Here is a 53,065-nt window from a genome sequence, read left to right as displayed (position 1 = left end):
ATTTTTTGTTTTGTTTTACTTTGTCATATAACATTTGTCTGAATATTGTGAGTTAGATCTTACTCAAAGACCTTGTGAAAGTCAGAGAAGGGAAGTTTTTCAAGAACCAGCTACACCAGCTTGCACTCTCAGAAGAGATCAGATTAACCTCAGGCTGTGAGACACAATCCTCTCTGATTGGTTCCTTGAGAACAAAAAAGGCGGAGCTTTCTGTGTGGTGTGATTACCAGTAAGTGAGGACCCATCCATATGGAAAGTACCTGGAGATTTCAGACAGGACAGGAGTAAACACGGGGTCAAGTGTAGTCAACTCTGTGTTTCTACATGCATTACTGATGTTGTGAGGACATAAATTTGTCAGGCTTATGTTTTGTCACTGACTTCCTTTGTGGGACAAAATGCAAGTCATTTTTTGTTTGTTTTGTTTGTTTATTTTTAACCATATAAATCATTGTATTTCAGGCTAATTTCTTGGGTTAAGATTAGCTTAAGGGTTAAGGGTTTTTTATATTAATGTCCTCTGAAGTGAGGGGACCATCACTATTAAAATAAATCTCACTGATTTGAACAGAAGATAGCAGGATTCAAATTGACTAATATTCATACTCAAGCCATTCTGAATATTTGTTTTTTATTGTGAATAGAGTCTAACAAAAATCAACAGATGTGCATTTTGCATGACACACTATGTAAATCCCCAGCACACACACAGAAATGCCACCCCAAATACAGTTACACACAATTATTATTTTTAGTACACAAGGAAGTTGAGAGCTTTTTTCATCATAAGTTCATAGACCTATTCGGGGAAATAGGGCAATGGACAGACACAAACAAATAAGCTGCCCTCATGTTAGTGCAGCTATACATTGTTTGTTTTACCTCACTGACATCCTCTCTTCTGTCACCATCCAGTAGGCACTTAAAGTGAAATGTTTTCATTTCACTTTACAAAGTAAAACAATGCAGCTAAAGTTTATATATAATATTGGCTGCTGCACATAAAAGTCATAGCGTTAAAAAAAATAAGACAGGAGCACAAGATCAACTCCACCTCAACAACTAAAAGTTAAAAATGGGGATATAATTAATCCAGTTCAAAAATAATGCAGAAAATATTAATCTGATAAATAATAGTGACATTAGAACATGCAGTGAAAACTAAATGTACCTGCTGTATAAATATTTAAACAGTATAAGTGTGCTTTAACTATATTTACATGTACATTTATGACATATTTTAGTTTTAACTTGTTGAAATAGTAGCCACCTCATAAACAAGGAGCCTTAACATTAAGTTTTGTTCTCGGGAGCTGTCATCCTAAATATAAACACTTTCATAGGAGTGTCTAGACAATGACGCTACGTTCAAGCACTGAATTTACTAAAGGAAATCGGAGACTGGCGAAATATCAATAAGAAAATATTTCTAGGAAAAGATATGCTGTAGTTAGATTAAAAATTATCTGTTCATTTTTACAGCTACCGAAGCTGCGACGGTTCAGCTGTCAGTGAATATGAGGCAATTATAGGGACGTGCACATTCCTGGACTGTAACAACATACTTCACTTTTCTGCATCGCAACCACCATGGTATAGAAATATAGAACAGGAAAAACTCTGGTTGCCAGCACTATTATGTTACAGATGTTTCTCTCTATTGTTTGTATGTCACCTTTTTTTTTCTCCGACAAGTATCCACACGTTTACAGTAGCCTAATTACATTTTACCAGTTTGTAGCTGACTGTAAGTCATGAGCAAAATTCTGATGTATGAGTTTACTGCACTTTACAGTGTGATAAACGTCACTTCCTCTTTTGGAATATCTTAGTTTCCATTTCTGGGAAACCAAGGTATCTTTTTGGGCACAGTCAGGCATCAGAAAATACACAATATGCTTTTTCACTATAGAGTTTAAATTTCAGATGTCAGTTCAGTGTGCATTTTATACAATTTATAAATATTATCACCCACGACAGACATTTAGTAAAGTAGAAAACATATTTATTTGAGGTGGTTAGAATCAGACACTCAAATGACTTGATGAAGAATGTTCTGGCCTGTGCTTAAATCTTTATTCTATGGCGCCTTCATTTGTAGCAACTTTGAATTAAAAAAAAAATCACTGACTGTATTAGATTTTTTTTTTTTAAGAAAAAATAGGAAGCAAATAGTGGTCTCATTGTACAATGTTCTACAACCAACCACCAAGACCTTGTCCCTCTGTGGATTGCAGTGCTGTACAACATCATTTCCTCTTTTGCTTTCAAAGTTGTACCTACACTTGCAAATTACTTCAAAATGTTTCTCATACGCAGGAAACTAATCTCTGAGCATCTGATTTCCAATAACTTTGAGAGGGAACTTTCCAGAGGTTCATATTAGTGCTGACTCATATCAAACAGTATATGCAGGATTATCCTGCATATACTGTTTGATATGAGTCAGCATATTTATAAAAGTATTTCCAATCTAAGTGAACTATCTGAGCCACTTATTCTGTTCTAACGAGAATTTATTATTTCACTTCCACAAAGTAGGATATTTCATCACATTTAGTAATAGCTGGGTTTTACCAGCACTCCATTTTATCACTAACGGTATTTGATGACTCTAACTCTTCCGACACACAGCAGAGTTGTGACAAGTGCACCAAACCCTGTTTAGAGAACCATTGGCATCTCTTTAATTTGCAGAGATTTTCAGGTAAATTTTCAGCTCACTTTTGTGCATTTTTAAAAACAGCAGAAAACAATATAACGCAACAGAGAGCAACCTGACACGATGCAAAAACACAAAACCAAAACAACACAACAACAATGACATGCAACACAATGCAACACAGAACCTCAAAGAAGCACCGCATATCTAAAATAAAAATAAAAAGGCCCTAAATGAACACCTTAACAAGAACGTTGCACAAGCCTTTCAACTTTTCACTTTAGTCAGGTGAAGCTCCTCACGTTATTTTCCCCGGAGTTCAGCCATTCCAGGATTGTGAGGCTGTTTAGTTGCCTGGGGTAATGTACTAGCTTTGATACCTTTGTTTTTGAAGATGTGAAACCTTTTGATTCTGAAACCTGTGGTAGAGTTTCTGCAACAGGCAGCACCTGAGTTTTTATCCCTAAGTGGGGTTTAAAGGGTTTTTTGCCAGCTTCACAGAGATTAGATGTGTTTGTGTTTGCTTTAGAGGTATACACTGAGTCAAATGGCTGATGAAATATTACAGTGTGGTGTAATGAGGCACATGACAGGAGGGGAGGAAATCCTGTGATGGAAAACCAGAACATGTGTTGCAGTTAAACTAGAGCTTCACACATGCATGTAGACTGTTAATCTTTCCCACTGTTTACATTTCAAAGTGCTCAGTAAAGCATCCCTATATGCTCATTTACCCAGAACACTCCATATCACAATGACTTTTACAGAACCCTGACGGGTTTTATTTCATTTTACATAGTTAAATTTTAATAATTACATTTTAAAAGCAGTTTCATATAAACTGCTAAGTGCACGTTAGCTGGATATGATTGTGCAGCTCTCCTTCATTAAATGGTAAATAACTAACTCTGCATACTTTAGCTTTTTTGGATTAATGGAGTTGGTCCCTAGGCATTGCACAGTGGCCGTCCATTGTATGATACCAATCCTTGGAATAGATTAACTGCAGAGAATGAGTTCCTCCTCCCAAAATAAGCCAAAAATGTGGAAGTTTTGCAGGATCATTGTCAAAATCACCAAACTCTAATGGAAAAATCCTGGAATTTACCTCTCTATTAGGGTTAACTTAAAAAAGCATCACTACCTTGGCTACATTCAGTATCATGTTTTTATGAAATATGCAGCTCTTACTCTATCAGTTACTGCGCAGCCTGACATTATTTCCATGTAAGTAATTGAATCCATCTTTTAGCCAAGTTTAATTCTCTGTCTAGATCTTAAAACATAATAAAATTTGAAACAAAATCTGATACAGTAACGATGTAAAGTTGTGTAGTTTTTCTTAAACTAAAGGCTTGTTACAGCTCTTTTGTTAGTGTGATATCAGGAGACAGAGAAACACTGAATTCTGCTGTGAGTCACTGAATGACGTGTTTGCTCTGCTAACTGCCAGCGATTATATGTTGTGTGAGACAAACCTGTCATTAACCTCAGGGCACAGCAGCATGGGCTGAGCAACAAACTCCTCCTGAGCAAAGTTAAAATGGTTAAAAACAGGCACGTTGTTTTCTCAGGATTTGGTGAGAAAACTGAATGACTTCTTGACATTTTGCAAATTCACACATTCACATTTGTCACACTTACATGTCACATCAGAGACAAAAGCTTACTACCCAAAATACTACACACAAAAAGTAAAAAAAAAAAGAACATTGGAGTCCAAGGTGTAGCTGGAAATCCAACCTTATAGCTATGATTCTTTTGTGCATATAAATGTGTGAAAACTGTACATGTCAGTCATTAGTCCAAGTCCCCTGCACAGGAAGCATTTGTAATGCTTCCCATTGGCAAGTAAAAGCAGTTTTGCACAGACTGATATGGCGTGAGAGCAAATAGTGATGCAAAACAATTGTAGTGGTAAGTAAAACTATAATCTTACCAAAGTGCAAATTTCCTGTTTGTTTCTGTCAAAAAAGAAGGATTCCACATTCACAAAAGTATTCCTCTTTCATAAAAAGTAAGGGAAGTGGGGACCTTTTTGGCAGTAATAAGATCCAAATCAAGGACCCCATACAAGTACAAAGGAGACTAAAAGTGCAACAAATGGAAGATAAATAGTGTTGTTTCTTCTTCCGAAAAGTGTTATATGAGAATGGTGCTGCACCGACAGTAGTTTTTAGCAAAATATTGCAAATACTGAACTACAGACATGCAAGTATACCTATTGTTGGCCTTTTAAACCCACTCGCGTGCGTCACAAAGTTCACAGTAAAGCAGAAATGAAATTACAATAATCTCTAAATGGCTTAGTCACACTCAGGTAGCTGCAGACTTTGGGCCTGTGTGAGGGCCTCTGTCTAGCATTTCCTATATTAGAGGAGCAGGGGTTTGTGGGATGTTGGAGCTGTAAACAGGAAGTTAAAAATGAGCAAGAGAGCCAGTACAGGAAGTGCATCTGTCAGAAAGAATTTATCATTTCCAATAACTCACTTCAGTTTGTTACCTGTTACAGTAAGTAACAAATATAGCGATATAAACAATACCTACTATTAGACTGTGAAGAAAATGTCCTTTCTCTTGTGCCTTGTCACACAGGTCTCTGTGTTTGTCACGCATAGAGGGCAAATCTGATAAATGCAGATTTAGTCTCCCAGCCACAACTAATGATAGAATTTTTGTAATTCTTTATTTATCCATATAAAGTGTCAGTGACACTCCCTAAACCTATCTTATCATTTATAGATAGATAGATAGATAGATAGATAGATAGATAGATAGATAGATAGATAGATAGATAGATAGATAGATAGATGTGTGTGTGTGTGTGTGTGTGTGTGTGTGTGTGTGTGTGCGCCTCTGTGTTATGCAAACAAATATAGTAGTCAACTTGTGTATATTTCAGTGGATATATAAATGGTATGATGAGTGCTTTGAGTCATTTCTAGTTAGTGTTTGTTTTTCCTGTAAACGTTACCCTTGAAAACATCAAATTCACAACATGAGTTCATCATTCCCATCATTCAATATTTTCATATAAGTCCAAAGTCCACAGAATTTTCTTTAATATGCACAGACATTTATATCAGCCTTGCAGGTTTTAGTAGACATAGATAGATTACCATAATAGCTATTACACAATATACTGTACTTGGCACTGAATACAAACAAGCTGCAGTAATCATGGTTGTTATATATAGAACAGCATGAAATTGTCTCTGCCATGGTCTTTTTTTATTCACTTTTTAATTTTCTTCTTTTTCTGTACAAAGTGGTATATTACTTATTCGCTTCACCTTTAAGTTCAACTGAAATGTACAGCTGCAGGACAATTCAAATGTCTTCTGGAGAAAAATTTATGGTTAGTAAAGGCAAAGATTGAGCTCCGTGGCCACAATGACAAGTGGTATGTTTGGAGGGGTAAAGGTTACCAAAGCACAGCAGAAAAGGATCCATACAGGTGAAAACACTGCATGCAAATGTAGCAAAACAAAGCACAAAGGACTAAGTGTCTCTACCACAGTAATTAACACAACCATATGAAAGTTGAGAATATGAGAATGGCGAGCAGGAATGGATATTCTGCTGGTAATGAGGCGATAAGCCACAGGTGTTTGTGCTGACAGGCACTCAGACGGAGAAGGGCGTGGCTCTCCCGTGACTCACACATGAAACAAAAAGAAAACAAGTGACAAAAGGAAAGGGAAAATGGGGGAAACAGGGGGAGAGGTTATGACTAGAGGCATGCTATTTATTAGTCCAAAATAGATTAATAAAATGTTGGTCATATTTGTACATCTGTACATCTCTTTTCATTTGGAAGCCTTATATTTGCTTTATTCTATTGAATTTACCATGCATCTATGAATTATGCTTGACTCTTTATTTATTTTGATTTGTATTTATATATTTATGTATTTTCATGTATTTGGGGTTTTTTTTTTTAAGTTTGAGTGCTGCAGAAGTCCTGAAGAGATTTCCTGCTGCACATCATTAACCTAAGCAGGAAGAACCGTGAACTCTACACTGAAAGACCGTGCATGTAATCAAACCCAGAACCTGCTTGATAGGAAGCAACAGTGGAAACCATTAATCTTTCTGTTGTTGAGCTCCCAGCAGGCCATGATCTAAATACTGAAAATCAATTCACTTTGTAGGCCAGATATTTGTTTTATTAAGTATTTGTTGTCATGTCTGTGAAGATTCTCAGTGATCCAGGTCATCGTAGTCTAAGGTGCTTGGAATGAAAAGCGTCTGGACTTCTTTAAGTTGCTTGAACAACTGCTTGTACAAGCTGCCAGTTGCTGCCAGTTGCACAGGTAGTAATGTACCCCATACCATCATATATGAAGGTTCTTAAACTGAGGCCTGATAATAAGCTGGATTGACCCTCTCCTCTTAAGTTTGATGATGATGTCTATGCTTTCCAAAAAGAATTTCAAATTTGATTAATCTGACCAGTTATCCATTTTGCTGTATTATGCTGCTGAGAAGACTGCACAGTTTCTGGATCATGTCAACATATAGCCCTTTCTTTGCATGACGGAGCTTTAACCTATATTTGTGGACACAAACTGTGTTCACAGACACTCATTTCTGGAAGTGTTCCTAAACCCATGTACTGAATCCATGACAGAATCACGCCTAGTCTTAATGCAGTGGCGCCCGAGGGCCCGAAGATAATGGATATGTATTACTGAATTTTGGTCTCATCCCTTGTGCACAGAGATTTTTCCGAGCTCAAGGGCTCTTTTGATGATATTATGTGCTGCAGATGATGAGATATTCAAATTCAGCTTTTCACTGAGAAACATTAGTCTGTAATTGTTACACTGCAACTGCAATTTGTAGTTTACTTCTGAGAACCTTTGCCAGTCTAAGTTGCTCTGTCATGCTGCTGACCTGCTGTGAGTTAAACAAATTGGTAGAGCAAAGATTTGTCTAGCTGTTACTTTTCCAACCTTTTGTTGCCTCCTTCCCAACTTTTTTGAGGTGTATTGCTGCCAGGACAATTGAAGATGAGCTAATCTTTGCCATTAAATAGTAGGAATTCTTTCTATGCTTTATTGTGGAAAAAATGTGGGTTAATCTGATTTGTGATTTTTTTTTTAAAAAAAATGTGATTTTAGTTACATTTTTGACTTTTTTTGGAACAGAATACAATCATGGGCTCTGCACAACTTTGATACAAGGTCAACATTTTCTGAACAGTAAAATTGTTGTTAAATTGTTTGTTGCCAACAGGAAAAAAGTCAAGTAATAAAATTGTCATACTTATCAGGGAAACACAAAGACTTTAGATACTATTGAAAAACCTTGTAGGAACCAGCTATTCATGCACAGAAGTCTGAGGAATCTTCCAGGAGTGGCAATGCTCTTTTCCATAGAACTGGATAGTAGGAATGGATTTAAATCTGGAATCTAATCGCCTGAGCAGGTTGGGTTTGCAACAGAAGTTACTCTGGCGACTTACCCCAATATAAAGTGAACCAACAAAAAGCACTCAGTTAACTCTGAAGCAACCTGGATACGGTGAAAGCCTGCTTTATAATGCAGGCCTGAGAACAAAAAATGATTGTTTGTCTGGTCTGAAGCAGGCTAACTCTCAATTTCCATGTCTGCCAGAATAGTACGAATATCCTCACTTAATCTACTTTAAGCTTTGTACTGTTTTTACTAGTCCCAAGAATGCACAACGGGCACAGCAGAAGGGTAAACAATAAGAAACTCAAGGGAGTTGTTACAAAATAAAAACAGGAAACAAAGCACAGCAGAAAATCTAAACCATTACAGTGTTTTGGCTGATTGGCTAGCTAGCTGCAGGCTAGTTGATTTGGTAACTGATATGATCTATTTGGTCTGCCTGTATTTCCATGGGGTTTTTTGTGTCCAGGTTGTGTAGCCTTTGTTTGATTTGGGTGTTTTGATCTGGATCCTGTTTGTGGACTCGCCGGGGCTGCTTTTGGTTTGATTTACTCTGACATGTTTTGTCCTGGGCTGGAGTATGTCAGACTCTTGTAATTAGTCTCATTACCCAGCATTATCACTCATGCGTACCAACTGCATGTTTCTGTTTGCCCTCTTACATGTCACTGTTCTTCTTTGCTGTGGGTTGTTTAAGTTGGTTTTATTTCCTTCACTTGGGTTCACTTGTGGTTTGTCCCCTCTTTAGCTTGGATTTGTGAGTTTGACTCTGGAGTGGCTAGCTTGATTTGCCTCAGTGAATCTGGTGGTACATGCTGGCTTGGACTATTCTAGAGTGGCATATCTGCCGGAGTGAAGCTGATGTAACACTGAGCCAAATAGCTGCAACAGTGTGCCTGACACTGCGCTGCTCACATGTAAAGATGCTTTGATACATGACTAAAACAGCTCATATGCTGTATGTGCGTAGACATACACTGAGACAGCAAGAGATTCTCTTAGAAAGCCACATCCTTCTGAAGAGCAAAGTCTTTTTTTTCTGCAGTCATCAAAGGGAGAGCTTGTATAATAGGAAGCACTCTACATTTTAATGAGGAAACATGAATATGATGTTAAAAAGTAAAACTCTGCACAAGGAAACATGCCATGAATAGAATATAACAGGAAACAACAGCTTCCCTACAACTCACTGTTTTTAGCCACATTCTTCTCTTGAATGTTGTACACACTGTGGGGTATTTCCACTGATACCGTGTGTATATTGGGGCCCAAGAGAACAACTTCCTTAAAGTGGACTTGCCCTCACTCACCCTTACAGAGATGAAAAAAAATCTTCCTTTTGTTCTCTCTGAATTTCTGTCCTGATGCTAGATATGACTAACCAGTGTAGCAGTGTATTCTTCTTATATTTCTTTTTCCCATATGGCAAATACAACCACAAATCAAAAGTCATATGCCCATTTCTTTCTAAATTTTGTATCCGACATGTCAAAGTCACAAGCAAATACGCGATTGATTGTGTGCATATTGGATGGGATGCATATACAAACAGGGTTAAAGACAAATTCAAGTCTTCTTGTCCTGTTCTTTTGACTAATGCATAATTCTAATTGCACTCATCATATATTTTGCTGCGATTCTTCAAAACCATTCAGGCAAAGATAAACTTAAGTTTAAAATAAATTATTTCAAGCACACAAAACAAAACATGCTATGCTAGTAGGCACCATAGGAATATTCATTGGAATTTGCTAAACAAAACAGCAGTCACATAGGCCTAGTGACTTCCCAGGAACCCTAATCCCTTACCACTTCCAGCAATTATTGAAAAACTAAAATGAAAATATTGATTTGATAGGTGGTTGTTGTCGGGGAATACACATTTTTCTCTTGTGACCAATAGTTGCCAGGAGGTCACCGACTGCTCTCTAGGCCTGTGTGAATAGGGCTTAACCAAACTCACATCTGCAGTTCTCTTCCCTAGCTCTGTTGGAGAACAGCAGCTTTACTGTTCTCCTTCAGACAGAAAAGGCTTTGATGAAACCTTTATGCTAATGCTGCCAAGCAACAAGGAATACTTAACCACTGAACAGCAGAAGCTTTAGCAGATAGATAACTAGATATTTCCTTCCAGAGATGATGGAAAGCAAAACCAGACCGAACATAAAAATTAATGTTTAATGTTACTGCATTCATCAGCTGGCTAGAGTTCAGGTTGTTGGAAATCTTGCTCACTGACATCGTGTATTGCAAGCAGGACTGAGTCATTTACTTTATTTTTTTCAACTGCAGTTACTAAAGTGTGTAGATGCATCACAAAAAAATGAAGATTATTGCATTAAGCAGCAGCATCGCAGCCTAATGCTAACTAAAATTAACGTTGTTATGAGAATAAATATCCAGGTATATCTATTAAATAGTCTAGTAAACGTGCATACATTCTCGGCATTGTCTGTGGAAATATTTTTACACAGCATATTTACATTGTTTTATCATAAAATGTATCAAAAGCATTCCAGAGTCAAAGCTGAGCACATATTGTGTCATTGTTGCTTATCTCTTTTAAGTACTGAACATTAAGATAAGACATTAGATGTATAATGCTCTAAGCATTACGTACGTAGTTTCTCTGCAGCTGTCTGAAGCTGGGACTAGCAAGGCCATTGTGTTTCCTTTTCCCAAGAGCACTGTTGTACCCACTTCTGCTTTGAGGACTCAGCAGTTTATGACAAACTGAGACTACCACACATAAACCTCTTCATCATGTTTTCTGCTCTGTTTTGACCTCAAGTAACAGACGATTACAGGACACATCGTTAAAATTGAAGACCTAACTTACAATCACCCATGCTCATCTTCAGTTTTACCATGCTTGTCATGCTCTTTTCATGCCTATATTGTTTATTAGACTAATATATAAAGTATGTGTAAGTATAATTATATGTACGCAGTATTTTTTGTGCTGCTGGCACTGAATTCAAATTTAACACATAAGAAGTATTTTTCACTCATCAATATTTGGTTCATGACTATTTGTAGCTGGGTCTGAAATTTTAAAAATGCTGCATTTTGTTTTTATCTCAACTCGACGTGTTGCATCGCATGTCTCTCTAGTTTGAGGTGTGCTGCAAGTACAAATGAGTGGTTTGCTGTAAATACCTATAAAGCTAGCATTTTCTCAAAATTCAAAGGTGTAAAAAAAGAATCAAAGCCTGATAACATTTTGATGATGGAAGTGAAAAAAAAAATAGAAGTTATTGTCGTGCTAGAAAACCCAACAGTAAAGACTAAGAAGAATCTCTTTATAGCCAAAGGTTTGTTGTATTTAGAGGAAAGCTGGCCATATCCTTTAAAGGTTTTGCATGCAAAGTATTTGCCCCTGAAGCTATATGTGTGTGTGTGTGTGTGTGTGTGTGTGTGTGTGTGTGTGTGTGTGTGTGTGTGTGTGTGTGTGTGTGTGTGTGTGTGTGTGTGTGTAATATATTAGTGACATTACATTACAACAACAAGTACTTTAATACTTATTCCACTTTCATCAGCAGTATCATCAGTCAGAATCAGGCAGATTTTCATGAAGTTAAATTCTGCCACAAGCATGAATCGGTTTTTGCATTTTACTCTTCCTACATGCACATGGTTGTGTGCGTCAGCAGTCAAAACTAGGAAACAGATGTGTTCTGATATCTCTGTGATCCTCACTCATTTAGAGGGTTAGCTGCCACTGACTAATCCTGACTGAACCCACAAGCTTTGTGTACAGCTATCTTATGTAAAAAGAGAATATCCACTAGGAGATACTGATTATGAGTTCTGTTATGAAAAGATGGCTAATCTGTTTGTCCCTATAGCTGTACTGTGCATTGTGAGGCACACGGAAGTCAGAGTCTTTGTGGGGAAATTTGTTATTGTGACATATCGCCTTTTACAGAAAGCTTTCTTGTATGTAATGTTTTAACCATCCATGTATGGTGTCTGTGTGTGTCTGTGTGTGTGACAACACACAATAAATGAATAGAGAAACACCAGAAAATGCTTTTCTTATTTTGTTTTTGTTGTTTTTTTCTTATTAAGTACTTATGCTTAAAAAGGTTTTCCAGATGTACTTTGCAATTTGTGAGTACAATGTGGTGAAACAAAAAGAAAAAGTTATCATATATTTGAACATAATACAGTTTCTGAAAGATCTGTATAGTATGTGGAGGGGTGGGATGATGCATAAAATAGTAGCCGAGGGTCAGCAGGATACTCTACTAGTGGGTGTAATTTAAATCTATATTATAATAAAGCAGCAACTTTTATGGCTAAACAAACAAAAAATAAAAGCCTGTGTGAAAGTGCCAAAAATCACAGCTCCTGAAATAGAGACTATAGGCAAAGCAAGTCCCTCTCCATGCCCACATTTCCATAAGAACATTAACTTATGTACAGAATCACAGACATACTATAGCTTATTTCTGTCTACCAGTTCAAATGAAGACTTAAAATTTCCATTATTAGTGGTGTGGCTGTTTTAACTGACATGTTGCACCATGAGACCCTTGATACTTATATAGGGACATTGCATTGTGGCTTTTCTGCACCCTCTACTTCATTTTGCTCAGTAAAGGCCACATAATGAGATACTTTATTTTATGTTTTTAAAAGATTACTTTCTATTCAAATATTAAGGTTATTTTTTTGAACTTATCAGATTCAACTTTTGCCAAATAGAAGACAAATTTAAAAAAAAAAACATCCCAACCAAGAGTTTAGGTTTGTTTTGGTGAATGAAGAAATTCCAGCATTTTATTAGTTTGCTAAAAAAAGCACTAAACAACATGTTTACATGTCCTTGTTCAAATACATTTCAAGATCTAGATTTTGCTCAGAGACATGAAGTTCACTAAAAGTGCTGCTGGAGTCATATGTGTACATTATTTACACATGCAGGTGCTGTTGTGAAAACCTGAGTGTCTAATTCAGCAGAAATTCACCAGACTTAACAAGTTCACTTTTTCTTTTTAAGTTATGATTTACAGGAACATCTGTTTTTATATACTGACAACTGCAAGTAGTTTCCATTTTTGTTCTACTTGAGTGTATACATTGTTTTGCACTTGTGGAAATGTAGTTATTTTGTACTCTATACTTAATATAAAAACTTATTATAGGCTAGCCAAAGTTTTACATCAATTAGATGTGAATACTTTTATGTATGCTCTTTGTCGATAACACTTATATACTTGCCCCTTAAATGCAGGACTTTTTTTTTTTTCCTGTGGTTCACTTTTCACACAAACAGCACTCAATACAGGAAGAGAATAGACTGGAGGTCTCTGACCACAGCATCCTGAATATGTCTCCTCTTGGCCCTAATACAGAAAGAACTCTGTTACACTAGTTGTATGTGTGAAAAGCAGCAGTGAGGAAACTATGCGCACACCTGGTTCCTGCTGTGTTTTACACAGTAGGTAGTGTAGTCTGAAGGAGTCAAACCACAAACCATTTTTATAAGTACTTCCTATATAATCATAGTGTGCCCAGCATGAGTGCCACTGTTGCCAAAAATCATAATCAAAATACTTTTTCAAATTTAGTGTTAAATTTTTATTGTTAAAACTGCTTCTTATTAGCAGGAATTTCTGACAATTGGCCCTAAATACTTAAGAAATGTCAACAAACTGTTGGTTGAATGACTGCAAATGCACCAAAATTGCAGTATGGTTCTTTGATTACACAAACATTTTTAAGAATACGTCATGTAACGATGAAGACCTTGACCTGCCTTATAAAACTGAGATGAGGCATAAAGAGATAATGAATCATGGCTGTTGATACTTGGACTTTAGTGGTGCATAATCCAAATTTTAAAAACAAGAGCACACTTGTTTTCCCACAAACCAGTTGCTACTTGAACCATTAAAGTGACTGTCCTGAATCACTGTTGGCGCAGTCTAAATAATTATCTTCAGACACTGTACCTTCATACTGAAGGTAAGTGATAGCACTTTTATCAGGTCAGGTGCAATACACAAAATGCTACTTCCTTGTTAAAACTACTGAAACCAGCGTTACAAAAAGTGAAGCATTCCTTTACCACATTACACTCCGAAGAGCTAATTCATTCTCTTCTTTTAGAAACAAAAAATACAATCAAGACTTTGTTGATAAGTTAAGTCTGACTCTGTAACTTCTGTCGGTGCTGTGTGTCTATGCCAGGGTTCCCCAATCCCAGTCCACGAGGGCCAGTGTCCCTGCAGGTTTTAAGTGTGTCCTTGATCCATCACAGCTGATTTAAATGGATAAATAACCATCTTTAAGTTCTCCAGAGGCCTGGTAATGAACTAATCACATGATTCAGGTGTGTTGACCCATCTAAAACGTGCAGGGACACCGGCCCTCGTGGGGCTGGGATTGGGGACTCCTGGTCTATGTAAAACATTGAGGGAAAATAATTTCTCAAAAGAACAAAAGTCTGTAGTACTGATTACGAAACAGACTAAACACTAAATATACGACAATTCATTGACCTGTACATAGGACATTAGTGCAACTGAAGTGCATGTTGAACTTCTAAAGAGTGCACACCATATAATACTGAATTATGTTTACAAAGCAGATCTGTATGCTGTGTCAGAAAACAGTCATACATTTTCATTTTAGTTGAACTTTGAGCAACACAAACCTGCTATATGAAAGTCATTTTAGACACCTTTTGTTCTCTTACCTTCAAACCACTAAGAGTTAAAACTGTTACTTCTCTCTTTCTCTACAGATGGAGGAATCCACCCCGGCTGGACTACAGTTCTGACTCACACATGTGTATGAATGTGTTTGTGTTGGTGTCTGTGTGTCTGTGTGTGTGTGTGCCTGCAGGCGTGTAGAAACCATTTGTGTGTGTGACCAAGTGTGCGTGTGTTAATGAGTTGTGTATGTGAGTCTGAATGTGGAAGACATATAATTATCTGAGCATGTGCTTTTGCCAAGTTCTGGAAGGCACCGTACTTTCCGTGTACTGCAGATGAGCACACGAACACACGCACGCACACAAACACAAAAGGAAAGGGAAACAACTTTATTTCTTTTTTTTTTTTTTTGAGATTTTATGCCAATAAACAAACTGATGTTTGATCAAATACAGATCTCATAAAAATAAAATATATTTGCTAGTAAAATATATTTTACTTCTATAATTTCTTTTCTGAAAGATGTACATAAAGAGATTTTATATGCTTCACTTAGATGTTTCACTAATACTTCCAAATAAAGTGAGCATATTGGATGTGTGTGGATGTGATATAAAAGCCTTCAGCTGAGTATGGCAAACAAGTATCTCAGTCATAGTCTTTATGCATAAAATTCAGCTGCAAATGGGCTACTGGGGAAAAATAGGGGGATTCTGTTTTCTTTTAAAAAAGAAAATGTACACATGACTGCCTCAAACAAAGTCTGACCTTTACATTGGTTACACATTCACAGTTGTTCATATTAACAACTAAATTTTATTCAAATAAACAACTTTCTATAACCAAACATATGCAAATTAGAATAAAAAGATGGTTTGTATTGACAAATAATCACACTGCTCTGATTTTTTGATTAAATTGAATGTAAAAAGCTTTATTTTAAATTGAAGCAATAATTACATGTTCAGTGTACAGTTACAATATTAACAAAAGACAAATTTGCTACAATTTTACTGGGTCATTTGGAATTGTTTGTCTCAGTTCTTGCACAAACAACCTCCATCCAAGAGATGCATTTCTGTACAGCACTTTCAGCAAAAGCAAAATAAACCACTATGTCTCTGGGTCCACTATACTGTGTGTTTTATCTTTTTAACAATTCCACTGATTTTTTTATTTTTATCTTATTTTCCTGTCATGAGAATAGTCTTAATAGTCTGGCTTCTTTTGGCATATCTGTTAAACATTTCATAAAATGCCTATGGATAAATGTACTATGTAATTTTTCCATGTAAATAATTTGAGTGGAAAAGGTGTTCGTCACACCTTCAAAAACCAGAACATTTCAACCAGGGTTTAGAACCACCTTAAATTCCAAACAAAGGCAGACTGATGCAAACTGAAGTTTTCATAAATCTAAAAGTTGTAATCACAAACTCTGAAGGTATCGCCTATAATTGTTGGCATCAACATGTATGCATCACTGGACCTCAACTGTATTTATTCATTCATAAAAAAGCCTTTGCTATTCCCAAACAAAACAAAACTCAAGACAACAAACAGAAACAGGGGAGATTTTAACTTCTCAGCCTATGCAATTTCAATTCTGGAGTATAGTGGATAATAATTTTGCTGTTGATTTCCCACCTAGGTTATTGTCTAGCCTGCCCGTCTAGTCTTTGATTCAGCTGCAAATATGTTTACCTTTCAGCAGCCCAAACGTGCCATAAATTATGCCAGTCTACTAAGGAATGCCTCAAAAAGAACATGTTGAGGGTTATGGATTTGATTAACCATGAAAGGTCATATAAAACAACCCAAATATGATCCCATTTAAAAGTTATGGGGGGGATTAGAAAAGTGCAGCAATATCAGTAAAACCCTTAAAAACTTTTGCAACTTTAGACATTTAGCAAGGACAGTTATAACAATTATACAAAACACCTGCTAAAAATGATTTCTGCCGAAGGGGACCAAGACCAACGGTGACTCTCTTTCTCCACACATCATTACATCTGTTCATGCTTTTGTCAAATTCATGATTGAAAAATTCTTGTCATGTCGACCACCTTTATCAGTCAGCACTGAAGATATGCCAAAAAAGCTAACAACTTGCAACTTGCTTTTTCACATAACTGTATGTAGATAATAGCTGTTATCTTAAAGCCCCAAAGAGCACAGCACAATATGCGAACGCAGCCTGAGCAGGGTTAAAGCGAGTCAGTAAAACCCTGAATGTAATACAAGTGTTTCTGTGCTCTAACACCTACAAATGATAGGCGGAGAATCTGCACATTGCCAGGTTTCCATATCAGTTTCATAAGCCGTTAATTCATCTTTCAGTTTCCTCCCTGCCATGCTCTTCTCTCACACTCCAGCTGTAATACAGTACTTCAAAATGAGGTTGTAGGTTTCACATGGCACGATATCAAAAATCAACACGCAGTTACAGCGATCTCAGTGTCACAGCAGAGACAAAAGCAAAAGCACTTAGGTTTGGTGCACATGAACACACACCTGGAACGTGTTCAATTCCAAACAGAGACAAATCAGAAAGGTTACATGGTATGCAATACATTACTCCAACAGGAAAAGATAGAACAAAGAGGAAATACAACCAGAAACAGAAAGTAGTGTAAAACAGCTTTTGCGTTTTCTGTTTAGGTTGCGCTGTGGCAGTTTTGCTAACATAAGTGGACAAATGTGGTTCTCGGAAATAAACAATACATTGGTAAGAGCTCTTTGTGGTTTTCTGTGGTTATGTTACATCTCTTTGTATCTTTTAATGTATTTTTTATGGCCATTAATGTCTCTTTGTTGCGATTTTTTATTTTAATCTTGTACCAATAAGCCAGATGTGTACGGTGATGTTTATATGACAAATATAATCTATATGACACTGCTGTCAGAAGTGGATTTTTAACAATACAAGTACAGATTATTCTAATGACTTTATCCACTACAAGTAATGCTAAATATCTTTAGATAACGCCTGCAAAACCTTCAATTAGTGACCAGTCCTAAACCATCTCATCATATCATAGGAGAAAGCTTGAAAATGATTACTTATAGCTGATGAATAGCTATTAAAATGTAAGATTACACAGCTGACAGAGTAGCTGAAATTCTTATGTAGCAGTGATAAATACCAGCACATTAATGTATCAGTGATTTTCAGTGGTGTTGACACAACTGTGCAAACGTACATTTGATTATTGCTGTGTTACAACAAACTTTTGGGCTAACCTCACAGGGAGTCGTCAACAGTGATTGAACTACGTTAATTCTGAAGTTTTAAATCAAACACATGTATCACACATAATAGCACAGTACATCTCCAAGGTTGCTCACGGGGGCATAAAAGATACTTCCCTATTTTTGTTTGTGCCATGCTTAAACAAACATGCACACTAGGCAATGTCATTTTATTATTATTGGTACCGATCAAGTTAACGTATATTATGTCAATGAATTTGGGAATATTCAACTTGTACCATTCAAACCAACATGGAAAACACGAGGTGTACACAAATATAATTGGTCAGTGTTCACATTGGACCTTTGAAATACAGTGTTTAATGCTTACTACTCCAACCAAACCTAGTCAGTCTGCTTGCTTGGTAAGGTTTGTCAGAAAAGTTCAAGGAGTTGGCTGTGCACCATGCTTTAAAGGAGGTAGGGATGTTGTGATTATTCTCAAAAAAGCCAGTTAAACAGAGCGGGAATTCTATCTTTGTGTCTTTTTCTCTAATTTTCATGAATCAGAACATAAGAAGTATTGGTTGATTTGGTTTCGCACCTCCAATAAACTGTAGTGCACAGTTGATTCCTTCAACTTTCCTAGTAGAAGCATGCACTTTTGGTATTATAAAGTGCTTCGGTTAAATGTATTTTTGCATAATCCATTGACACCACATTATATTCAGATAGCAAACAATGTTCAAAGTCAAGAAAATGGACTGATTTATATTTACCCTCAACATTCAAATGGGAGTAAATTCTGATATTTGTAAACACAGACAAGTGTACTCAGTTGTTTGTATTTACTTCAGATTTAATCAGGATTAAGTGGTAACATTTATTTTTTCGTAACATAACCCAATATCTATTTTTTTAAGGATCATGAATTCTTACATTATAACACAACAAAGGTTTTCATTGGCATCAAGAGTTCAAAGATACAAATACATGTTTTTAATCTGAAGCCTCTATTTCCGCTGTTCGCTAATCACTTAGTTATTTAAGAGTCTTTGACTTGCACTATTCAATGTTTGGTGTTTGTCCAAAACTCAAACTAACTATTTAATGACCTGGCAAGCGTATGGAGACTTGGCCAGGTCTGAATCACTGTGCTAATATACGGATATCGTGACCTTGTCAAGAAACCATTGCACTCTGCCTGCTAATGGTAAAACCAGATGCTTAACGAAGAAGGTGGAAGACAGTAATGGTTGATTAGTTTAAATTTAAAGGTTGCATAATGCATAAACAAGACACTGTGAAATGACACTATTTAATAGTTTTGTTGTTCACTTTGTTCATCAACACCACTCTGCTAACTGGATTTCAACTTAGTAACAATTCCTCCAATTTTGTTATTAAACAAAAATGGAACACTCACATTCAGATTTTGGTTATTAACACACTCTTTTTCTTTGCTTTAATGCTGAATACAAAATGACCAAAGAAGAAAACTGTTATTGCATTTTGATGTCATCTTGTAGGAAGCCATGTACACAGATAGTATTTGGTGGTATAACCCATTTTTGAGTTCTCTAGTGGAGATTGGAAGACTTGTATCTACTACTGCAGGAAGTTGGTTCAATATCATCTTGTGTTATGATTAAGGGTTTTTTGATAAAGTCTAAAAGATGCAGATGGTAAAATCTACTTGGGTGGGCTCAGTTCATTATCAGGTTGTGCTGTATATTATGTACCAATTGTTGTTAAAGTAGTCATGAAACACAGTGATAAAACATCAATTTTGCAGTTTTAGAAGACAACAAATTTCTATGCTATATATGTTTAGAAAACAAATGAAGATTCATACAGATGTCTCCTGCTATATATCAGTAACTTAAAAGTACCTTTTAAGGGATAATAATCCAGATTATAGATTCAAGAAAAACATAATACCCAATTCATTTGAGTTCTAAAATGCTGGTGTGCTGTCAATCTGCCACAAGTATTTTTAAAAACATGTTGGATACTGATGCAAGTCTGGTCCGGCTGATTCCTACAGAGGTCCTGAGTCTGCTGCATGATGGCAATGAATGTGATGCAGGTGCAATTCCAAACCAAAGTCATCCATTTTGACAGATATTTTGACCTGGGGAGAACATAATCTTTGTACAAAAAAAAATTGTATGGAAAGCTAGCGAAGTAAACGAGAAACTGTTCAAGGCACATTTGAATTTCCATAGGCGTCATTTTGCAGAGGCATATTAAGGTATTGCGACTGCCCCTGCCCACAAAGAATTGCAAAATCTTGCCTCTTTGGTAGCATCACAAAATCTTTGAGGCCATGACGGAAAAACATTGGTGCAAACACAAAAAAGGATTAGAGTTCCAGGAGACAAAAGCAGTCTTTTTTGCAAATGGAAAAGCAGAGAGTAGAGGCTAAAAATGAGTTCCCCCCCCAAAAAACGTAGATCCAAAAACAGTTAGTAAAAAAATGCTACATCTGCCGGGTTTCTAGGTCTACCACTCTCATTTTAAACCTGGGTGTCCTGGGTGTTTGTATTGCCTTGTATCCAAATCCATCGCCCAATCAGTATCAGCAGTAGGCCTACACAGATAAGGGTGACAGGCTCCTGGTGGATATGAGGCACTATGTTCGGCAGGAGAACAACCGGTCTAGGTGCCCTCTGGAACAGAAAGAACAGAGAGAAGAAGAGATATTTTAGTTAATGACAGTTATGCTTCATAGAATACACATGTGACTGCATTAAAATGTAACAAAAACCCAGTTATTGAAACAAAAGCTAACTCCTTGTTCTTACTAGAATATCTTGTTGTATATATGTGGGCTTATATAAAATCAACCCAATGCTCCATGAGTTGGTTAACAAGTCTGGTGTTACTTAACTTTGCTTCTTACTGAGTTATTTGACAACAACAACTCTGTTTGACATGTCTTAAATATTCACTTGAGAGCTTCTTGATGTGGAACTATAGACTAATCATTGTCTAATCAAGACAAAAAGGTAAGTATTTTAGGGTGAGGGTGCTTGATGCTAATCCTTGTGCAAGTAATTACCAAGAAAGTATTTATTGTATGCAGTTTTATATGCCTAAACTTAATAAAACGGTTAAACTGTTTTATTTAACAACATGTACAGTAAAAAAAAAAAAAAATCTACATGAAGAATTTGCATTAGCATTTGCATAGTGTGTTGCCATATCGCAAAATGTTCTGAGTGTGCAGTGATGTAGATCTAAAGCTCATGTAAACACCCTGTGATCACTTGATGTTTTAAATCAAAGGGGCAGACACCTACTGTATGTTTACGTCTACAGGAAGCATGTAAGTATAGTTCTCAACATCCTGCCACAACTCTCTTTTTACTCTCTCCATCTCCCGGTGTGAGTGCATTTTTGAATGTACGTGTTTATATAATAATAATAATAATAATGGATTGGATTTATATAGCGCTTTTCAAGGCACCCAAAGCGCTTTACAATGCCACTATTCATTCACTCTCACATTCACACACTGGTGGAGGCAGCTACAGTTGTAGCCACAGCTGCCCTTGGGCAGACTGACAGAAGCGAGGCTGCCATATCGCGCCATCGGCCCCTCCGGCCAACACCAGTAGGCGGTAGGGTAAAGTGTCTTGCCCAAGGACACAACGACCAGGACAGAGAGCCCGGGGATCGAACCGGCGACCTTCCGGTTACAGATACGCTTCCCAACCCCCTGAGCCACGGTCACCCCATATATGTATATGTCTTCTTATATTTTGGGTTCGTATGAAAGCTTCTGATCTTTCAAGTTCTGACTTTTTTAAAATCTTGTTTTATATGTTGCATGACAGCAGAATTTATACAGTTGATCACACTCTGAGAATATTAACTACCTTTACATGAGAGCATACATACACATTCCCAGAACAAGGAATGTGGTACTGTAACAAAAGCTGTCACAGTCCTTTCACTCCAGCACACTTTTAATTAACAGTAGCTAACCTGAAAGTTTGCTGCAGCCGATATTAGCAGCACTTCAAAAGCCCCATCTACTGCCCAATGCTGCCTGATAAACTTCATGTTACCATTTGAGAAAAGCCCACAGCAGATGTCAAACATTAATGCTGTATGTATTCTACAGTGACAATGAAATGGTTCAGTACAAGAATGTATTAAAATGGTAATTTAATGTTGCACTTCCATACAGTGGTGGAAAACCAAGCAAGATACAAAGATGTGAAACAGGAAAACCTCTAAGGTTAAGCTTAGGAAATGCCTGATACAGCAAGTGCCGAAATGCCAAGCACAACTGAAGATGATTGGTTTGATATAATCTGAGCACAGAAGATGTTTTAACAAACACATATTATGCAAACTGTTAAAATAATAAAATAAATAAATAAATACTAATGAAATTAGATATATTTTTCTTCTGTTACTGTTACATTTCATAGAGTTTCTCAACTTTTTTGTGAATGAGGGTGTGCTACTGTACTCCTAATTAGTTAATTGCTTTATAAACTGTTCAGTCAACTCTGCTAAAAAGAGAATTGTCAATACAGCGAGTAAATTAAGTACTGAACATGTCACCAATTTTCTATGTATTTCTAAATGTGCTGTTGAACACATGAAGAAAGGGAGGCGTAACAAAGCATGCAAAGTCATGACACCAGCTGAAATCTATTAGTAATTAGAAAGCAATCCTGCCAATTTTTGCAAATTAAAATCAGCTGCTTCAGTCCCAACTGATTGGCCTATAAAAAGGTCTCATTCCCAGGTGTTACACAAGAAACCGCTTGTGATTGATAAAGTTACTGAGCAGACCGTTGTAGCCTTGATGGTGCTGGTTACAAAAGAATTTCTAAACTACTGAAGGGTCCAGTGAGCACTGTTGGGGCCATAATGTGGAGTTGGAAAGAACATAATTTCACTGTGACGACCACAACCAGGTGCTCCCAGCAAGAAGAATGAAAAGAGTTATCAGAAGTGTTATTTAAGAGCTAAGGAACATATGTGGGGAGCTACAGGAAGATCTGAAATCAGCAGGTACAATTGTTTCAAAGACAAAACAATAAGTAATGCATTCAGCCGCCATGGCCTGTGTGCTCGTACACCACGCGAGACTCTATTGCTGAAGAATAAGCATGTTGAAGCATGTTTAAAGTTTGCTGAACAACATTAAGACAAGCCTGTGAAATACTGGGAGAATGTAGTCTGGTCAGATGAAACCAACATTAAACTCTTTGGATGCCGTAATACACACCACGTTTGGAGAAAATAGGGCACTGGATATCAACCCCAAAACAATTTCACATAACTGAAGTTTAGAGGTGGGAGCACCATGGTGTGGGGCTGTTTTTCAGCATACGGCACTGGCACGTAATTGAAGGAAGGTGGAATGGAAAAATGTACCAGGATATTGTGATTAAAAAAATCTGCAGCAATCTACCAGGATGATGATGATGATGATGATGATGATGTTGAAATGAGGGTGGACCTTTTTAGAAGGAAGATCGTCCCAAACACACTGCCAGGGAAACTCTCAGTTGTTATCAGGGATTCCCAGGGAATGGCTCACAGTAGTCCAATTCCTTGGAATCGTTATTTTGCCTGCCTATTGATCCCGCTTATCGGTTCTTGCAGTCTCGTTACATTTAGCTGATTTTAGTTTGTGTGTAGGAGGAAAATAGTGTTGGAGTCTGCAGCATAGATATAGACATTACTTTTTCTTTTTTTTTTATTGCACAAGGATGAGAGTGTGATGGTAAAGTGGAAACCGCTCCAGGACAGAAACAACTGCATTATACTTTTAACATAAGTTTGGCTCTTTGCAGGCACCTGTACAGACGGCATGCTAACGCTAAGCTAGCCAAGAGCCCAGGGTGATGTTAAAGCTGAGTAAATGCGGACCCCTGCACAGCACCGTGATAAAGTGAGCCATCATTTGTGGTGAAATCAGCCACACGTAAGCTCACACGTGTCTTCATTTGGATAGAGATTTGTGCTGGTGTGTAGGGCTGTAGCCTCAGGTTAATGCTGTTACATGGTAATTATGACACCTTTTAGAAATACATTTCCTTAGGAAACTGGTGATGTGTTCAATACTTATTTTACTTGCTGTAGCTCCAGTGACACATTCAAGCATTATCACAATGTCAAGCTGAATTTGCTCAAATTTTCTTTTTCAAATCATTAAAAAATAAAAGTTGAAGCAAACAAGCTGAAAGCTGAGTCTGGTTGGATTTTGGGTGCCCAGTCCTCTTGTCAGCATGTTATAACAGAAATCACCTGCCTTGTTTCACACTGTGCCCCTCAGCTGTGTCTATTTGTAACTCCTTGCCTCAGTCATCTAGATACACTTGGCAGGCTGTTGACTGAAACAGGTGTTTTCTTTTCTGTACAGTAACCCTGCAGCTGATCGCTCAGTGTCTTGGCCTCAGTCCATTTCTTCAGCAGCAGGAAGAGTAACTTTTCAGTAATAATCTCCCTGGTCAGTAGAACAGGAACACATCCTCAGGGTGGATGCTCAAAAAAAACCTCTCTCCAGAAACAACAAGGTTCCTGTTACTGTGGAAGGGGATCCCCACAATGAAAATTATGTAGTAACTTGTGTACACAGAAAGCCATTTTAGACAACAACAACAGAGACTTTAGCTACTTCACTCAGACACAATGTTGTGCAAGTTACTGAATGTATTTTCTTCACCCACTTTAAACCTATTTTAAGAATAAAACACCTGAGTAACTGAATCCTCTCTTATATAATTAACAGCTGGAAATTACAGCCACAACTACCCGGAGTAGCTAACAGTGGATGGTTTTGGTTGAAATGCAGCTTTCAGGTGTGAGTTTTAATGAGTTCCGTACAAAATGTTTGCTTAAACTGCCATACATGAATAATTTAAAGAGCAGCTAAGGAATTTACAAGGGTAGGAAGAATCTTTTTTTCTTTTCCCTCACGTTGTGGCATTAAGCCTTTCAGATTTAGCCCGGATGGACAGACTGTGCAACATCATCCAGATATCCGCTGGCACAAAATAATGCTGCCTGCCCCAGGCCACACTGTACTCTGAAAAACAGGATCTTTACAGATGCAAAAGGGATATAAAAGCTGTGTGGTTTAATTTGAAAAGTGAGCCAAAAGCCACAGAAGCCTCTAATGCCAGAGGAGGAAACAGGTGAGGGGAACACTAGTTAACCCTGAAATGAATCACAATGTGCTTCTAATTCCACATCTGACTAAACAAAGAAGCAAGTTAGATGACCAAAGAGCTAGCAGAATGCTTATTTGAAGAAGACATGACCCTGATTTTTTACACTGAAACAGTTATGGCAGGTGAAGGTAATGGGGTATAGCTTGTCAACCGTAGGGTTAGTTCTGGCAGGCAAATCACGGGTACCAGCTGATAACATTCCTAGAGCTAATCTCATACAGGTTGGTGTGCCATTTAAGATATCTATGCATATAGTTTCTGTAGTTGGGGTGGCTGTAGCTCAGCAGGTAATCTGCTAATCGGAAGGTTGCTAGTTTAATCCCTGGTTGCTCTAGTTTGTGTGCCAAATATCCGACAAGATATTAAGAGCCTGGATTGTTGGAACACCCAAGTTGCTCTCCATCCAATGCATGCTTTGTGAATGTTTCTTAGATAGGAAGCACGTGTATAGAAAAAGGTGCTTATGCGAATGAGACAAGTTATATCAAGTGCTTTGACCCCTTAGGTACTGTAGAAAAGTGCTATAAAAGAACTGATCCATTTGCCACTTACATCCCAGCTAATGCTCTCCCCACTTGAGGCTTTCCCTGTGTGGGTATAGGAGGGTGGGAAGGCCACAGAACATAGCAGTGGTGCCAAATATAAATTGCTGTAGATGGAAATAACAATCCCACTTTACTAACATCTCCTGACAGAAATGCTCTCAAATGGTAACGGCAATCTGGAGACAATCGCTTGGAAGGTGTTAACATTATATCTGTTAAATATTATCCTGTTAGCATTGTGGTGCTAGCATTTGGGTTCAAGTACCCTTGTGAATAGCTTCACAGAGCTGGTGGGACTGAAGACTAAGTTTTATTATCTGTCAGTGGTTTAAATCAAATTCACCATGACAGAGGGGGAAAAAAATTGCACATCTGGAAAAACATCTTATTCTGACAGGACATGTGATACTTTTTCTTCCTTTGTGGATTTTTCCTCCAGTAATCATCACTTTATGAACTTTTTAACTTTAAATCAACAATTCAGCTACACCAGTGTAGGAAGTAGCCGATCACCGGCAGAGAGTCAATACAGTAAGACTGATTTCTCTAAGGCTCAGTTTCCCTGAATGTCATCAGGGGACTGTTGTATTTGGCAGCAAAGTGAAGAGTAAATTCTCCACATGTTGATTTTTTTGGCAATTTAGTTTCATCTCCGCAACCTGAACGTCTGCCATTACTATATATCAAGACTCTTGTCTTGAGTGAAGTTAATACCCATTAATTCAGCCTCCCCTTTCATTTGGCATCAAAAATTGGCGTCTCACATCACACATTACCATTAGAGCTTTGCCTTTGTTTATAGTAGAATATTACACTGGATTTCAACCCGAATAAGAACTTTTGTAAAAGCAATAAAGAGTTGCAATTTTCCTTCGGCAACTTATTTTCTCTAGGCCTTCAGAGATGTTATTATACCTTCTTGTTATGGAAACAGTGAGATTATTATTATTATTGTTAATTTGCTTGCAGCAATGTTTATCATGTTGCACATTAGAGACTTGTCTCTCCTCAAAGCAGCGTTGGAACACAGACACAAGGTTTGTGGGTTTTTGTTTTGTTTTTTTTGCTTTAGTTGGCAGCGTTTCTGCGCTCTTTCGTCACCTCACCAACCACTGTAATGATTTGACTGTCATGATGGTCTTCAGCTTGCAGAGTAAGGGAAGGGCTCCTGTTGGCAGATGTATGGGTCTCATGACGCAAAGCAATCTTACTGAAAGCTTTTTTCATTATAACGTTTTATTTAATGGTCCATTGATGTCTAGATACTATTATAATATATTAGCTGTTTTTGGTACACTGAAGAACATGGGTTATGTGGTTTATCAAAACCAGTGCAATGAAAAACAGGGAAGCTCAATAGGAACTGCTTGGATTCACAGCATGTGAATTTATTCCAAATTAAGGATTTGGATTAATTTCATATCCTGATCAAAAAGGCCAAAATGCCACTTCTGAATGACCTTCCAAATCACAGTATGTGCTGATCTATAGTCATGCTTGGCTGCAAATGAAAGCTGAGAAACTATGAATGACAACATAACAGGAGGATGTGGTGTACCTGAGAGGAGCCTGTATGCAGACTATCTAAAACCACCTCTCATTGTTATCAAATTAACTGCATCTAAGCTATAATTAGAACTGGACTAATAATACTTTATTTGATAACATGCATGCTGGAAGTTTCTTTACTTCATAGATTTCAAAGAAATAGTCTGCCGTTTTGGCAAACAGACTTGTTTGCTTTCTTGCTGGCAGTTTGATGAGAAGATCTCAGTGTCATGTCCATGCTTTGAGTATGAGAGCAGAACGTTTTTAGCTTTGCTTATGATAAAGAACAGCAAACAGTGCTTTACAATATCACACATTAACATGTTTTAACTACTTTCTTTTGCTGTTTTAACATTACTGTAAATCCAGGGATAAACCAATAAACATCTTAAATCAGAAACACTGTGTATAGGGTTGATCTGTTACTCTGGACGATTGGTTGTATTTCACAGTCAGTATAAGAGGTTTGAATTGCACTGCAATCAGAAGCAGATGTATTCCTTTAGCTGACAAACTGCGGGCCGAGAGACTGACATGAAGCCAAAACCAGTTTCCCAAAAAACGTTTCATTTTCAAGCTTACTGTATACCTCAGGATTACAGAAAGGAAACACGCACATGCACACCCAGACACACATTGGTAATTCTCTAATAGTTTCCTCATTTGAACTCTTACCTCAAATAACCTCATCCTTCATCTGAGAATAGAAAACCTGCTGCCACAAATCATTTTCCTGCTGTCACTGCAACTCTGCAGGCTCCTAACAAGTAATTCAAACAGCACGTGCAAACACACGAAGGTACCGTGTACAGTGCATGCATTTTCCCGCACACACCCACAGTAATTGCTAGCGGGATGTAACAGCAGGCAAAGTGTGACAAAGATGCCAAAGGACGAAAAGCCAAACTTTCACAAAAACAGATTCAGAAAGGCAGGAAGTCAGCCAATCATCGGCAATTCACCAGTCAGGCATTTAATCAGTAAAAAAACAGAATTCAGCCCATCAGTCAAACAAGATGATACAATTCATCTACTTAGAGATAAAACAGTTTATCACAATTACTGCAGATTCTTTCATGTTTGCACAGTGAATTATTTTGGTCTGTTTGTTTTGGGAAGCCACAGGTAAATGAATCCTTTACTGTTAACATCGTGCCTTTCTGCCAGTTTTAGAGCACTAAAGGAGATTTGAAGTCGAAGATTCCCCACTGGCTTTTGAATGCAGCATATTTAAAAACCTTTGCAGTGTTACCATGACACTGAGAAATATTAAAAGTTGACAAGATGCACCTTGGATCCAGAAATCTAAAAATTGTGGATGCAAAAGGTGATGCGAATGAAAAGACAGCCAAGTTGTGCGCATTCTGCAAGTGATTGTTTCTGCCCAAAGTCTTTGAAGACAGACATCTCTGATGCAAGGGTTTTTAAGTTTCTCATCTTTCTATCTTGCTCTTCTTCTTGCCTCGTTCCTTTCACAGTGGAAACATTGAGTCAGCCACTTCCAAAGAGCTCGTGTGATTTTATTTGGTTACCACAACTTACTATGCTGCTTCTCAAAAATAGCTTTCAAAACAAGGCTACACTTTCAACCACACACATACACACACTGATGCACACAATGCAAAATGACTCAGGCTTTGCTACATTATTTTTCTATCTACTATTACCATCTCTGTGGTGTCTGTGCCACTTTGAATTAAAGTGTTTTTCTTTTCTTTTTCAGTTGTCTCTCTCTTTTTTTTAAAAAAAAGCTTTAAAACAAAAATATGCCATGGGTCTTACATGCATGCTATAGCTTCACTTAATCACATACCATTGCTAAAATAAATGTAAAATTTAAGTTCTGAATGCAAAAGTACTGCAACCAAGTATTAACAAGTTCCTGTTCCTGTAAAAGATGTCTTTACTGTCAGCTTGAACATCTACTCATTGATCTTGCACAATCTGTCCAAACTGACATTCATAGAGTTGCACTGGGAAATATGCATAATAACGGCTACAAATACTTGCATAACAATGCCCAACTCTTGCTACTGAGTTGAAAGATTTAATTTTTTTTCTGTGTACTTTTTCTGTGTGTACTTGAATAATGGGTGAAAGGTTGGGGTGTTCTGAATACCATTCTTTTGAGGGCTTTAGAGAGGTGGTGGTATTCAGAAACAAATAGTTACCATAACATTAATTCACCATTGTCGCTATATTTACAAGTAAAATTATTCCTCTGAGAGAAAGCTCGAAGCACCAGATTGGGTGAACATCACAGTGATGCAGTTCTCTGCTATCTCACTCGAGAAACGGAGGGAAAGCTGTGCTAGCATTGACCTAGAGATTTTATGTTATCCTGAGTGGGGTAAATATTGATAAAAGGCCATGATAAGTTGCCAAATCTTGCAGTAATAAAGTAAACTGAGGTGTGGTGTTGACTGCCATGACTGAGAGAAATAGGTGATTATGCATTTATAAAGATTTATATTGGAAACCTGAAATTAGTCAATATTTCAAATGAGTCAATAGTGAAATATTTGAAGCCCCCAAATAGAAAAAAAATGTATTGATGCTGAAATAACTTTCCTCTCTCAGTGACTACTGTCCTAGTTTCTTTGAAACTTTGAGACATCAAAGTTCCTTCCGTTACAATAGCTGACAGCAGAAATTGATAATGGTGTTTAAGTTCAGAAAACGCCTTTAACAAAACAACTGTTCAGCTAGCAGGCCATAAACAGGCAGAACCTACGGCAGGCACTGTGTAGTCACAGAAACAGGCAAACCTAGATGGTTAAGCAAGGGTTAAAAATATTGTCCTGCCCTTTGTCTTTCATACACACTCAATCACTCTCTCACACACACACAAATACAAGCAGCCAGCCAGTGACACCCAACTGGTCCAGAGTGTTCCTCAGAGTTATTTCTGTCTTCAGGACAAAGGCTTGTACCTCTTACTGAAAGACAGTGTGTGTTGGGAGTTTCTGTAAGCGTGTGTGTGTGTGTGTGTGTGTGTGTGTGTGTGTGTGTGTGTGTGTGTGTGTGTGTTTGGACAGGATAATTAGACCTTGTGCTTTGCTCCCTTAGAGTTCTGTAACCGCAGGTTTGAGCCATAATGAATCTACACTGTCACGGACACTGGGCTGTCGCACCACACACACACACACACAAACACACATGGGCATGGACACCATTTTGGGCATGTTCACAGAAGTCTGAAAACAAACATGCACACATTGTGTAAATGTTTGACAGAGAGAGAGAGACAGATATAAAGACAGGGAGGAAGAGAGAGAGAGATTGGATGGATTAACTGAGGGCAAAGGAGAAAAAGCTAAGTGTGTGGAAGATTACTAAAAAAACAAATGCTTACTCATTACATTTGAGATTATACACTGCTGCATATGTTTTCCAGCAAAATAATTAACCACTATAATATAGTATGGTTGCATGGTATGTTACAGTAGTAAGTGCTTTTCAAACTTCTCAGGCAGTAAAGTGAACTAAACCCAGAGTCTGTGTCAGTGTAGCGTCTCTGTGAGTCACTCTGCAGTCTGAAGTGAGGCAGACTGTTTCTTATCCTTCAGGCATCTCTTAGGCTTCAGGCAATGAAGTCGAATAAAGCTCTTCTGTCAACCTTAGCAATGCTGGCAGCTAAGTGTTCAAAAGTAATGTGATACGGGCTGATAATAATGTTTTTCATTTTGAAGCTAAAAACATAATAAATTCCCCTATTAAGTATAAAATTTTGTTAACTGGATCCTGTTTTCATAGATATTTCAAGACACCTTTGGATCAGTGACTCGCAATCCTAAATTGAGGAGTGCCAAAGAAGCAGGGTTGCGAGATGAATCTAAACAGGGTGGTTGGATGTGTCATTAGTTTTCCTGATCATAACCCAGAGGTCTGGACAGCTTCAAGCTCAACTGTTGACCTGGTGGTAAGAGTTTAAGTTCATTCTAATCTTTCTTATAACTGTTATAATGTTTCACACACGACCAGAAACGTAATTCTAATAACTATAGAAGAAAAGAGCATATCAGCAAAGTCACATAAGGATAGATCATCTTGGAACCGTGATTTACCAAATGTGACAATCCGTGTACCAAATTTTGTGGCATTGTAATTAAAAACTGTTTGGAAATTTTGGTAAAAAAAACAAACAAAATGTCAGCATTTTAGATCCGCTGGAAGAAAAGTTAGAGGCCCATCAACATTAGTAGAAATCATTCTCTGTGGAGCACGTAAATGTGCAGAAAAGAAGACTGATAATTTGATCTTATATTTTTAGATGGTTTTATTGGATCAGTAGAGATCCAAAAATGTATGTGAAATAATGCAACTTGAAGAAATGCTCACAGCCGGCTTGGCATTTTTGAGTTAAGGAAGCTGGAAGTGAAAACTGTTTTAGTTTTAAGGAGCAACAGGTCAAAAGGGTGTAGGGTTGCAGGCAGTCACACCACATGCTTTAATCACCTCAGTTCAACCCTTGTCTAGCCCGGCTGTACTGGAGCCAGATGATTCATCATTTACTGCTGTGTCGGTTTGATTACGGTGTAAAGTTCGTGGCAGTGCTGAAGACTTCTTATATTTTCTTGTATTCAGAAATCTTCCTAAAGTTCAACTCTCCAGGTCACTTCAAGGATGCAGTCCCACCAGGATATCTCAACGCAGGCACAGCCACTCACAAACACTCAGATAAGACATAAGAAACCTGAGGGATGTGAGAGAACATCTGTTGAGAATTTGCTTTCTGAATTACACGAGAATGGAGTGCCATTTGAGTTCACTGGGTTGAACAGGTGACTCATAATGCAATAAGGCTATTTTAGAGCCTGCATGTCTTCCCCCTGCTCTCTCCCAGCTTTCCTGTCATAATAAAGGCTTTAAAAAAACCATAAAAAGAATGCTAAATGTAAAACTTCAATATTTGAAGTGGTAATAATTCACATTATTCAGATAGATGGATTTAATTATCTTTAAAAAATGTCTTGTTGCTGACCTTCTGAAAATGTAAGTATTTTGAGTGACCAGTAGGACGTACTATGAAGCATGCTCAACATAGCCAGGATTTCTTTGTATCAGCTGGCTTGAAAAAGTCTAAAATCTAGTCAGAGAAAACTGGTATCACAATGGTGGTTATCGGATTTGTTTGTTAACTCGGGCTTTCTGCTTTAGGCTCTTAGTGCGCTCACATAAAGCAAAGCTTCTGATGGGTCATTTGACTCTTCTGCGCAAAATAGATCAACTGAGCACGAGGTGCTACAAGAGGAACGGGTGATAGATATCTATAAAGAACAGAAATAATATAACAGTAAAATACAACCCTGCAGCTGCAAAGTAGACAAGAGAATTACGCTGCAGAAAATCATTAATTTTATGAATTAATTGTCATCACAAACTCACAGTGGTAGAAAAATATATCAACATGAGTTCATATGTTTATTTTACTTCTTGGTGCACTCAGATGTTTATTTCTAATGTTGAAACTTAATGCTTTTAAGGTTGATCAGTGTACTCTTATTTCAGCTACTGTTCTGTTTCATAAAGATGCATCGACAGATAGCCCGATCTTTTTGTAAACCGCATATTTCTTGTAAGACTGCTTTCATACTCTCATCCTTGCAAAACTGCAAGATAACTATGATTAAAAACTGGAAAAAAGATCTCTGACAATCATTTCTCACCAGTTTCACTGAAACTTGAGCAGTTTCTCTTTCACTGTTTATTACAGCTGAATTTCCTTTTCCTTTTTGTAGTTACCATCATATTACACTGAAATCTGTATGACCTGAGGTTTTGTAATTGCATGCAATTTTTTAAATTAGCTATAGCTCAAGTAGATTAAACAGCACTTCACTCACGATGACCTCCTTGTATGCTTTCTTTAGTGGATAAAATCCAGACATCAGAAGTGTGCCTGTGTCGCAGTCCTGGTTTTTGGAAACTAGAGCTAATCAAAATGCGCACTGTTGTCTCAATATGTGGGATGAAAGGCGAGGGATTAAAACTGTGCAATCACCCATAAAGTGAGAAACCTGGTCAACCTTATGTGTAACCACACATGTGCATTTATACACTGCAGCATCAACACCTGGCAAGAGAACAAGGAACAAGTCTCCACGTTCCTCTTTTCTCCGTCTCATTATTGTTCTACAGCAAGAACAAACACACCTGCACTTACTTTCTGGATGATTCTGCAACCACGTTCACAGATGATTTCCCACTAAGACACACTGGAAAAAAAACACACACGCGCACACCTATCTCTTCCTGTCTTCCACAGCAGTGCGATAGTGTGACAAGGTGTTGAGTCACAGCCTTAACTCATTTTGTTCTCACATGTATCCAGCCTCTTTGTGTTTAAGTTTGTTTCGAAGCCGTTGAGGCCATGGCAGGCTCACGCCACTGACGCTTATCACGTACTAAATCCCAGCTCGTGGGACTGTTCACATATGGACTAAATTAAATACTTTCCCCGACGTTAGTGCACTGAGTTGTAATACTGTAATCTGTTAAGCTCTTGAGTTCAACCAGTCTCACCTACCTTAGTGAAAACAGCATAGTGACATTATATTTTATTAAGGCAGATGGAGTTAATTCATCAAAAAAAAAACAAATAAAGGTAAATGAAGGCTTTCACTTTATCTCGTTAGCACTTACATTACAGGCTGGGTGCTGACATATTGTTTGGTGATGCTGGCTATAAAACTAAAGGGGCTGGAGGCCACTGTTCATGAGGAAGTACTTTTTGTATTATGTATGTTTCAGATGTTTATCCATCCATTCGCTTCCGCTTATCCTTTTCAGGGTCGCGGGGGGTGCTGGAGCCTATCCCAGCTGTCATAGGGCGAGAGGCGGGGTACACCCTGGACAGGTCGCCAGTCTGTCGCAGGGCTAACACATAGGGACAGACAACCATTCGCATTCACATTCACTCCCACATTCACAGCTAGTGGCAATTTGGATTATCCAATTAACCTATCCCCACAAGCTGCATGTCTTTGGACGGTGGGAGGAAGCCGGAGTACCCGGAGGGAACCCACGCAAACACGGGGAGAACATGCAAACTCCACACAGAAAGACCCCGGCCTGATGGTGGAATTGAACTCAGGACCTTCTTGCTGTGTGGCTACCCACTGTGCCACCGTGCTGCCTTGTTTCAGATGTTATGAAACAAAAACTACAACATGGGTGTGTCAAGGCTATATACAGTCTGTCTTTTACCACAAGCACTGCATATTCCTTCATTCAACTATAAATCTCCACACATGTGTGGCATTAATATATGACTTAATGAACCGATCAGTCTTACTAAAGTGGGCTATAGTAAGCTAATACTTTTGAGGAACATATAGAATCAGTCCCACAAACTACAGGTCACTTTAACATCAGTAATTTAAAATGTTGATTAAACTGACTGATCGAAAAGTCAGTGTGTTTATTTCTTTAAGAGCAAAAAAAACCCTCCCAAACTGATAGTTATATCATAAAGGTATCTACATGCAATAGAACTAACATAGCCTTTACTTTTTTTAACATTAAAAAATGCAACTTTATGTCACTTACATATATGTAAAAGTAAACTATATTCTGCCTCATTGGGTATCGCATCCTGAGCTCCTTTGTTTGGGCCTTTAATCAGTCACAGTGCCTTACGTTTAACGTTTGACCTTCCTGTGCAAGCTACGTAAGCTTCAGTGCTTCAGTGCAACTGCCAGTTAGCCGAGCAGATTAGGGTGAACGATCACAATGTCAGGACAGTGGATAACATCCCCAGCCTATTTCTTTGTAAGTTTGTTAAGTTACCTAACACACATGCGCTCACTTTCTGGTTGGTTCTGCAATCAAGATAACGGAGGCACTAAAATACACACACGTTCCAAACTTGTGTGACAAGGTGCTGAGTCAGAGCCTGTACTCTGCTTTCCTCACCATCTTCAGCACTGAATAATGGAAATTGCTCACAGAGGATGTGAGAAACACCAGCTTTTTTACTGCTTTTTTACTGAAAACATTCCAAAATCATGACTCCCGTAGCTGAGTAACTGTATGGTCAGTGATTACAGCACTGGCTAATTTAGGTTTGTTTAGTGTGTGGGGGAGGAAACCTAAACATTAGAATGCTGAGAAATATTAACAAATGTTGAAAAATAATTTTTTAATCATTGATTTCTACATTTGTGCTTGTTTATATTACTAATGCATTAGCAGTTTACACGGCTGAATCTCTAATACGTAAGCACAGGGTCACTAGAGATCAGATATATGAGTTGGTTAGGAAAAAATGCAGAAGCAAAGTTGCAGAAAAGGTTCACTCTATTCCTGTTTGCAGCTCATTAGTTACACAGACAAAAAAAACACTCAGTGAGTGAAGCAGATTTCTCATGCATCAAAAGACTCGAATGGAGACTTGCAGCTTTGTAACTGTTAAGCTTTTGACACTGAGGGAGTGTTTTAAGCTCCTTACTGAGATATAATAGGCCTGTCATGCATTTTTCTTGACTTCTATTTTTTAACCCATTTCTGTGATGAGATTAAAGTGAATTTAAACTAGATCATGTTTTCTTCTCGCTTCCTCTCTGTCTTCCCAAAGCTCCAGTCAGCTCTTTGATAGAGGAGTAAATAAAGCCGGAGTGATGCAATATGCCGAAATATTGCCAAGGAAAAGAAGCCAAGAGGAAATTAAGTCTGATTACAACTTCACAACTGCACCATTCACAGGATTTATACTCCCAAGAATAATATGAACGTCTCTTTAGCAGAGCAATAGTCAGAATACTGCAACTGCAATCTCATGGAACAAGTACCGAAGCAAGCAAGGTGATAGGAATTTTCTTAAACCTGTATTTTTTGTGTGTGATTTGGCCTAAAGGGTATATAGTAGGAAGTTTCAAGAATACTGTAACTGAGAGGCTAGAGCAGCATAGCATGCAGAAAATATTTAACATCTCAAATGCGATATATATTAATAAACTGAAAAAGCTCTGATGAATTTCACCTTCGGCATTTACAAATACATCTATGTAACATATGTGTTTTCGTGTGCTGCATAATGAACTTCTTTCACTCTCCCCACATTAAAAGGTCAATTTGTATCACAAGGTTTATTTTTGTTTCTTTTCAACTTCTGTAAACATTGCTTTCCTCTCTCTACGCTTAACCTATCCATCACCTGCTCCTGCACTGTTGAGGTTTTTCTATCATTAGGCTGTTTTCCTGTTTTTTGGTATGTTTTTTAACTACAGTGGTAACTGTGGCATCTGGATTTTCTGCAGATTCAGGCTGTCTGTTCGTGTAATACTTTGATCACAGGTCTTTTTATTTTTATCAACCAAAGCAGAGTGGAAATGACCAGCTGCTAAGAGACTCTGATCACACACACACACACACACACACATTTTGTCCTGTTTTTTTTTTCCTTTCTTGTTTCCTGCCCTGCTGAACATGTGGTTCATTTCAGCAGCATCCAGCCGCAAATCTGGATTCACAGAGAAACACTGAATGAAAAAGGCAATTTTCCAACAGCCTATATATTTTTGAGTTGCTGAGATGAGATGATTTGGCAAAAGTCGTTTATATCCTTTAGTTAATGGCAGTCTTGTCTGTCAGCTGATCAGCTTCACTACCACAGCTACAGGGTGTTCAGCCTTCTGGTCAAGAGATGTAAAAATGTATCCTGCTGCAGGCTGGTTTTAACACACATATGACTTCTTTCTCTCTCTCACGCACACACAGAAATAGTGTCAGTGATCACTAACCCTTTGCAATAGGAGATGATTATACTCGTCTCCTATTCGTCTGAGCTGTTGTCCGAATGTCTCTGCCTGCATGTCCCCTGCTGCGTTTTGCTGCCACGTCCTAGAGGGGCTGGGTGACGGATCTGCAACACAAAGTAAAAAGAAAACATGCCATCTTTGCATATGATGATCAGGTAAACAACTGTTATACATCCTGCGTGTCAGTTCCAGGGTGCAACAGCATTAACTCACATGATCTTTCATTACATTTCTGAAGAGGTTAAATGCTCAAAACTTATCCACCGAGACAAAATATGTGTTTATTTATGCTTCATATAAGTGAAGCATAACCAAAAAGTATTTGGAGCTTTATTTGTGGTTAGGGGTTCAGACTTGAAAACACTGTGAAACTTCAGCACAAAGATATTTGAAATATGACTTGTAAGATTAAGAGAAACCACAAAGGAACACAGAAACCGAGCGCATGTATTTACATAGCTTTACATACGAGGTGTTTCAAAATGGCGGCTCTCTGATCGTAACTTATGTTAACAATAGGTTGCCCAGAAAGAAAATAAAGTCCTTTTGGGCATCACCGGGCACATGGCTCAGACTGTGGTTACACCAAATTCACTGCAGCCAAGCTAAGTTCCTTTGAACTTGATTCACTTGTTGATATTGAATCTTTAAAAAAAAAACATGAACAGATGTAACAGAAAAGCACTGTAACTCAAACCTTCATCGTTTTTTTTGTTGTTGTTGTTGTTGTTGTTTTGGAGAAAATCATATGTGATGTGCATGTTCGGCTTTCCCGCCAATCCATGACTGCTTTTATCAAAAAAACACACCAATAAACTCCTTTTAATGGTAAAATTTTGAAGAAACTATACGACAGACAAAGAAGAAAAACAATCAGAGTGTGATTCATAAAGTGAGACTCCTTTGGTTTTGACCCAGTTCAGTTTATTTGATGTTATAATCGATGCATGCTCACAGTGACATAATAAAAACCCCAGAGGAGATGTAAATCAGGGTACTTATTCAACGAGGTGAGACAGAATAGGTAAATGACAAACATATTTGTTAATTATTAACAGTAGAGAAGGTTATCAGACACATTTAGTGCACTTTGAGTGCTTCATGGTGTTACAGTTGCCAGCTGACCAGGATGAGGAAAAGTGCGAGTGCGTTCATGTGTCAGTGCGCGTGAATGTGTGTTTTCGTGGTTAATCTGTTAGATTTTCAGTCTGAACTACAATACGATTATGAAAGGCTCTGACCTCTTACCGATCTCCGCTTATGACTCATGCACGCCATTATGAAACCCAGACTTAATATTTCTCACATCCTCTGATATTGACGAGACCAATACAGCAATCAATCCATCAAGCTGCTGACTGCAGCATCAGCAAGAGGGATTTTAATGGCGATATGGGCAAGGAGCTACGCTACAATGCCTCAAAGTGTAATAAATGCTGAGTAATCACTGAATCTCACTGATTTATTCGGGTTTGGAAGCTACGAACGGTGCAGGTAGGCGATGCCAGGATGCTCAAGACATCAAATAATGAATTTTAAAACACAAAACAAGAACTCCTATGAAGTTTTGCATATGTTACTTGTTTCCTCCTTTCAAAGATTTCTGTACTGACGTCCAAGATGCTTTTAAGTAACACTGCATGTACTTAGCGGGTTAAATACTGTATCATGCACGAGGACTTACTTTATCAGGATGTTCCTTTGACAATGACCACAATAACCAAAACGACAGTTATACATAGTATACATGATGATACTGATTTTGTATAGGAGCAGTTCTAAGACATCAACCTGGCTGCTGTAATGCAATCTGCTGACAACCGATTTTGGCTCATAATCCACAGTTTGCTCATGCCGAAGGGCATTCAGTTAAAAAGCAAAAAACAAATGCCAGCAAACAGTCGCATCTTAGGTCAAAAGAGTACCAGAGTAACCTGAATAAATAGTGAATTCCTCTAACAGACAGTAAGTCGGCTTTGTGCAGCTCAGTAACTTGAATTTCAGCTAAAGTTTATTTGTAAGATCAAAGCCTCAGGCAAAATCTATCTTTGTTCCATCCAGCCCTGAGGTTGTATTATAATTAGACTGTGTTAAGGACAAAAACTCACAAGAGGCATCTGTTTTGCTCTAAAACTGAAGAAACCTGACTGCACTGCGAGTGTGATCTTCCTGCTGCTGCAGGAGGAAGTACTGCGATGTCGAGCAGCAACAACAAGATAAACAGATCTTCCTTAAGCCCCTGCACCATATCTAACACACAAACAAGTTAGCAATCTTGATAAGTGAGACTTTTGTGTGTGATTGGGGGGACAATGTGTAACTTATTGCACAAGTCAGTTTGTGTTTATTGGTCCTATCTTGCAAATGCAGTGGACTGATTGAGATGCAAGTTACTGTCTGCATCTTACAAAAGACCTGAAGCCTATTTTGGCTACTAAACACACATACTGAGTCCTTTTTTGAGTGGCTTACTTAATAAACAACACGTTACCACACACATGGACTGCTCTGTTTTGACTGCTATCTTGTCTGTCTGGCTTCAGTGAAAGAGAATAAAAGAGACACAAGGCAATCAGCAAAGCTACTCGCTGCTATTATGAAAAAGAATAGCGACACATACAAAGCAGAGAATATGCTCAGGTTTTCAGAAGTTTTATTTCAGCCTTAGGAGATTACTTTGATATTTACAAAAAAATAAAACCCCATTGTGTTTAGAAAAACAAATTGAAGGATTAAAGCTGAGATGTAAACAGAGAGGGTTAGACTGTAATGTAACGTAACCGCACAATTTTACCAGTCTGAGCGAAACAAATAGGTTTATTCTCATTAAGATGACAGAACAGCATTATTCCATAGAAGATTTATTTGCCTTCCACTGCAGCAACACTGTGAAGGCATTTACTCTGTTAGTACTTTTATCTGTTTTTTTTTTTTTTTTTGCCAAGTTTTAACCTCCTGGCAAAATTTTGTTTGTTACCAAGCAACAGGATGGGCAACTTTAGCCAACAGCATCACAGCTAAAAGTATGAGCCTTCTGTTTTTAAGCTGTGCTGATGTAAACAAGACAACTGGAGCACTATTTTAGACCAGTGATGCTGGAGGTGGCAGTTCTTTCATTTCTGTTTGGGATTGAAATAAACAGAAAACAATAAAAATAGGATCCAGGCTGTGATAACCGATAAAAACATTTTGGGGAATCCCTCAATGTATGCTCAAAACCGTTGGTCATAAAATTGCTGTGGGAGTATACACTAAATATTTAACGTTTAATGAGCATCTAAATACAACGGTGGCACGAATGATTTGTAATGAGTTTGTGGTATAGAGATTAAAAAATAATATTGGCACAACATTTTAATGTCCACATTTGAAAATGTGTTTATATGATGATATAATCTAAGCTCATAACTTGCACTTCCTGTTTTATAATATTTAAAACTTTATCTGCTTTCATCTTTTATTATGGCAATTTGAATTTCATTTTAAGCTCTTTGGATAAGTTAAACAGCTTCTACTTCTACTTTAGTATCAACTGAACATTCTAATTAACAGCTAACTGACATGTATTTAGTTACTTTACACCTCAATCGATATATTAATTCCATAAAAAGGGAAATACATAAATTCTTAGTAACAACCTGCTAGCATCCTGAAGGCCTCAAATACTGCTGTTACCGGTATGTTTGCAGAGGACATATGGATAAAGGTACTAGCAATAAGGGCCTCAATCCACACTCATCAGATATGCTATATGAACAAAAGTACCAGGCCACCTACTCAGTACACCTGCTGGAGCTGCTCGGCCATGGAAACCCATGCCGTGAAGCTCTGCAGTTATTGAGTCAGCAAAGAGTTGGCGACTTTTACACACTATGCACCACTGCCTTTGGTGACCCTGCTATGTAACTTTATGTGGCTGAATTGCTGTGGTTCCTGCACGCTTTCACTTTGCAATAATACCACTTACAGCTGATCATGCAATATCTAGGAGGGAAGACATTTCAAACTGACTTGTAGAGGTGGCATCAACGTAAGCTCTTTAAAACGATTCATTCTTTCACAAATGTTTGTAAAAGCAGGCTACATGGTTTGGTTAGGTGCATGCTTTTGTGCACCTGTACCAATGAGACAGAAAACACCTGGATTCAAAGATTAAGAGGTGTGGTCCAATACTTTTAGTGTCACATTTAAACACACTCGGTAAGCCTTATGTTTCAGCATACTAAATTAATGTTGAGAAGGGACAAAGTTCTTCATCTTTAACTCAGTGTAACCGAGTACTTTTGATGCCTAAACCTAACCAACAAGAGTCCAACACCAAATGGACACCTTTTCTGCAACAACAGCAGCATCTGAGGAGCAACAGTATTTCACACTGTGGAATGGTATAACCTGAGTCTGCATCAATGCTGATGGAGGCTAAAGTATGACACGAAATTGGTGCAGTTTGGAGAATCAACAGGTAGTTCAGCTTATACACATTTTTTTTTTAGCAGAATGCAACCCTAGACTATCTAAAACACAACCTGACCTTAACCTTAGTTTATGAATCCTAGAACTGAGCATGTTCTTTGTCAACTTCTGCAATATAATGGGTGAGAGGTGGATCTGACTGTGAAACCCGGGGACACCACATGCTCACTGTCATCCACACTTATGATTGACTTATTATTTATAATCAATAAGATTATCCAGGATGAACACTTTTCTTTTTTACTCCAGTAATGACAGTTTACAAAAACTAACTTTATTTTTTATAAATGTGTCCTAAACCAGCAATTACCCCATTGGGTAAGTCTCTTCTGAGGTTGAAGAGCAAAAGAGCTGAGGCCTATTTTCCCACATAGGCTTTTATACTTTACAACTACAAGTTTATTGCCAACCTTCAGTTGCACCCCTACTGGCCATTAAACAGAATGCAGCTTTAAGGTACTTCTGTGTTGTCACTTTTCAAAGCAGGAAACTTCAGCCATCTTTAATACTGTTAAAGCATGCAAACACAGCCCACTTAAATGTGACCAACCAATACTACTTGGACTACAAACTGAAACCAGAAAGATTCCATTACCAAATATCATGCTCAGCCATTGCTCAATGTTTGTGTGTTTCACATCTGCATTTCACCTGCAAGTTTGCTAAGTGATACTTAGCGAACGCTAAATAATGCTTACTTTGAGGAGTCAAGAGTCTTTAAGAGTACAGACTCAATTATCATTATGAAATACTGATACATTATGACTCTTTCACATCATTTTAAGTTTGACTAATAAAAGTGTATATAAATCTGACATCCATTACGCGTGGCAGTAACGATGATGTCAGTAGAAATGTGTTTCTTTAGGTTCACTGACAGGTTCCTACATTGTGTGTGGAATAGTACACACATGCACACATTCCTGGGCATGGCCCTGTTAGTCTAGCCATGAGTCAGGACAACGTCTGAAACAAACCAACATCAGCAGGATTAACAACTCCTAACAGAAACATGGTACAGAATGGTCATCACGCATTACACCATTATGTGTTTGTCTCCCTCAAACCACCAATGTGAAGATGAAAATGACAAACCCTTACAGAGTAAGGGTGGGATTAAGACTTTGAAAACTAATGTGAATACAAGTTGTCACCGTTTCTGCTTTTTTTTATGGGTTTTTTTGTTTTGTTTTTTGCAAAACAAAATCACACATCCAACCTATTGGATCCACCTTTGTCCACAATGTTATAACTATCACTCACCCTTTGTATAAACAAGTCAACAGTTTCCTTTTAAATTAAACCTGAGAATGTTATTCAAATGTATCCTGCAGGTTTTAGAAAGGTTTTACACACTCGAAGGCAGCAGGCATTACTCGCCAGAAAAACAAAGTACTACTACAGTGGAATGAAAACAGAGAAGCAGCAGAAGTGGATTTAGCAGCATGGAGGAGTCATTAGTGTGTTTTATATAAGCATGTTTCCACCTGGATTTGTTGGATTTCTCTTCAAGGGCAAACAGAGTAGCACATGCAGAGTATTAGTCAATAAACCAGAATCTCAAAAACAAAAAAGCAACAGCCTTACTCATGTGAGAATAGCAAGCATAGCACATCAAGGTAGTGGAAAAACGGCTCTCTTTCATGACTAAGCTCTAGAGTGAGAAAGGGGTGAAAACAAACACATCTTAAGTATGAAACTAGATATAAAAACATCCTAAGTATGTTTTTGTTCATCTTTTCACTATCATTGGTAACACTCAACACCACCGACCGCCCAAAGCCCCAAATCTTTGATAGAGGAAACGTGAGGGAACTAGTTGTAGACTCCTATCTAGTTTCCTATTAAGCTGCATACCCACACAGCCGTCTTACGTCCAGGGTAGTCTTTATTGACTGAGTCAGGTCAAACTTTCACCCACACCTATACCAGTATTAGCAGTGCGTTTAGGCATTTAGACAAATTCCTACACTTTAATTTGCATTCTTTATTGTGAGCATGAAAATTGTACTGTGTGCATGTCCTCTTTTACCATCTACAACAACAGCAACATCATGACGAAAGGCGCAAGGCGAGAAACACCTTTACCGTAATGTGAAGTACAGCCACCTTACATTACCAAATGGAGTTCCTGCATCTCGGTTTGTCACTCCATCACTTGGGAAACGACTTTACAAAAAGACACCTGAACATCTTCCACGTGCGTGCACTCACATTAATGCGGGAGTTATACATGAAGAGTCTGTGCTCACCGTGTTGCGTGCCCGGTCCTTCACCGTGCACCTCACCCATGCGCTGCAGGGCGTGTATTAGCACCTGTCCGGTGAGGCTCGGGGTCTGTATCGCTTTGTCAGACATCACTGGCTTCGGGGAGAGCGGGGAGCTTGGCAATGAGTCGCAGTCAGAGGAAAAATATCCACTGGAGGAACGGCGAGGGAAGCGGAATATCGTCCGGCTCTGAAAAACGTCAAAGCTCTTCGGGGTTCTGCACCAGGAAGGCGAATCCGGTTCTCCTCCTCCGGTAGAGCCGCGGTTTAAACGGGACGTTTGCGCTCCTGTGGCACCGACAGGTGGTAGATCTCCTCCGCTGGCCTCCGATGCTGTTACTGCGGTCGAGCCATCGGACGAATTTGGTGGTCTGTTGAATGAACAGAGCGGCACCGTCAGTTTGGCTGGTCATCCCTGTGCTCAAACAGCCAACAGCCTCTCGCTGTTGTTTCGTCTGGAGTTTCAGGCGCACGTATTCCAGCGATCCGCTGGCAGGACGTGACTCTGTTTCCAAATATCCCATCAGAACTGCGGGACTTCTGTCACTTAACTTAATTTTACACACGCGCCAACTTTTTTTCTCTCCTTTTTTTGCCAAATCATAGCAGATGTAACGTGCTAACAATAAGTGACTTTTATGAAACGGTACTGTATTGTAACTTACTTCTCTGTGTAGCTGAAACTCAGATAAGCACAGGGAGTTCAGGAGCGAGTGTTTGGCTGTGCGCTGAGCGTGTTCCTGCTCTGTGGCCCAGGTTTCCTGTCCAACTGGCTGCCCGGTGCGCTTCCATTGTTTGAAAATAAATTTGCTGATTGCGGCACATCTCTGTTTGCCTGATAGGAAAAGCATGAGGAAGCCCCAGAGTGACTTCAGCTGCGTCACAGAGAAACAGCCAGAAATAAATGCGCCGCAACAGACCGCAATCAGCCTGCATATCAGCATTTTCAAATAAGTAAAATATAACAATCTTGAATTTCTCACATCGGTGCTTATTAGCAGTTAATAAAGGGATTTGTGAAATCAAGTTCACTCAAGTAGTCTACTGGTTTCTGCAAAGTCAGTTTATTTAAGGTGATTTGCGCTGAGATAACAACGATTTACACATGTGCCATTTTCCGTTTGGATTACTGAGCTTCAGACTCTCAATGTGACAGTCTTACAAAACAAAATCATGAAAATGATGTTTTGTTGCGGCACTTCCTGTTTGTCCAGAATAAACTGCAGCTTCCTCGGCCCACGAATCCCCCGCTGTAATGACCTGTAGTGCAAGGCGTCTGCCAAAATGAAATTCTAGGCAGACATTTTTTTTATTCGCCGGTATTCGCGCTTTTATTTCGCACATCTCTAATGTAAATATTCATCATAGCGTTGCTTTTAGAGGAGCAGAGGAGGAGCGACAACTGTGTGAACCGGGCGCGATGGCCGTACTTCAACCATATGAAAATTTTTACTTTCCTTGTGGGTTTCAGTACCGATCCGAGCGCCTCCGGAGACAGTTTGCGCACTAGAGAAATAACAGTGACACGTTCGTGCGGCTACTACGCCAAGAGGGAAACAACACAGTGGGAAGGAAGAAAAATCCGCAAAGCCGGTACGAGAACACTAACTCGGTGTGTTTTATGTAGGTGCAACAGGGCAGAAGATGTAAGAAAATTCGCTCGGCGACACGTCTGCACCGAAACTTTATGAACACAAAGAGGTTTCCGTGTCTTCGTGGGTGACGGCTGACATTATCATCGGATAGAAGAAAGTGACCTCTCGGTTAACATATTAGGTTTCACTTAACTATTAAAACACAAACAGCAAAATAGCTGAGCGGCCGTGTGCGCGTACGGCTTTACTCGCTATCCCTCGCATGGTTATCTGCAAAACCAAGTGGTGTCGTGCGCCATCTCCAGTCCTGGGAGTCTCATAGTAGCATGCCCAAACATATCCATTAGTGTCCGTAATTGCCCATTATCACAAGAATTAATGGGAGAAAAGTTCAAGCCAACTAGCCGGAGTGGATAAAAATCTCCCACGCGGGCGTCATCGCCTGACAGTAGCCGTTAAGTAGAAACGCGGACGAACTCTTTAACCTCCCTTAACAAGGGAAAGATGAAACAAAAAAACAAACAAAAAAAATCAGCTCTTCTGAGGAGTTTAAATGGAGAATTGTCGCTTAAATCCTCAACCCACTGAGCGTGTGCTTATTTCTTGAAAGAAGCTGTCGTCACTCTATCGAGCAAATAAAACGCATGTTTTTCCCCTCTCTGCATCCCTGGGGACACCGGCATTGACAGCATCTCCTTTACAGTCAACACAACCGATGTCGGGTGAAACCAGACGTTCACCCGTCTACAGAGTTAGCAGATTAATAAGCTGAACTCGAGCCAGCGCGCCGCGTTGCCAAATATACCGGCGGAGTCAGAGGGTCGCTGCAAAATTCACACCCAAATCCAGATTAATGTAAAAGAAGAAAGTCCCATCAAACACGGGACGGTCGTTTCAAACACCCACTGCACTACTTTGTTAATTGCTTTAGTAACCACTTAGTAGACATGCGTGGGAAGAGCACCTTTGTTTAAAACACCTTTTAAACAAAAATGTCTTCATGGTGATTGCAGTGACATTTCACAATAATATGAATAATTCAAATTTAGATCTACTGATTTCTAGATTTTTCCACAAATCTACCAATATACTAGGCAGGTGTCGGCTGTTTGCAACGTGACACCTGACACAGCGACTGAAACATCTAAAGAGCACGTTTGTAAAGATTTGTGTATTTTTTTTAAGTAACACACATATTTTTTGGAGCCCGTCCTTAAAACTCACCTTGAATGCATTTCAGGATCGTGCCTCTGAGTACATAATCCAAGTAGAGCTTAAAAAAGTAACATGAAAACACAACAAAAAAGAATGAAGTGTTTTAATCAGTCTGCAAACCTGTAAACAAACTCAACCCTTTGTTTGCTTCCTCTCCCTTTCTCTATGTCGCGTCAATAAGGCAAACTGTGCGTAACAGTACACTATCTACTCCAACAGTCGGTCCGCCCCTGGGAGGGACCAATGCTTTAAAGCCTATTACAGCTCTTGAACGACCTCTGTATGTCAAGAGGAGCATTTCCAGTGGCTACCCATGAGGCTTTCTTTGTGCTCAATGTAAGGACACCAATTATTAAAAGTTACAGAAACAAAATTTGCAATGTAATTACAAAAAGTTTTGTTAAACCAAAATTGTCATTGCACTCATTATGCCACAGGCTATCTGGCCCCAATTGTTTGTGTTTATAACTTGGCAAAGGCAAATGATTGATTCCCAAATTTTAAACAAGTGCTGTATGTACGCTGGAACAATGACTGAAAACAGGGAGGGGGCACTCTGTGATCTCTCTGGCACTTTTACATCTGCCTACATTTATACACATTATTCAGTATTATAAGATTTAAGCCTATTGCTGGATTTTTTGGTTTTCCCTTTTTCCACTGCAGGACATTAACAAGATGAAAAATAAATGGTATAATACTTTACCTTCTTCTTTTTGCACCCTTTTTAAAAGGTGCAAGTACAAGTTTGCTCATCCAAGTTTCATAAATCTGGTAAAGTGCACTGGCACAGTCCAGATGTAAGGATTTGTATACAAAATTACAGTACCCATCATTTCTTTGTATTTTGCTAGGAAAATGGGAAATCTGTGCAGCAGTTTTTTATGAAACATCGAAACATAAATGGAAGTGCAGTATATAAGGCAAAAACAAAGTTTCTGCAACCACAATGAGCTTGAAATGCTATGCCATAATTCTTCACTACAGTCTAAACTCTCATAGGTAAGCTTTCTTTTAATTTCTTTACATGGTCTCCAGGAATAGTTCTCCAGTCTTTGTGGAGGACATTCTAAAGCTTCTTTGGATGCATTTGTTGCACACTGCTTTAATAATGCTGAGGTCTGGGCTCTGAGGAGGACAGTCCATGAATGATAATATTCTATTGTGTGTTTTTCTGTCCAGGTATGCTTTTAGCACATTGGCAGTGTGCTTGGGATCATTATCATGCAGAGAAATTGAGCTCTTCAGATGATATTACATAGTGGAACAAAATCTGATGACACCGCCTGCATTCATAATTCCATCAATTATGAGAAGATCAGTACCAAAGAGCCTCCATTGTGTTTTTCAGATGGCTGTGGTCACTCACTGTTATATTTCTCTCCTGACTCCCTCCCTGCATATTGATAATTTGAACTAAAAATTGTAACTTTGGATTCATCGCTTCATGAGATCGATTACCACTGATTTTCAGTTCAGTTTTTGTGTAATTTGGAATACCTAATCTTTTTCTCGCTGTTTCCCTTCCATAAGACAGTCACTTTCACTGAGACCATTTCTGATGAGGCTTCAGCTAACAGTAGATGGGTCATCTGAAAGCCCAGATGCGTTCTCAGGTTATGTGTCAGGTATCTGACACATAACCTGAGAATGCTCACATCTTGATATCTTCGGCCTGTTATTAGATTTGACTAAAGAAACTGGAACAAAGTATCTCTTTTTGCAACACGCTACTAGTTACAAAGTGCTTAAAGATACCATTTAAAACTTATTCATTGCTAAGTTGTCTGGTATGTGTAGACAGTCCAGTGGTTCATCCCTTGAGTTAGGTGCCTTGAATGATTTGTAGTAGTGTTAAGTACCTTGTCAGGTATAAGGTCTGGATTAAAAATGAATGAAAAAGCAGCCAATTCTCAAAGAAAAACTCTAAAAGACATTCAGGAAACTTAAAGAAATATTGCTGAAGAGCACTTTAAAAAAGAAGAACATCTGACACCTTGGAAGCAAAATATAAAGAACTGATTGGTCTCTCAAGGCTTTCGCACTCGGTCTAGTTAAAACTACAGAATGATTTGCAAAATTAACACCTGCCCCTGTGCACCCAACCCCCACACACTTCTTCAAGAAATTCATAAACTGAAATTACTACTACTTTTTCCTTTTAACTGCCATTTGGCCTCATGCATCTTCTGCATTTGAAATTGAGACATTCACAATCTGGATGAAACTGACACCTACACATATGACTGCTAGCGTGAAAGTACACATGAGATAGGACTGCTGTTATGAATCATCGTTAAGGCCGTCTTAGTACCATAACTGTATTCCTTAAGATAGATATTTAAAAAAAAAAACACCTAAAGAAGTTAGTTGGGGATGCAACAAAACATGGATTTTACAGTTTATATCTGCACTGCAGGAAGTTCATATATCTGATTCTGATTAACAACATACAGTAAGATAATGGAATGATTCAAACACAGGTAAGAAAAGCTTAAATTCTGGTGTGCCATTCTCTAATTAATATATAATATATTCCTTCACCACGTGACCGCTTAATGATTTTGTTGTGAAAGATCCATAAAAGTCCAAAAGTGTACCTGTAAAAGTTATCCAGTCTCATACTCAAGTTTATCTTCTCAGGTTTGACCAAGCAGCTTCTAGCATGGCTGCTGTATAATCCGCAATTTACTTTGAGAGTTCAAACTTGGGCAGAAAGCAAATGTGATATGAAATATATTAATGAGAGCTTACACTTACACTTTCAAATCAGGTGAGATGAAAGACCGAAAGAAATCTCATCATTCTCATCACTATTTTGCGTACAAGAGTGAGTTTGTCAGCACACAGTTTCTAACATCCTTTGATTTCTATTGAAAGAGATTCAGAAGACATTTTAGGAACTGTGGTGTGCTTACTAGCATATGCTGCCACAGTAGGCTTTAAAAATCTAGCAGTTTTATCCATTTCTCTATATCAACCTTTGTCAATTTCTTAAAAAAAAAAAAAAAAAATGTCATGTCGAAGGACCAGCATTTCGACGCACTGGAAGAGATCAAGTGCCCATCACAGAAGCACATGCAAGAGAATATAGCAAGACTTTAACTGAGAAATCATCAAATAGCAGCACAGATAATGGTCCTAAGGGGCATGAGGCGATGACCCTGAGTTGTAAGAATTTGTTTAGATCTTGTTAAAACTTTCAGTTTTTATAGACTTGTTCTCAGAAACCTCTGATCACATATATACATATAATTTAATCAAACAGGTAACCATAAGTTTGTATTGTATTCCTTCTTCAGCTAAGGTTCACACCGTATATGAGCAGACATTTGACATTTACACATTTCTACTGCATTCAGACAAGTCTCCCATCTCGTTGCGAGCGCCTGCTCTGTATTGTGCACAGTGAGGCGCGGAGGAGTTTTGCTGCAAAATGGAAAAGTTGCATTACAGTATCAACTGCCAAGAAACAATAAGGGAGGCCCAATCTACACAACTTCAGCACCTGCAGTGATAAAGGACTAAGGGAAAAGTTGCACACACGTATGCACAAACACACACAGACAAATCAGTATGAACAGACAAGAGTGAGACACTCAGTACCATTTGCATGTAATCAATACCAATCAGTTGCTCAGAGTGTGGGAAAAATGTGTGTGAACTGCTCTACAACTCTGCCTTTTTGTGTTCATTGGGAGGCTTACAACTCTGTTTATTGTGATGATGATGATGCAGGTGATATTGTCGATGGTGCCAGTGATGAGAAAGATAATATAAAGAACTACGAGACCAAAATAGCAAGAGTGGTAAACAACATAATAACCTTCATCTTCATCAAGTGTTTTACAAAACCCACCTGCTGATAACTGGTTATAAGTCAAATTGAGCAAGATAAAAAAAATATATCGATAAGAATATATTTATGAATATCTTATATCAGTGGTTTTCAGCACTATGGTCTAATATAATTACCATTTATGTAGTGCTACAGAATTTATAATTTGTTGGTTTAGTCACAAATCCCTTTGGAGTTGTGTCAGGAAGGGCATTCACCAGAAAAACTTTGCCAAAACATGAGGAGCTACCGGGTGTGGTGAATATGGGAGCTTTATCTAAATAAGCTGCTTTCATCTGGTCCCTTAATCACAGGGGGTCACCACATGTTAGATTTTTATACCAGATGCCTTTTTTGACACAACCCCAAAGGGATTTGTGTGTCCTCTGGGGATCAAACCAGGAAACCTTTGCTTGTTAGGCAAATGTACAAATCACTACACAATGGAACCACTAAATACACACTGGCTAATGAGCATGAAATTAGGTAAATACTTTAATTTCGTGTAATAACTTTAACAATTCCTTGATTATAATTTAAAATGGTTTTATTACTGCAACAATGCCACGGGCAGTAACGCCTGAATAAAAGAAAGTTAAAATAAAATGTGTGTGTCCCTGATTTTGTTTGATATTAAAACACACTAATTATTTCCATTGGCTACTTTTGAATGGTTCAATAAGTACAGTCTTGGATTCTTCAGACCGTATTAGAAACATGTCTAGATTTCTTAAATTGACAAAGGAATTTCTACAGACTGGAATCCATTCCCCAAAGGCCTATGTATTTTTATTCTGGCTCATGTTACATATACTCATGTCTGCTGAAAGCAATGAACAGCCATGACCCTGAAAACACACCATCATTATGTTTCTTTTAGCAAATGAGCAGAAACATTTTTTTCTCTCTGATTTCTTAGTTTATATATATTTGTTACATTACAATGTTACAGAGAACCCCAGTAAATAAAAACATTTTAAATCATGATTTCATTTACCAATGGAAAAAAATATATCTAAACCCAGACCTACCCTGTGTGAAAAAAACGAGTGACTCTTTAATCCAACAACTTTGCAGCAAGAAATGCAATCAAGCATTTGTGATATCTGGAAATGAGTGTTTCACATCTCCGTAGAGGACTCTTCTTTGCAGAATTGCTTTAGTTCAGCCACACTAGAGGGTTTTTGAGCACGAAGAGCCTGTTTAAGGTTGTGAAAAGCATTTCGGTTGGATTTAAGTCTGATGTTTGACTGGGCCTCTCCACTTCATTTTTCTGAGCCATTCAGAGGTGGACTTACTGGTTTGTTTTCGATGTCCTGTTGCATAACTGTCAGGATTCTCTGTTAGAAAGCAGAACTAATGGTTCCATCACTTACAGCAAGTCATTCAGGTCCTGAAGCAGGAAAGGAGCCCCAGACCATCAGACCAACACCAACATCTTTGACTGCAGGTATGGCATTCTTGCCAAATGTGAGCTGAGCCATTGTCTTGTTTTTAGTTAGCAGTGGTTTTCACTTTGGAACGCTCCCATTTTTCCTCAGCCTCTTTCTTATTGTTGAATTATGAACTCTGATCCTAACTGAGGCATGTGATATCTGCAGTTCTTTAGTTGTTGTTTTGGGTTCTTTTGTGACCTCATGGATGAGCCGTTGTTGTGCTCTTGGACTAATTTTGGTAGGCTGGTCAATCCTGGAAATCATCACCACTGCACCACTGTTGCAGTTTGAGCCTCAAAGCCTTAGAAATGGCTTTGTAACCCTTTCAGACTGATAAATGACTTTGTTTCTCAGCTATTCTTGAGTTTCTTTTAAAACTGATGGCATGGTATGTTGCTTTTAGAGATCTTTTAGCCTGCTTCATTTTGCCAGACAGGTTCTACTTAAGTGATTTCTTAATTCCACAGGTCTGGCAGTAACCAGGCCTGGGTGTTGCCAGTAAAATTGATCTCAGCTTTCTAAAAACGATGGTTTCTTCATTCATGATTTAACAATGAGCACAATTACTTTATTAAAATAGGGCTAGGTAGCTTTGGATGTAAGTGCGACAAAAATGAGAAATCAGAAAGGGAGAATAAAACTTAGTTTTATTATACAACCTCACCTGTACTTACAGGTGTCACCATGCTAACAAGCTAAACTTAGATAAGCACCTCGATAAGTAATGTGCTTTCAAGGAACAGCATGATAGCATGATGACATTTTTTAAGGTGGTCATAGAAGCTGGGTGGAATTAACATGCCATCAAGGTAATTGAAATACACGTGGCCTTTGTCACGCTATCACTTCTGCTGAGTTAACAGAGGGGCGAGATAAGAAAGAGAGACGTTCACGCATGGCTGATTTCACGGCTGTTAAAGTGCTTCCCGCTTTACAATGATGTTTGTGGCTGCCTGCGCTCTCCTCAGCAAATCGGTTTAAACAGGCAAATCATTGTTGGAGCTCAACACTGCAGGAACACTGAAACTTTCAGCTGCCCCCAGGGAATTTAACAGTAATTACAGATTATTCACTACAGTCGACACAATATACACATAAATAGCTGTTAATTCTACTGCAGTGCCAACTCAGCAATTCTGTCATACAAACAAAATGATGGCCATAGGTCGCCTGTCTATATGACCTGATAAATAGTAGGTTGGGGGTGACAAATATTTCACAGTTTGTCCACAAACTCTA

At 38.3% G+C, this 53,065-nt stretch overlaps 1 protein-coding gene across 2 annotated transcripts; it reads right to left on the bottom strand.

Annotated features, from left to right (window-relative positions):
* Nucleotides 1-15,642: 15,642 nt before the first annotated feature.
* On the bottom strand, nt 15,643-46,714 carry LOC101474833 (uncharacterized). 2 transcript variants are annotated; one of them, XR_013101344.1, is made up of 4 exons: nt 44,408-44,635; nt 43,728-44,113; nt 36,985-37,106; nt 15,643-20,615 (listed from the first exon to the last, which is right to left on the bottom strand). XR_013101344.1 is itself a non-coding variant. In XM_004570025.5 (4 exons), exons 1-4 carry the CDS (start codon nt 46,570-46,572, stop codon nt 20,463-20,465), a joined length of 672 nt encoding a protein of 223 aa, XP_004570082.1. In that variant the 5' UTR covers nt 46,573-46,714; the 3' UTR covers nt 15,643-20,462. The 2 variants fall into 2 exon arrangements, 1 of the variants encoding a protein (XP_004570082.1); XM_004570025.5 differs by lacking the exon at nt 44,408-44,635 and adding an exon at nt 46,562-46,714.
* Between the last annotated feature and the right edge of the window lie 6,351 nt (nt 46,715-53,065).

This window comes from Maylandia zebra, linkage group LG13 (assembly GCF_041146795.1).
Source record: "Maylandia zebra isolate NMK-2024a linkage group LG13, Mzebra_GT3a, whole genome shotgun sequence".
Classification (NCBI taxonomy): domain Eukaryota; kingdom Metazoa; phylum Chordata; class Actinopteri; order Cichliformes; family Cichlidae; genus Maylandia; species Maylandia zebra.
The sequence above is the reverse complement of the archived record's forward strand: the minus strand, read 5'-3'. Positions and strand labels throughout refer to the sequence as shown.

Coding starts and splice junctions, on each gene's coding strand:
- LOC101474833 (XM_004570025.5), bottom strand. Junction 37,107..43,727: donor AGGACCGGGCACGCAACACG/GTGAGCACAGAC, acceptor TTTGTGTTGCAG/ATCCGTCACCCAGCCCCTCT. Junction 20,616..36,984: donor ATCATCTCCTATTGCAAAGG/GTTAGTGATCAC, acceptor TTTCTGTTCCAG/AGGGCACCTAGACCGGTTGT.